This window comes from Hemitrygon akajei, chromosome 2 (genome assembly GCF_048418815.1).
Source record: "Hemitrygon akajei chromosome 2, sHemAka1.3, whole genome shotgun sequence".
NCBI lineage: Eukaryota > Metazoa > Chordata > Chondrichthyes > Myliobatiformes > Dasyatidae > Hemitrygon > Hemitrygon akajei.
Window position 1 is genome coordinate 15,854,383 of NC_133125.1, and position 72,089 is coordinate 15,926,471.

The 72,089-nt window shown below is 39.6% G+C and overlaps 1 protein-coding gene across 1 annotated transcript; it reads right to left on the bottom strand.

The window, feature by feature from the left end:
- Positions 1–2,345: 2,345 nt before the first annotated feature.
- Positions 2,346–35,042, bottom strand: riok2 (RIO kinase 2 (yeast)). The gene is made up of 10 exons (XM_073067718.1): positions 34,889–35,042; positions 30,024–30,162; positions 25,879–25,995; positions 24,291–24,466; positions 17,941–18,029; positions 16,911–17,102; positions 12,871–12,963; positions 10,560–11,054; positions 3,348–3,438; positions 2,346–2,948 (listed from the first exon to the last, which is right to left on the bottom strand). Exons 1-10 carry the CDS (start codon positions 34,952–34,954, stop codon positions 2,787–2,789), a joined length of 1,620 nt encoding a protein of 539 aa, XP_072923819.1. The 5' UTR covers positions 34,955–35,042; the 3' UTR covers positions 2,346–2,786.
- Positions 35,043–72,089: the final 37,047 nt, after the last annotated feature.

Consider the following 72,089-nt stretch of genomic DNA (forward strand, 5'->3'; position numbering starts at 1 on the left):
GCGTTCATGTTCAGCAGCCAACAGCGGGGCAAAATCAAAAATGATAAAATTTTGCGATGGAGAATAGAACTCTCCACCTATACTTATGATATCCTGTACCGGCCTGGCAGGCTCAATGAACCGTCTGATGCCCTATCCCGGGGACCGTGTGCTAGTGCCCAGCTCGACCAGCTGTATGCCCTTCATGCCCAACTTTGCCACCCGGGGGTCACCCGGTTTTATCATTTCATTAAAGCCCGGAACCTGCCGTACTCCCTGGAGGACATCAGGACGATGACCAGGGACTGCCAGATCTGCGCTGAGTGCAAACCGCACTTCTACCGTCCTGACACTGCGCAGCTTGTCAAGGCCACCCGCCCTTTTGAGCGACTGAGTATTGACTTTAAGGGCCCCCTTCCCTCCACCGACCGCAATGTCTACTTTCTCAGTATTATTGACGAGTACTCGCGATTCCCCTTTGCCGTTCCCTGCCCCGACACTACTACCACGTCGGTCATAAAAGTCCTGCGCCAGCTCTTCACTCTGTTCGGATATCCCTGCTATGTCCATAGTGATAGAGGGTCCTCCTTTATGAGTGACGAGTTGCGCCGGTTCCTGCTTGCTAGGGGCATAGCTACTAGTCGCACCACGAGTTATAATCCCCGGGGGAATGGCCAGGTGGAGAGGGAGAATGCCACAGTGTGGAAGGCCATACTTTTAGCCCTTAAGTCACAAGGGTTGCCGGTCTCCCGATGGCAGGAGGTCCTCCCTGAGGCACTCCACTCTATCCGCTCCCTGTTGTGTACGTCCACTAATGCCACCCCTCACGAACGCTTATTCTCTTTTCCCAGGAAGTCTGTCACTGGGACCACCCTGCCAGTTTGGCTGACGTCCCCGGGGCCAGTGCTGCTGCGTAAACATGCGAGGAGTAATAAGTACTCACCACTGGTCGAGAAGGTTCACCTCCTGCATGCTAATCCCCAGTATGCCTACGTGGTCTTGCCTGATGGGCGGGAGGACACGGTCTCTGTCCGCGACCTGGCGCCCGCCGGAGCAGCAGACCACCACCCCGAGCACTCCACGGTAACTATGCACCCTGTACCCGAGGTGACTCCGCGCGCACCGTGCCCCACACAGACTCCGTATGCGTCTGTTCCAGGGACCTCGCTCACACGCGAGGGATCCCTGACACCTCCTGTTGGGACAGAATTAACCCACTCTCCGCCTCCGGAGCACACACCACCTCCGGCACCTGTGCCGTCATCACCTCCGGCTCCTGTGCAATTGCAGCCGGAGCTACGTAGATCGCAGCGAACGATTCGACCACCTGATCGACTTAACCTGTAAATATGCTTGGGAATTTTTTTAAACAAAGGGGGGGTGAATGTGGTGAACTAGATATACCTGTCTGACTGCTCCTGTGGCTCCTCCCAATTCCCTGCTGACTGCCCCTGTGGCTCCTCCCACAGACCCCTGTATAAAGGCGACTGTGGCCTGCTGCTCTCCCTCATTTTCCCCAGGATGTAGTGTTGTTCTTCAGTCAATAAAAGCCGATATCTCACTTCCTAAGTCTCGGCGTGAGTTATTGACCAATTACCTATGTAGGGCTTTGAGTACCATTAACTGTGGTGTTAACTGTTCAGGCTAACAATATGGCTTCTCTGTATTGTTATAATGAAATGGCTTCTCTGTAATGTTACTTAATGCTGTAATGGGTTTCTGTATCTGGAATGTTTGGGTTATAACTGCAGATAAGGGGGGAACTAACCAATGGAAAATTGTTATGCCATCTAGTATGTGGGAGCTGAGCGGACAGCGGTTCCAGGGCGGCGGATACTGGACGTCGGCAGTTCAGATGGTGGCCGAAGGCTCGGAAGGTCATTGTGGATGGAACCGGAGGCGTGAGCTCCAACGTATTAAAATATTATGTGCACAAACTGATAAACTTACTGATTTGGCGTCTTTAGGTTATCTATTTCACTAACCCATAACTAAGAAATAATTATAAAGTTGCTATTATTTACTCGCCTTTGGTGTATTGTCTGATATTTGTGTTGCGAGTGTGTACTGGGGCGCATTACACTGTATTTACACCAAAGTATTGCACTGTTGGTGGGGCGACAGCAGTTCACCCTAGGCGAACGGGGGTAAACTGGGGGCACAGATGCTACACCTACAACAGAATAGAAACTTCATCTAATTATATAATTTTCAAATGATTCCTTTTAATTACGGTAATGGGAATATAACCACTTCATTCTTCAACACTTGGTATTCCCCAATTTTATTACTGAAACTATAAAGTGCTACAAATATTATACACATATTAACAGTAATCTCTATTAGCCAAATTTAAACAGCAGTGAGCTAATTAAATATATTTATTTCAATTTTGTTGATTCAGTATATCAAAATATTGAGATACAATTTTCATCAAATAGACATTCCATTGAGAATTCACATATAAAACAAATGACTTAAGGAAAGTAAGATTCAAAACAAAATTCAAAGATCATACCACACATTATTTTAAGTATTATTTTTAAAAGAACTTCTCCAGGACTCCCCAGTTTGATATTTCCATGGGTTTTGTAGTACAGATTTGTATGTAAATTCAAATTCTGTCTGACCTGTTCCTCCAGCAAATTCATGTGATCTTTGTTAAGTTCCAAACTGAATGAATAACTTTATAACACACTGTACTGTATAGCATTAAGAGTGTAGAAATGTAAATAGAGTATCAGTGCAAATTAATCTTCATTGTACTTATGTAGCCAAATAGAATTATGACATTTCTAAAAGCACTTCTAACCCCAGAAATCTTGTGCATCAACACTCCATTTAATCGTCTGCATGTTTTCTCGTCGCTGCTTTGTGTAGATGTTGGCTTCTCCTTTTTGTAAACGTCTTCTTGTTGCAGCCTTTTGCTGCTTGGTGAGCTGTTGTTTAACCTTTCGTTTGATCACATCCTAAAATAGCATACACAATCTCAATAACTGCAAAGCGAACAAGTGGCAATCATATTTAGAAATAATATTAAGAAGCTCTGCACTACTATTTTTGTTCAGTCACAGTTAATCCCACAATACAGTTGCTGACCTTTAGCAATTATCTTTCAATAGAATCACTGAAAGTTCTTTTATGGTAAGCTAATTTTGTCAAGAAGCTCTTGCAATATCTGCAAACAGCGCCAGTAGCTGGCATCTATGCCAGTTTAAAACTGAATACAGAATGGAATCATCAGGGAAGACTATCTGCTAATCTCCAACCAGGTTGCATTTCAAAGTCCAAGGAAGTAAACTGCATTAACTACCACTGAAGTAAAACAAATAAAAGATACAAGAGTGTGAATCTGAACACAAACTTACTGGTGGGATTGTTGAAGTACTCAACAAGCTGCCTGCAGAACTCACACTGGTGGTTCTCTGTCTGTGTCCACAGGAGTCCATCGATTCATCCCTAGTGAAAGGTAATATCATGAACACAGGAACTACAAACAAGTTAGCTGCACTGCATGACATCAATCCATAAATGTGGAATCTATCTTTGATAAATTTAAAACCCAATGTACTCAGTATGTGTTCCTAATCACTCATGCTGCCAATGACATGCCAAAAGCAATATGGGGTCAAACAAGAACTTTAGTTTACCTAGCTTTAATACTCAACATTTCCTTTTTGAACATTTAATGATGGTAAATGCCACTTTTTCTTCCTGTAATTCCCTTTAGGTTTCTTGTTCCACAATCTTTGTTGGTAATCTGTTTTATATACATCCTTACATATCACAATTTACTATTTAAAACCTGAAAATTTTAGTAACCATCTCATCATACATATCCTCATATAACAGTGCTTCTACTTTTCTCTGCCAATAAAAAGCTCACCAAGATCTTTTATTAAATGAAGATACACTGTCACTAATCATTATTGCTAGATTGCTCTTTGATATAGAGAATTTTGGAGAAAATATTCTATCTTACAACACATTACACATCAAGATACATGTCTTAAATAAGGTAGATGATCGTGTAGCACAGATAGAGATGGGTAGGTATGACATGGAGTTATGGCTGAAAGACAATTGTAGTTGGGAGCTTAATACCCAAGGATACATAATCTATCAAGGACAGGTAGTAGGCAGTGGAGCAGTAGCTCTTCTGGTAAAAATGAAATCAATTCTTTAGAGAGAGTCTACATAGGAGAAGATGTAGAATTCTTGTGGGTAGTTAATAAACTACAAGGATAAAACCATCCTGATGGGAGTTATATATAGGCATCTGAACAGTAGCCAGGATGTGGTGAATAAATTGTAGCAGAAGATAGAAAAGGCATGTCAAAAAGGCAATGATAGTCAAGACGACTTCAATATGCAGATAGAATGGGGAAATCAAGTTGATGCTAGATTCTAAGAGAGAATTTGTGGAATATCTATGAGGTGGCTTTTTAAAGCAGCATAATTGAGCCCGTTAGGGGATCAGCAATTCTGCATTGGGTGTTGTGTAATAAACTGAATACGATTAGGGAGCTTAAGGTAAAGGAACCCTGAGCATACAGTGATCATAATATGACATAATTCACCCTGCAATCTGAGAAGCTAAAGAAAGATGTATTGGTATTACAATGCAGTAAAGGGAATTTCAGAGGCATGAGAGGAGTTGGGCAAAATTGATTGGAAGGGGACATGAGCAGGGTGACAGCAAAGCAGCAATGGCTGGAGTTTCTGGGAGCAATTCACAAAGTGCAGAATAGATAATATCCCAAGAACTACCCTAAAGGCAGGATGACATAACCGTGGCTAACAAAGCCAACGTAAAAAACAAAAGACAGGGCATATAATAAAGCAAAAATTAGTAGAACATTAAGAGTATTGGCAAGCTTTTAAAAACCAAAAGAAGGCAACTAAAAAAAATCTCATGAGAGGAAAACAAATGAAATATGAAGGTAAGCTAGCCAATAATATCAAAATGATACCAAAAGTTTTTTCAAATATATAGTAAAAATGAATAAGTATTTTGCATCAGTCTTCACCGTCGAAGACATAAGTTTGAGAGTGTCATGGGACAGAAGTGAATGCAATTGCTATTACTAAGGAGAAGGTGCTTGGCAAACTGAAAGGTCTGAAGGTAGAAAGTCACCTAGAACCTGAAGGATTGTACCCTAGGATTCTAAGAGGTAGCTGAAGAAATTGTGTAGGCATGAATAATGATCTTTCAAGAATCAATAGATTCTGGCATGCTTCTGGAGGACATGAAAATTGCAAATGTGACTCCAATTATCAAGAGAGGAGAGAGGCAGAAGAAAGGAAATTACAGGCCAGTCAATCTGAATTTGGTGTTTGGGAAGATGTTGGGAGTCAACTGTTACGGTTGTGGTTTTGGGGTACTTGTAGAGGCATATAAAATAGGCTGTAGTCAGCATGGTTTCCTTAAGGGAAAATCTTGTCTTAAAAATCTGTGAAATTCTTTGTAGAAATAACAAGCAGGATAGACAAAGGAGAATTGGTGGATGTTGAGAACCTGGAATTTCAGAAGGCCTTTGGCAAGGTGCCACACATAAGGCTGCTAAACAAGAACCCAGGATGTGACAGGAAAGAAACCAGCATGGGTTGAGCAATGGCTGATTAGCAGAAGATAACCGGTGGGAATAAAGGAATTTTTTTTTCGATTGGCTGCTAGTGACTAGTTGTGTTCCACAGGAGTTGGTATTGGGACTGTTCCCCTTAACATTGTATGCGTATGTCAACGATTTTGATGATAAAACTGATGGTTTTGTGGTGAATATTAATACAGGGACAGGTTGTTTTGAGGAAGAAGAGCGGCTGCAAAAGGACTTAAGACAGAAGAATGAGCTAAGAGGTGGCAGGTGGAATACAGTGTTGGGATGTGTATGGTCATGCACTTTGGTAGAAGGAATAAAAGCAAAGACTATTTTCTAAATGTGGAGAAAATTTAAAAATCTGAGGCATAAAGGGATTCCACATTCAAGATTTCCCAAAGGTTAATTTGCAGGTTGAATTGATGGTGAGGAAGGCAAAAGCATTGTTAGCATTCGTTACAAGAGGACTAGAATATAAATGCAAGGATTTAATGCTAAGGCTTTATAAGGTACTGGTGAGACCTCAAGAGTATTGTGGGCAGTTTTGGGCCCCTTAAGAAAGGATGTGCTGACATTGGAGAGGGGTTAGAGGAGGTTCACAAGAATGTTTCCAGGAATGAAAGGATTATCACATGAGCAGTGATTTAAGGTTCTGGGCATGTACTCACTGGAATTCAGAAGACTGAGGAGGGATCTCATTGAAACCTATTGAATGCTGAAAGGTCTAAATAAAATGGATGTGAAGAGGATGTTTCCTTTGGTGGGGGGAGTTTAGGACCTGAGGGCACAACCTCAAAATAGAGGGATGCCCAGTTAGAATAGAGATGAAGAAGTCTTTCTTTAGCCAAAGGGTGGGTGAATCTGTGGAATTCATTGCCACAGGTGGCTGTGGAGGCCAGGTCACTGAGTGCATTTAAGGTGGAGGTTGATAGGTTCTTGATTAGTCAGGGCGTGAAAGGTTATGGGGAGAACACAGGACAATGGCGTTGAGAGGGAAATGGATCAGCCATGATGAAAAGGTGGAGCAGATGATGGGACAAATGGCCTAATCCTGCTCCCATGTATTATGGTCCAAGATCACAAGATTCTTGTATGAACTCTTCTCTCAACCCTTTCATCAGGCAGAAGATACAAAAGCCTGAAAAAATGGACCACTGGGCCCAAGGACAGTTTCCGCCCTTCATTAAAAGATTATTGATTGGTTCCCTAGTACAGTATGAACTTTTGAACTCACAATGACCGAATTATGACTTCAAATCTTATTGTCTACCTGCACTAACTCTCTTTGTTCTGAATTCTTATTGTTTTACCCTGTACAAGCTCAGTTCACTGTTGTAATGAAATGATCTGTATGAATTATATGCAGGACAAGCTTTTCACTGTACCTCAGTACATATAATAATACACTAATTTACCAATTGGTTTTAATGGACACAAAATAAACATCCTTCTAGTTGTAATCTAGTTCTAATCTATTAGAGAATGTCTTATCTAACATTTTATGGAAAAATGTATTAAAAGGCCATCTTCTTGAAGAACGAATAGAAAAAATACACATCTAATTAGAATGGCAGAAGTAATTGTAGTTCACACAAACTGCAATCACACCTCTTGTTTGTTTGCCCTCTAACATTCATTGTATATGGTTAATGTTAGAGATTGTCTCATGATTTCAGAGATGCAAGTTTGAGTATAATGCACAGGAGCCTAATGCACTGAGTTGTCAAATGTTCTGAAGGCCACTTTTACTGGCACAGGCAGAAGAATGACTCAGAATCAACGATATAGATTTCATTAAAAATTATGATATTGTTACAAGTCGTCATTATTTGAGCAAGTCTATGCTGCTGTTAGAATAGTACCATCAATGCCATTTCCCAATTTTATCTGTTGCTTAAACTATTTGCTCAAGTGTTTGTCCAATTTCTTTTTTAAAGCATTACTGTGTTTCAACCCATCTTAAAACAAGGAATTCCTCAATACAGTCCAAAATTAAAAAGTTTCTTTTCATATTCCTCAGAACAGTAGAACACAGGAACAGGCCCTTCAGACCACAATGTTATGCTGAATCAATTAAATTAATAATCAAATTTCCAACTAAACTAGTCCCTTCTGCCTACACAATGTCCATATCCTTCCATTTTCCTCACACTCATTTGCTTACCTAAACATTTTTTAAATGTCTCTAATGTTTCTGCCTCTACCGCCACTCCAGGCAGCACATTACAGGCACCCACCACTCTCAAAAAAAACTTGCTGCTCACATCATCTTTGAAATTACCCTCTCTCACTTTAAATCCATGCCCACAGGTATTAAGACATTTCAGCCATGGGAAAAAAATACTGCCTGTCTACTCCATCTATGCCTCTCATAATCTTATAAACCTCCATCAAATCTCCCTTCAGCCTCTGCCACTCCAGAGAAAACAACCGAAGTCTGTCCAACCTCTTTTTATAGCACATGCCCTCAAATCCAGGCAATTTCCTAGTAAACTTCTTCTGCATCCTCTCCAAAGCCTTGACACCCTTCCTATAAAGACCAGAAACATATGCAATACTCTAGATGTGGCTTAACTAAAGCTTTACAAAGCTGCAACTTAATTTTCTGACTTTTGAACTCATTGCCTTGGTAAGCATGCCATATGCCTTCTTAACCACTCTTTCAACCTGTGTTGCCACGTTCATGGAGATATGAATTTGGACCCCAAGATACCTCTCCCATCAACACTTGCCCTTAACAGTGCTTCCCTTCTTCCACCATTTCTCCGCCGCATCTGCTCTCAGGATCAGGCTTTTCATTCCAGGACGAAGGAGCTGTCTTCCTTTTTTAAACAAAGGGGCTTCCCTTCTTCCATCATCAACTCTGCTCTCAAATGCATCTCTCCCATTTCCCGCACATCTGCCCTCACCCCATCCGCCCGCCACCCCACTTGGGATAGGGTTCCCCTTGTCCTCACCTACCACCCCACCAGTCTCCAGGTCCAACGTATAATTCTCTGTAACTTCTGCCACCTCCAACAGGATTCCACTACCAAGCACATCTTTCCCTCCCCCCCTTTCTGCTTTCCGCAGGGATCGCTCCCTACACGACTCCCTCGTCCACTCGTTCCCCCCCCCCCCATCCCTTCCCACCGATCTCCCTCCTGGCTCTTATCCTTGTAAGTGGAACAAGTGCTACACCTGCCCTTACACTTCCTCCCTCACCACCATTCAGGGCCCCAGACAGTCCTTCCAGGTGAGGCGACACTTCACCTGTGAGTCGGCTGGTGCGGTATACTGCGTCCGGTGCTCCCAGTGTGGCCTTTTATATATTGGTGAGACCCGATGCAGACTGGGAGATCGTTTCGCTGAACACCTACGCTCTGTCCGCCAGAGAAAGCAGGATCTCCCAGTGGCCACACATTTTAATTCCACGTCCCGTTCCCATTCTGATATGTCTATCCATGGCTTCCTCTACTGTCAAGATGAATCCACACTCAGGTTGGAGGAACAACACCTTATATACTGGCTGGGTAGCCTCCAACCTGATGGCATGAACATTGACTTCTCTAACTTCCGTTAATGCCCCTCCTCCCCTTCTTACCCCATCCCTGATATATTTAGTTGTTTGGTTTTTTCCCTCTCTCTCTGCCCACCACTCTGCCTGTTCTCCATCTCCCTCTGGTGCTCCCCCCCTCCCCCTTTCTTTCTCCCTAGGCTTCCTGTCCCATGATCCTTTCCCTTCTCCAGCTCTGTATCACTTTCGCCAATCATCTTTCCAGTTCTTAGCTTCATCCCACCCCCTCCGGTCTTCTCCTATCTTTTTGCATTTCCCCCTCCCCCACTACTTTCAGATCTCTTAGTATCTTTCCTTTCAGTTAGTCCTGACGAAGGGTCTTGGCCCGAAACATCGACAGTGCTTCTCCTTATAGATGCTGCCTGGCCTGCTGCGTTCCACCAGCATTTTGTGTGTTGTTTGAATTTCCAGCATCTGCAGATTTTCTCGTGTTTGCCCTTAACAGTGTATTGACTCTTTACATTTGACCTACTATAAATCACAAACCTCCAGCTAGAATAAGTCCCTACGACCACTACCCTTCGTCTTCGCTGGGCAAGCCAGTTCTGAATCCAAACAATGGATCACATGTATCTTAATCTTCTGGATGAGCCTCCCATGAGGGCCACTACTAAACACTTTACTAAAACCCATGTAAACAGCATCCACAGCTCTACCTTCATCAATCATTCTCACCACTATGTCAATAGTCTCAATCAAGTTAGTACAACACAACTTGTCCTGCACAAAGCCATGCTGTCTCTCCCTAATTAGACCATGGCTTTCCAAATGCTGATAAATCCCATCCCTAAGAAATCTCTCCAGTAACTTCCCTAGCACTGACACGAGCCTCACCAGTCTACAGTTTCCAAGATTATCCCCGTTTCCCTTCTTGAATAATGGAACAACATTAGCCACTTGCCAGTTCTCTGGGATCTTGCCTGTAGCTAGAGGAAATGAAAATATTGAAGGCCCCAGTAATCTCTTCTCCTGCCTCTACCAATAACCTGGGTATATCCCATCAGGGCCTGGTGAGGTATCCACCAGTAATTGAATCAGTACTCTAGTTGTGGCCTGCATTTTATATAGGTTAAACCTAAATCTAGTTTTGCATTCACAATTATGTCAAAGTTTATCACTTAACACTTCCTCACACCTTTCATATTTCTATCCATTCAGCTAACACACATCTTCTGACAATCTATTAGTACTATATTTCTAAACATGTATTAAACAGTTTTATGGGAAAAAACATGCACATCAATGCCCATATCATTAACATAAATAAGCACAAGTGTCTGCACTGACAATTAAGAAAAAATGATGCCTTCTGATAATTCAGAGAGAAGATATCAACTGCAATCTATTAATCATCCTACTTTACTTCCTCAGAAATTAAACTGAGAAAGTTAATGAATTATGCCAAATGGACACTACTGAAATAGTACCTGAAAGGTTTAAACTCCTTGTTGTGAGCAGACAGATCAATTAAGTCTGGGCATTCTTCTTCAACAGTGGGAACAGCGTCACTCCGGTCTATCTGATGCACCATTTCAGACATGTGTTCATGATAATGTTTGTTAACATCTCCAGAAAGTTCAACCGCACCAGCCACTTCAGTGTACTGTCTTTCAACTTCTTCATCATCTATTTTCAGTGTCACCAAATTAATATTTTCAATATCATTACCACTGGTATCTTCCCTGTAAGTCTGCTCAATCATTTCACTATTAGGAGAATTTTCAGAATTACTGTTGGCATGTAAATCCTCGCTTTCAATTGTTTTGATAGAATTTTTGATTTCTTCATCCAAATCATCTTCTGAAAGCTCATTCTCAGCACCTTCTTCTTCAGGGTCTGAAGCATCCAGCAGTGCTGCATCTTCCTGGAGCTCTTTGGTGAAACCACTAACTTCTATCTCCACATCAAGTGAAGCTTCCTTCCTAAAGATGATAGAAAAAGATCCTTATGCATAAACAATTATCTGTATGTATTACAAAACTAAATTTGTTCCCTGATTCAAGATGAGGCAAAGCCATCGAGTTTGAGTGTGTGGGGGGTGGGGGCGGACAAGACAAGATGATAGAATAAAGCAAATGAGTTGAATACAAAATAATGATGCAGTCTCAATTCAGGTATTGTGTTCTCTTCTGGATGTCTCATTGTAAGGAAATAAAAGTATTTGTGAAGGTATTGGAGAAGGTCTATGAAAGATTTATGAGAATTGCTCCTAGGATAAGGGACCAGTTACATAGATACATTAAAAAGGTTTGGACTTTAGAGATGGTTAAGGGGAAATTTCAAAGTACATACATGATGAGGAATGTGTCCAGAGAGGATTACAGGGGGCTTTTGTCTTTGGAGATGACACCAGGTATCAATGGTTACAAAGCATTAAAAAAGAGAATTACCAGTGAAATAAAGTATTTTAGCCCACATAGCATGCATTGGAGACTGGAATGAATTGCCACTTTATAGTTCTATAAGTCTATTCAGGAATGATTATGGGACAGTAGTTCATATTTGGTCAAATATGATACTATTTAACCTCTTGATGCCAGCAAGGAATTCATGGCAGAAACATAGTAACAAGAAATGCTGATATTGGAAGCTGGAGCAACTAAATGCTTGAGGAACTCAACAGTTCAGGCAGCATCTGTGAAGGGAAGTGGACAGTCTGCATTCTGGATCATGGCCCTTCATCAGGAATATAGCCACTGCTTTTGGTCATTCCAAAATTTAGTTAAAAATAATAATTTCTGCTCATCTAGTGCTGGACAAACAATGGTGCTACTGGAATAGAAGTAAAATTAAGTGCTATCAATGTATGCATAGAAGATGGTGTGGTTTTGAGTGGTGTCATAAAGGAACAAGGTGCAGGTGAAACTGATGGCCAAAGATAAATTTGGGAGCACTGTAGTTATACTGCTGTAGGAACAAAAAGATGCTAAGTACAGATAATTCTCATTTCAATAGCTGAATAACTGACAATGGAAGAAAACGTACTAATTCCACTTAACTGAGCACTAAACTTGTTAACAAGTAGAGATTGATGAAGAAGAAAGGTTTACCTCAATGTACTTTATGACTCAGGTTGTTTTAACATCTCAAAACAAGTTAGCCACATCATTCTACCATTAAAACTTCAGTATGATTCACTGCTCCTGCTCAACTGAGCCAAAATACAATTTTAGGAAGTATAACAGTAAAAAATATACAGGAAATCATTGCATGTAATGGGTATAGCAAAAGAAATGGGAAGATCCCTGGGAATGCTGGACTAACAATTTTGAGGGGTGTGAAGAAAAGATTACCTATGATACATAGTACATTTCAAATAGCTATTTATTCTTAGTTGGATTCACACTTGTCTGCTTGTGCCAATGCAACAATATCAGTGGTGGGGTAATACAAAACTTCCTGGAAAAATATGCAGAAAGTGAGGGAAATGTCCTTTAAGATCTAAACTGCAATTTTACTTAAGTTTACTGATATATTAATACAAGATTCATTAAAAGATGTAACACTACATCTTGCCAATTGTTCCACAAGGAATTCCATTAGCTTTAAGATCATACACACTTTAAATAATTTAAGCAGACCATGTAGTGTAAAAATGCATTCCTGTTGAGCAGAAAAGGCCATCTTTTGAACAATTACCATACAACCTAAAGCATGGTAATTGTTAATAATTTGCATATAAAAATCATCACCAGAAATCTACAACATTAAATACTGAGATATACAAATAATGCTAACCTGATATCCTTAAACGTTGGATAAAGTTCACTTTCATAGTTGAAACGCTTAATAAAAAAATCACGGATACATTTAACATCTCTGTTAAAATACCTGGAATACAAAAAATAAAAAGGTCAGATCAATGTATTCATTGAAATACTTTAAAATTGGGCAATGCTTATCTTTAAGCTATTTCACCCCCAAATATCTGCCTTTAGTTTTAAACACATAGTTAGAAAATAAATGAACAATTACAAAATCAGCATCTGTATAGAAATGTAAACATTACTTACAATTAAAAAAAAATCTTTCAGTCAATTTCCTGAAAAAGTGAATACACGCGCACAAGTGACTAATGTTAAAATCTTCTCTAGTATGGCAAGATGGACAATTGTCCTCACTATCTATCTTGTTATGATTGTGCACAAGATTGTTTACTTACTCTGCACTTCCCCTGTCGCTGTTGCACTTTATTCTGCATTATGTTATAGTTTTACCTTGTTGTACCTCAATGCAATGATTTGACGAGTATGGACAGTATACAAAATTAGCTTTTCACTCTATCTCAGTACGTGTGATGATAAACCAATTCCAAATTGTGTAGTGAGGACTACCAATTCATTATTATTTTCTGATTATTGACATTTTATTTTTAATTTCTGGCATCCTCATTTCCCATCCTCCCCGCCCACACAAAACATTTTAAATTGAGAACTGGTCCATCACTTCAGGTGTAGGTAAACAGAACTAGCTACTTTCTCCAGTCTTTCGAACTTAGCACCTCCTTGAAAAGCTCATCAAGTGACACCAACAACAAATCATAGAGAATATTCTGAGTATGCCTGTTTCACTGGTGTTTGCTTCACCTGCTCTGGACAGTAAATACAAGAAACACTCAAACTCAGAGAGAAAGAAACCCTCACATGGAATAAAAGCAAAAAGAAAGGGTCCAACAAAAACTCGCAATTTAAAAAAACATATTTTAGATGGAGCCCTTTATCAGATTACCTGATAAAAACAGTCAACCAAAATATTATTGTTTCATCTTCTAGTAGATAGTCTCCTGTGGTGGGTACGTTTGTTACAACTACACGTGTCATAGAGAAAACGGAACAGTAGCCTAGCAGTTGGCACAACACTATCACTGCTTGGGGCATTCCAGAGTTCAATTCCAGCAGTCTGTAAGGAGTTTGTATGTTCTTTCCCGTGAAATAGGTCAGTAGGTGGATGTGTTCAATAGTTCCATTTAATATCAGAGTATATAATATAAAACCTGAGATTCCTACTCTCTACAGGCATCCAGGAAATAGAAGAAAACCCCTCCCTCAAAGAATGAAATGACAGAAAAAAGATGCAAGAATCCCCAAAGCCCCTGCCCCCTCCCACACACAAGCAAGCAGCATCAACAACCCCTTCCCCTCACTTATTTTAGAATAAAGCATCAGCATTCCCACCACCCACCATAGTGGGTAGGTACAGTTGCAAGAAAAAGTTTGTGAACCTGGCTTTCTGCATTAATTACTCATAAAACATGGTCTGATCTTCATTCAAGTCACAATAATAGACAAGGATAACCTTCCTAAACTGTTAACACATAAACTATTGTACTCATCAATATTGAGAACACATTCGGCGGCGGAGCAAAGTTAAGATGGCACTAAACGGAGACTCCTTTGCTTGCATCTTTGGAAACAGTTCTATTTCCATCTTTAATATCTTTATTTTTCCCTTTCACGGTTCTTTTGAAGACCCTGACCTAGAGTTACAAGCTGACTTCAGTTCTTTGCAGGAATGGGACCTGTTCTCAGGGTTTCAGGACTGGCCGTTGTTCGGCACGCCAAGGGTTCTGCCTGAGAGTCCAGCTCGGGTTCTCGAGCCTAAGATCTTGGGGCTCTGGAGACGGGCGGATCGAGGGTTGGTGTCATGGCAGGAGACTCGTTTGTCGCCGGGGGAGTCAGAAAATCTACTGCTGTGGGCCCGAAGACCCGGGATCTTTGCTATCTTCAGGCACAGAACTCCAAAAAAGCGATGCAACGGACTTTTAGCATTGCAAACCAGCGAGTTACTTATGTCTCCCCGCTCACTGGGAAAATGGAGACACCTCCTTCTCCCTTATTACGGACAGACAGAACCTGTGTGATATCGAATGGCAGGTGAAACGTGAAGTCTTTGAGGTAACTGCAAGTCTGTGTCTTTGCTATTGCTTTGCTCATGCTTGAGTACGGTGCCGATGCTTGCTGTTATTTGCCGGTGGGGGGGGGGGGGGGAAGGGGGATTGCTGCTCGCTGCCGCTTACGTGTGGGAGGGAGGGGAGCTGGTGGAGGTCTTCGGGGTTCTTATGTTTAACTGTCATTCATTCTTTGGGGCACTTCTGTTTTTCATGGATGTTTGTGAAGAAAAAGCATTTCAGGATGTATATTGTAAACATGTCTCAGACATTAAATTGGACCTTTGAACATTCTAGTTTCAATCAAGTATGTGAACCTCCAGGGTAATAACTTCTACAAAAGCTGTCCAGAGTCAGGTGTTGCAAACAATGAAATGAGACTGGAGGTGTGAGTTGTAGAGGTGCCTGCCCTAAAAAAGATACACAAAGTCAGGTTATTGACAGAGCCTGCTCTTCTCAAGAAAATCTGTTTAAATGCACCATGCCTCGATCAAACCAACTTTCAGATGATCTTACAACAGTAATTGTAGAGATGCAAGAAGCTGGAAAAAACTACCAGCTTACTGCTCACCAGTCCACAGTAAGAGAAACTATCTACAAATGGAGGAAATTTAGTACTATGGTTGCTCTCCCTAGGAATGGGCATCCTGCAAAGATCACATCAAGAGAATAACATACAATGCTGAAGGAAGTGAAATAGAAACCGAAGGCAACAGCAAAAGATCTGCAGAAATCTCTAGAACTTGCTCAAGTCTCTGTTCATGTGTCCACTATAAGGAAAACACTGAAGAATGGTGTTCATGGAAGGACACCATAGAGGAAACCACTGCTCTCCAAAAAACAAACAAACAAAATTGCACATCTGAAGTTTGCAAAATACCATCTGGATATTCAATAATGCTTCTGGGACAATGTTCTGTGGACAGATGAGACAAATACTGAATTTTTTTGGCAGAAATGCACATTACTATGTTTGGAAGGAAAAGGGCAATGCACACCAACACCAAAACCTCACCCCAACTGTGAAGCATGGTGGAAGGAGCATCATGGTTTTGCTGCCTCGGGGCCTGGATAGCTTGCCATCATTGAGGGAACAGTGAATTTGAAATTGTATCAAGACATTTGACAGGAGAATGTCAGGGTAGTAGTGTCTGTCACCCAAAGCTTAATAGTTGCAAGATGCAACAAGACAATGAACATAGAAATAATATAAAAAGAAGAAAAGTTATGTTTTGGAATGACCAAGTCAGAGTCCAGACCTTAACCCAATTGAGATACGATGGCATGACCAGAAGAGTGCTGTTCATGCAAAGAATCTCAGAAATATTGATGAACTGAAATAGTTCTGTATGGAGGAATAGTCTAAAATTCCTCCTTGCTGTTGTGGAAGTCTGATTAGCAGCTACAGCAAACGTTTGCTGGAGGTTATTGTTGCTAAAGGAGGTTCTACCAGTTACCAAATACAAGGGTTCAAATACTTTCCTAACCTGAACTCTAAATGATTAAACATGTTAACCAAAGACATGTAAAGTACAACTGCTTCTGTGTTATTACTTTAGGCAAATTGTGTTGGTCTATTATTGTGACTTAGATGAAGATCAGACCACATTTTATTTGTGATTAATGCACAAAACCAGGTGATTGCAAAGGACTCTCAAACTTTTGCTTGCAACTATAAACGGGTAAGTGAAAAATAAATGAACAAGTTCTTATATAGACACCAAACTCAAACAAATTAAATTTCAGATACTTTGACAAAGCAACTGCAAATGACTAAAACAAAATGCAAGTTAGAACTTCGTTATTTCCCTTTCAAGTGATTCAACTACAATAACTAACTCCAACTAACATAAAAATGGAAAATAAATAACCATTTTGGTTTTGTATTTACCATTCAGCATTTATATGAGACGTAGATACCATCTGTGGAAAATCAATCATTGTGACATGATCGTCATCATCTAACATCAAATTGAATTCATTGAAATCTCCATGTATTAAACCATGATTAGCAAGCTTCACAATAAGGTCCATTAACTCATTATATGTTGCTGCTGGATTATCAAGTTGATGAACTTGGCACCTAAGGAAAAATACAACAAATGGTGATTTTTAAATACAGAAATTCTTATTTAACATATTTGGTTCATTTTAGAAACTTTCATTTCACAGATTAAAATGCTTTAATTTTGTGTTACAAAGAAATAGGGAACAGCTCTCAACTGGGATTTTTTTCCATGTTCTTTCTGTACTTAACATGCATTTTAATTGTGTATTAGCTTTACTGATCTCATACAAATCAGTCTACCCTTTATTCACAGTTAACACCATTATTAGTTAATAAATATTAGAAAACATAGTCAGTGCCTCCAATATCCCCTTCCTCACTTTTATCACACTGGAATATATTTCACCTTAGCCTGATGGATTATCTGATTTCAAAGATGGTATGTTTAGCACTTCCACTCTTTGCACATACTCATGATTGGCCATTTGACAATTCTCTTCAATTACGATGAACCTATCATCTTCCTATTTTGAGAATATGCACAGTTTTCATTGAGAATTATACTCAACCTTGGTTTCTACATTAGTTACCTTCAAATGCTAACAGATTTTATTCCCTTCATCTACGTATTTAAGCTGTGGTGAAGTCATCAGGGCCATACCTAAAGGTTACTGTTACCCTATCTTTTTGATTTTAGCTACACAAGTTACTTGTCTCAAGTTTTTGAACAATATTCAAATATAAAATAGCTTTTCTGAAAACAGCAGAAATAACAACTGTTAACAATGAACAAGAGTTTTATCTTAGAAGACCACAAAGAACATTTAGTAATGTTTAGATACAAAGCATTTGAAATATTTGAAAAAAACACTTGTACGAATCAGTGTACTCTGAAAAAAATATGAATACTCACATGGGATAACCATTTATGAGCTCCATGACTACTGCATGTCTATTGAAATCCACTGGCTTGGGAACAGGGAATCCTCGATCATATAAAGCCTTTATATAAATAAAGCAATTGTATAAAATATCTTATATTTTCAAGATCCTACATATACAGTGAAATTCTATTATTCTGGTAACTGATTGTTTGGAAATTTAGAAGGTTCAGCATCTGGCTCAACAAGTTTGGCTTCCTAATCTCTCTTTAAATTTACTAGGGAACCATTTACTATACCCTCCTTTAAGTTCACCAGATCTATGGGAAACTTTATTAAGCTGCCATGTAATATCTTAAAACAATTTAATGGTGTGATAGCAGTAATTAATAACAGTAGACAAATCTGCTAGTCTAGTACCCAAGTCCCAACGATGTCAGATTAGAGTTTTACTGTTTCTAAATACTCATAAAAAGGTTAGTAATCAAAACGTGTTCTTTTTAAATAATAACATGTACTTAAAAGATGTATTTCAAGATAGTTGATAAGGGTAACATTCAACAAGGTCTCTAATGATTAGGCTAATCCAGCAGATCAGTGTATATAGGATCCCTGGAAATCCAGTAAATTGGATTCAAAATTGGTTGCTCATAGAAGGCAGAGGGTAGTACTGAATGTTCTGACTGAAGCCTTGTGTCAAACGGTGGTCTGCATCCAGTTCTGTGATATACATTTGGAAGAAATTATATAGGTGGACTTATTCACAAAATGCTGGTGAAATGCAGCAGGCCAGGCAGCATCTACAGGTTGACAGTGCTTCTCCTTATAGATGCTGCCTGGCCTGCTGTGTTTCACCAGCATTTTGTGTGTGTTGCTTGTATTTCCAGCATCTGCAGATTTCCTCGTGTGTAGGTGGACTTATTAGTAGGTTTGCAGAAGACAAAAACTGATGGAACTCTGGATGGTGAAAATGGCTCTCAAAGGATATAAATAATCTTGGCAGACAAATAACAGATGGAGTTTAATTTAGACAAGTATGAAGTGTTCAACTTTGTGAGGGGAAGTATACAGTAAATGGCAGGAACCTTAAGATCATTAATGTACAGAAGAATCTTGGGAGCAAGTCCCTATCTCCCAAAAGGTGACAACAGAAGTAGATAGAGTGGTAAAGGAGATAAACGTCTGTTAGGGTACTGAACATAAAAGCTGGCAAGTCATGGAGCAACTATATAAAACCTTTGGTTAGGCCACATTTGGAGCATTGTGCGCTGTTCTGGTTGCCACGTAACAGGAAGAATATGAAGGATTTGGAAAGGGTGCAAAAGTGGTTTACAAGGATGTTACCTGGATTAGACAGCATTAGTTATAAGGTTTGACAAACTTAGGGTAATTTTTTTCTAGTGTTGGAGGCTGTAGGGCAAAATGATAAAAGTATGTAAAATTATTACAGGGTATCTAGTCCGTCTTTTCCCATGGCACAAATGACATACTGAAGGGCACTGGTGAGAGGGTGAAAGTTTAAAGGAGAACTGCATGGCAAGATCCGTTTTAAATATGTACACAGATTGGTACTCACTGCCAAGAGAGCTAGTGGAATCAGATATGACAGCAGATTTTAAGTGGCATTTAGACAGGTAAATAAGCAGGCAGGGAATGTCGGGACTTACTACATGTGAAAATAGATGGAATGACCTTAAACTGGCACCATGGATGGCATGGACATAGTTGGCCAAACAGCCCGTTGCTGATTACTGTCATTCCTACTGATGAATAAAATACTGATATTCGGGCACTTCTATGAAGACACAAATGCCAGAGTTTCACATTAGCCTAATCTCTGAGGTTATGCACTTGACCATATAATTTACTCAAAGTATTTTTTTTAAATATCAGTTTCTTGGAATTTTAATTCCAGACTGAATTCTCAAACCAACGTTAATTTTTTCAATGTATCAAAACAATATTAAACATCAAATTCATATAGTAAAAACACAACTCACAGTACAAGTTGTGTTGCTTTGGGATGAAATAAAATGAAAGTTAATTGTTTCAGTGTCATATGGGATCTAGGCATGTTCCATATGGCCTATTTAATCCTCTTCCCCAACCTCACAATGCTATTTAGCCTGTTTCGGGAATTCAAAACCTTCTTGTACTGCCCTTGCTCAAGATACTAAGCCAGGATCTTCCCTGGACTCTGCCTGTAGCACTTAAGGTAAAAAGAGCACTGGTCAAAGAATGGTGAATAAACATTCTTACTCCAGATCTTTAGCTCTTGGTTTGGGGACCTTTGTGTAACTTAAATAGCGAAGTTGGATGTGCTCCCACCCTTTACTCTCAGCTACTTCTCATCAAGTGCAAATAAAGCATTAAAAAAAAATTATAAGAAGAACTCTGGTCTAAGCACCAGCTCCCTCAAGCCCACTTCACAACCACAAAGTTATGCCATTATTTGGTTGCTAGTAATTTGCCATTATTTGGCTGTTAATGGCTGTTCCAATGCCAAAGTCTACCTTCTCAGGTCAACCAAGCATCCCAAATGGGTCACTAAAAGTAGAAAGAAGTGTTCACTGGGCAACTTCTAGATGGTGAACATTACAGCTACAACTGATTGGCTGCTGCTTCTGATAAACAAGTGTTTCTGATGCTTAAAGTATTCACTCAGAAGTATAGGACAATCACATGCCCATACTGGGGGACTTCAGGAGAGCCAACCATTTGACCTTTGCTATGTTGGAGGCCCTGGAGCTAGCCAGTGGGATGTTGTGCTCGACAGGTTAAAACATTCCAATACTGACACCTTGTGGATTTGCAGAAAAACAGCACCCAATTCTCATTTTGAACATTCTGAAAATCAACAGCAGATCTAACAGCAACTCAGATCATGTAGAATCCTTTTTTCAAAAAAAAATTCCCTTCAAAGCAAGTACTATTTTTTATGTATTGAGACAAAATGTCCTAACTACTAGCAGAAGTTCTAATTTACATTTATTGGACTGTTTCCTTGTGCAAAACAAAAGATAAAATTCCTTTTCAAATATGGAGTGCTGTGAATAACGAAAAATGAGAATGAGATATGGTTACCATTTTACAGTTAGATAGTGACACTCAGGTCTGCAGTCAAGTAAAATACAAGAGGTCCAGGGACGATATCTGGAAAAACCATTTCAAGGGTGAAGTGGCAATTCTGAACTAAACTTGAATCACTGAAGGATGTTAGACAGCTGTGGCAGGGCTTGAACGTTATTACCTCTTACAAAGTGAAACCAAGCGACATGAGTGACAAGGCTTCGCTTCCAGATGAGTTCAATGCCTTCTATGCTCGCTTTGACCAGCAAAACATGGAGGAAGCTTCACAAACTGTGACAGCTCCTGAGGATCCTGTCATTTCAGTATGAGGCTGCCATGAGAGCATCAGAACCCACAGAACGCATCTGGCCCAGTGCTAAAGACCCACACTGTTTCACCGATATCTTTAACCTCTCGTTTTGGCAGTCTGAGATGCCCAACTGCTTCAAGCAGGTTTTATGTGGTAACCTGCCTCAATGACTACCATCCAGTAGCACATATATCCACAGTGAATAAGTGCTTTGAAAGGTTGGTGATGAAACCTATCAACTCCTACATGAAGAGTAATTGGATCTGCTCCAATTTGCCAATTAAAACAACAGGTCCACAGCAGATGCCATTTCATTTGCTCTTCACTCAACCCTGGACCATCTCGACAGCAAAGATACACACGTCAGTATGCTCTTTATTGATTACAGCTCGACATTCAATACTATTATCTCCTCAAAAACTAATCAATGAGCTTCAAGACCTTGGCCTCAAAACCTCCCCGTGCAATTGGATTCTGGATTTCCTCAGTTGCAGTCCCCAGTCAATTCGGACTAGCAACATCTCCTCCACAATCAACATCAGTACAGGTGCATCACCAGGCTGTGTGCTTAAACCCTGCTCTACTCACTTTACACTTATGACCGTGAGGTTAAGTACAGCTCCAATGCTATATTTAAATTTGCTGATGATATCACAGTCAAACGTGATGAATCAGCATAAAGGAGGGAGACTGAAAATCTGGCTGAGTGGTCCACAACAACAACCTCTCACTCAACATCAGCAAGAGCAAGGAGCTGATTACTAACTTCAGGAGAAGGAAACCAGATATCCATGAGCCGATCCATGAGGTGGAGGGGGTGAGCAACTTTAAAAACCTTAGTGCTATCATTTCAGAAGATCTGTCCTGGGCTCAGCATGCAAGTGCAATTACGAAGAAAGTACAGCAGCGCTTTTACTGCCGTAGAAGTTTGTGAAGATTCCGCATGACATTTAAAACTATGACAAACTTCTGTAGATGTGTAGTGGAGTTTACTGACTGGTTGCATCAAGGCCTGGTTAATATCCTTGAATGGAAAATCCTATAAAAAGTAGTGGATATGGCGTAGTCCATAACAGGTAACGTCCTCCCACCAATGAGGTCACCTATAGAGATCGCTGTCGCAGGAAAGCAGCATCTATTAAAGGACCTTCAGCATCCAGGCCATGCTTTCTTCTTCCTGCTGCCATCTCAGGAGTAAAGTACTGAGTAAAGTAAGGAGTAAAGTCTCAGTACTCACATCACCAGGTTCAGAAACAGTTATTACCCCTCAACCATCAGCTCATGAACCAGTGGTGTTAACTTCAGTTGCCCCATAAACTATGAACTCCCTTTTAAGGATTCTTTATCTTACACTCTTGATATTTATTGATTTATTTTTTCCTTTTATTTGCATTTGTATTTTGCACACTGGTTATTTGTCTTGTTGGATGTCATCTTTCATTGATTCTATTATGTTTCTTGGACTTATTGAGTATGAATCTCAGGGTCGTTTGCGGTGATGTATATGTACTTCGATAATAAGGTTACTTTGAACTATGAACCGTCAAGCAGTCTTATGTTTCAGGGTCATCCTTTAGTCATCTAAATTCTAAGGAATATGGACCCAAAATGTCTAGCCTCTATTGATAAGACAGGAATCAGCTCAGTGATCCTCCAAGTGTACTGCTTCCAATGTGTTACTATATCATTTTTTCCAGTTGGGCTTCTGACCCAACACATTGCACAACTGCAACAACAGCTCCCCACTCCCATTTTTAAACTTCAATCCCTTTTCATTCAAGGCTGCATTGCTGTGTGCCCTCTTGTTGGACCTGCCTACTGCTTTTTATGATTCATACCCCTAGCACCTATAGACTCTGAACTTCAGTCATCTACAGCCCCTTACCATTTAAATAACAATCCATTTATTGATTCCTTTTATGACCTCACATTTCCCCACATTAAACTCCATTAGTTGAAAGATAAATATATAATGGTAATAAGAAAAACTCTGATCTTTCTTCAATTGGTAGCTTGGGATTTGTGCCTGAGCTAAGACTAGATAGTTGGATGTCTCACGTGAAAGAAGGGATTGCTGACAGTGCAGCACTGTCAGTTCTATGGTTATGCAGTAGGTAACGTACTCAAGTCTCTGAAATGAAGCTTGATTCTGATTTATCAGATAAAAGTGCTCTCACTAAACCAAGTCTCACTTCTAGAGTGCAAAGTGTTCCACAAAATACTTTAAAGACATAGGGATACAAAGAGCATTTAAACAATGGTAATGTGCAATAAATGATTTTGAGAACTACAAGGAGAAATTACTAAATAAAGCATAATATAAATGAAAAAATGATAACGTACAAGTGCCATAGAACAATGCAGTAGTTCTATAGTAGGTAGTGCACTGACTCCCGGAGTCAGTAGATGAATGGTAATATATAGGGATTGTAGCAAAAGAAACATTAAGAGAATAAAGTAGAATTAGTGTAGTTAGAGTAAGTGGGTGCTGATAATCAGCACAGATGCAGTGGACTGAATAGTTTGTTTCCTGATGTATGACTCTAACAACAGATGCAATGTTTTAAAAACACTACAAACAATTTGATGGTAGTGTGAAGTTCAATTACTTGGCAAGTTGTAACCTCATATTGAAAGTATAGTTGACCTTAAAAGAAATTTAAGTTGCATTACCCCTTTAATCCATATGAGACATATTAAGATGAAAACATTTTTTTGGGTGAATTCCTCATTTCCTTCACGTACGGAAGGTCATTTTGACTTTGGAATACCATAACAATCTGAAATGTTATTTAAATCCTATCCTGAAGGAAGAATGCATACTGAAATGACCAGGATTCTACAAAGGTATCAGATTATTGCTTGATGTGTAACTGTATTCAGAACCACAGTGTAAAAATAATGTCACATTACTTCCTTAAATGCAATAGGGAGAATTCTTTACATATTAGTAGAAAATATGAACATATGAAAAGTCAATCTTTAAAAGGATCAACTAACTACCTTCATATATGCATATTCTTTCATTGCTGCAAGGCGGGACAGATAAAGCCAGGACATTTTTTGTCTATGTTTGTGGTAGTCACGTTTATTCTTCAAATTCCGAAATGACGTGCGACCCAATCTATGTAGCTTTAAAGCAAGCTGCTGCTCCTCTTCATTTGCAACTATATAAATGTCTGCAATAAATCAACGGAAACTGTTATTGATGCACTCGGTTGAAACCATTTTTAACTAGTAAGCGCTCAAATAGCATTTTTGCAGTACTCATATGAACCTTTTTTTTAAAAAACTGACCATATTAGGATTGACTTTATTACTTACATTCTTCATATACATGTGGAGTAAAAATTTCCTCTGTCTACATGTGCAATTTATGATAAATAGTATATACAGCAGGGTAATCAATATACATAGAAATACAGTTGTGTCAGCATGAGTTAAGTAGTCTGATGGCCTGGTAGAAGAAGCTGCCCTGGAGTCTGTTGGCCCTGGCTTTTATGCTGCGGTACTGTTTCCTGGATGGTAGCAGCGGCAACAGTTTGTGGTTGGGATGATTCATGTCTACAATGATCCTTCAGGCCCTTTTTTTAACACCTGTCTTTGTAAGTGTCCTGAATTGTGGGAAGTTCACATCTACAGATGTGCCGGGCTGTTTGCACCACTCTCTGCAGAGTCCTGCGATTGAGGGAAGCACAGTTCCCATACCAGGCAGTGATGCAGCCAGTCAGGATGGTCTCAGTTGTGCCCCTAAAGAAAGTCCTTAGGATTTAGGGGACACACCAACCTTCTTCAACAGTCTGAGGTGAAAGAGGTGCTGTTGAGCCTTTTTCACCACACAGCCGGTATGTACTGACGTGAGACCACTGGTGATGTTTATGCCGAGGAACTTAAAGCTGTTCACCCTCTCAACTCCTGATACATTTATGTCAATAAGGGCTAGCCTATCTCCCTTCCTCCTGTAGTCCACAACCAGTTCCTTTGTTTTTATTTTAATTTTATGTAAAGTTAAATCTAGCAATAGGAGACATCCCCTTGTACCTTGCAAGCTAGTCAGATTTGTAACAGTTTGTAATGAGTTGTTAAAATCTGAAATGATATTGAAATCTATTTGTAGAAATGAAATAATGTAGAAGAAAGACTGATAGACAAATTGAGAGTCCAGAAGTTTTTTTTTAAGAATTTTGTCACAAGATAGGTTTTTAGTCCCACAAAACACAAAATCAAAAATAAATTATTCCTTAATTATGTTAAGATAATGACTTACCATGAATCAAATTCAAAATTCCAATAATCCTTCTGATTTTGCTAGCCCATCAAATGTCCAGCCTATTGGATGTTAATCTTACTTATAGCTCTTTTTCTACATTTTATATAGTTGTATTCTAAGTTTTCCATCGAACCCAGGAATCGGAAGGGAATAGGAAATATTATAGGAAATTCTAGACCCCCAGTTCCAGTCACATACCCCAGCCCTGGTCATGCACTTTGTTTACTGTCAGAACTGCCAACCTCTAGATTTTCTGGACTAATAACTGAGCAGATGCCAGACTATTTGGATTTTTAAATTTTATTGCAATTGTGTTCTTACCAGATTCTTTGCCGACACCCAATTGATTTCCAACAGAATTCAGGACATTTCTAGAAGAAAGCGTTTTCAGGGCAAGGTAATCATATCCAGTGTTTGTCAACCGATAACCTTGTACAGCTAAAAGAAAGAAGTCTGTCATTAACCAAAAAGGACAAGGAAATCAAAGTCAGTTTTATTACCAGGGTATATATATGTCACCACATCCAACCCTGAGGTTCATTTTCCTGCAGGCATACTCAGCAAATCTATAGAATAGTAACTGTAACAGGTTCAATGAAAGATTAAGTAGAGTGCAGAAGAAAATAAAACTGTGCAAATACAAATATAAATAAATTGCGATAAATGAGGACATGAAATAACAAGATTAAAAAGTCCTTAAAGTGAGATCATTGGTTGTGGGAACAACTCAATGGATGGGCTATTGGTGTGAGTGTGGTTATCCCCTTTTGTTCAAGGGCCTGATGGTTGAGGGGTAGTAACTGTTCTTGAAGCTGGTGGTGTGAGTCCAGAGGCTCTTGTACTTTCTTACTGATGGCAGCAGCAGGAAAAGCGCATGGCCTGGGTGGTGAAGATCTGATGATGGATGTTGCCTTCGTATGACTGTGTTTCATGTAGATGTGCACAATGATTGGGAGGCCTTTGCCTGTGATGCACCAGGCCGAATCCACTACCTTTTTGTAGGATTTTCTGTTCCGATATGTGACTACTTTATTTATTTATTGTTCTATCTTTCCAAAAGAATTCAAGAGAAACTGCTCACTTAATCTTTACTCATATGTTCCAATGATACCCAATGCAAAGTCTACAACAGCCACCTTTCTTCTTTCAAGCATTTTATTGCATTCCATCCTGGATAGTAAACTCAATAACCACCATAGCAATACTCATTTTCTAATGAAAGCATGTGCCAGATTTTGAAAATGCTTACAACAAAGCTACATATAGTATTGAGGTGGAAGCTGGTGTCTATGTTAATAATAATAGTAATATGGCTCATTTGGCCATGGCCTGCCCTTTCCTTATAATCCTTAATTCCCCTACTATGCAAAAATTGAAACTTTATCTTAAATACGCTCAGTGGTCAATTTATTAGGTATATCTGCTTGTTAATGCAAATACCTAATCAGCCAATCATGTCGCAGCAGCTCAATGAATAAAAACATGCAAACATGGTCAAGAGATTCAGATATTGTTGAGATCAAACATCAGAATGGGGAAGAAGTGTGATCTAAGTGACTATGACCATGGAATGATTGTTGGGGTGGTTTGACTATCTCAGAAGCTGATCTCCTGGGAGAGTTACGCACAACAGTCTCTAGAGTTTACACTGAGTGAGTGGCCGTTCTGCGGGTGAAAACGCCTTGTTACTGAGCGGGGTCAGAGGAAAATGGCCAGACTGGTTCAAGCTGACACGAAACTCAAATAACCATGCATTACAACAGTGGTGAGCAGAAAGCATCTCTGAACACACAGCACATCAAACCTTGAAGCTGATGAGCCATAGCAGCAGAAGGCCACACTAGGTTCCATTCCTGTACCTAATAAAGTGGCCACTGAATGTATATAATGAACAGCTGTGGGCTGACCCGAGGCATTCCACTCACCACTGACTGCCAGCCAGAGAAACACCCACTTATCCCAACTCCTTGCTTTCTATTGGTTAGCCAATCCTCTATCCATACATTATCCCTAAATTAATGCATTCTTCTCTTATGGATAAGTCTTTTAGATGGCACCTAATTGAATGACTTCTGGAAATCCAAGTAAACAGCAACTGGAGTGGATCCACCCTTAAGATTTCTGCATTACTGTCACACTGAAGACCACTGGGAGTTTTCCTATCTTTACAAGATTTTCACGTACAGGTGTCCCCCACTTTCCGAACGTCCACTTTACGACATTTCGCTTTTACGAAAGACCTACATGAGTACCTGTTTTTGCTAACCGAAAGAGGATTTTCACTTTTATGAAAAAAGACGCCCGCTTTAAACTTGTGTTTACCCCAAGAAAGACTACCATAATCATGAAGCCTTGAGCAGGCAGGTGTGTGCGCATGCACGTACATGCTGATTTTTTTCTATAAACCAGTTTTGGCTCAATTTTTCCGATTCTGGTAGGTGAAACTACACTGTACATACATTATTTCTACTTTATATAGGCTGTGTACTTATCAAATCACTCCTGCTTTTACTATATGTTAGTGTTATTTTAGGTTTTATGTGCTATTTGGTATGATTTGGTAGGTTATTTTTTAGGTCTGGGAACACTCAAAAATTTTTCCCATATAAATTAATGGTAACTGCTTCTTTGCTTTATGCCATTTCAGCTTATGAACGGTTTCATAGGAACGCTCAGATGGCGGCGCGACGACGCAGGGCGCAGCGGCCACTCCAGTAAGGAATATCCGTTATCTGTAAGTAGGGGCCGTGCACAATCCTGATTTGATTGAGACGGATGTGTGAAGCACGGAGGAACATCTGGCGAAACTTCTGACATGCCTGTGCTGCTGACGCTGCTACTGAGCGATCGGAGAGATCTCCAGAGAGGAAGGCCCCGAATCCTCGGCTTTGCCTGTTGCTTGGTGGCCGGAGCCGGGGTTGAAGCACTCGGCAGAGATGGTGCTCGGTGCTCGGTGTCGGAGGGCTGGTCGGAGGCACGAAGTTGTCGGAAGTTTTCGGACGGACTCACAGTTGGCTGTGCTCGGGTGCTTCCAGAGGCTGCATCGGGAAGTTTTGCCACGTTGGAGGTTTCTTCCTTCTGCCATCTGCGTGAGATGATGGGCTATCTGGGACTTTGAGACTTTTTTTTTTACCGTGCCCATGGTCTGCTCTTATCAAATTATGGTATTGCTTTGCACTGTTGTAACTGTATGTTATAATTATGTGGTTTTTTTGGTCAGTTAGTCTTGGTCTGTCTTGTGTTTATGTGATATCATACTGGAGGAACATTGAATTTCCCCTTGGGGATGAATAAAGTATCTATCTATCTATCTATCTATCTACCTTCAGATAGCGGGGCAACCTGTATTCTACTGCTAGGTTGCTGTAATCATTCACACCCTCTGGATCGTTTGTGTTTTTGTTTTTTCTATCTTTCTGCTTTCAAGAATCAAAAGTCATTAATACAGGCTCCTTATTGGAGACTACTCCTCCTCAATTGACTCAACTACACCTTTGAGACTTATGTGGCATTTGCATAAAGTAACACCTCAGCATTCTGTAAACCACAAATTGTTCTGTGATTAGATAAAGTCCAAATAGCTATTGCATTATTTACAGGTGCACAGTCCCAAAACAATTGCATACTTAGGATTTTTGAGAAAAATAAGTAAATAAGGAGGGAGATATACAAGTAAACTCACACTGCTCCTTTACAGTACCATCTATTTTGATAAAAATATCTAACATAAATATTTTATATAATTTTGCCTGGATCTTCCTTCCCTGACAGAGACTAATATGAAGTCTTGAATGCCATCATTATGATTTGCTTGTTAGATCATAAATCCATAATGGATATGGCAATGTTTTTAAACAGCATGAGACGGCAAAAAAAACTGCAATTTTGCACTAGCTGATAGATCATTCACATGGCAGTGCTGGAAGTGGAAACAATAGGGTCATTTAAGAGCCTCTTAGATAGACACATGGGGTTTAGAAAAAATAGAGGGTTCTGTGGTTGGGAAATTCTAGGCAGTTTCTAGAGTAGGTTATATGGTTGGTACAACATTGTAGGCTGAAGGGCCTATAATGTATTGTAGATTTCTATGTTCTGTTAACAGCTGTGACATAAAAGGACATGAGATAATACCAAACTACTTCACTCCATACACAAGTGACAAGAGAAATAAAAGGCAAAGCACTGCAAAGATAGAGAAACATTTTGTTTGTATACCTCCTATTCAAAATAGATTACCAAAATTATAAAGCATTAGAAACGGAAACAGAGACAAAATAATACAACTAAGGTAAAGACTACTGAACAGCAAATACAGCAGAAACAAATGAAAAATAAAAAAGCAATGTCATTTGAAAAATGAAGAACTGAGTTTCTCAGAAAATATGCATGTAGCATTTATGTAAGAATGCAAGGTTAAACTAATACAAGGTAAATTATTTAATTCCTTATTTCTGTTTCAAACTTACTTTTCGTTCGCTCATAAGCTAATAGTTTGTGCTTTACCAATTCACGAAGGACCTTGTTGCATCCACCATGTTTAAGATTTGATATTGAAGCAATAAGACTGGGTGGAACAATTTCATGATTTTTCATTCCCATTTCAACCTGTGCATTGAAAGACAATGAAACGTGAAAATGGCAGATTGAAATACAGCGATTCAAACTGAAACAAAATTCAGTACTTAATGCATTACTGACTAGAAGCAATCAAATAACATGACAATCTATCTCCCCATCATGTCACCTACACATGCAAAAGGTAAAGCCACACACTAAATGAGAAAACAAACACCAGCAACTCCTCCAACTCTGGAATAAATTGAACAAATCCTTGACAGCTGCTATGTCTTTTTATTATATTGGAGAAATACTAAAGCATACTCATATCGCTTGTAATTTTTTCAAAAACTTATCCAGTTCTCTTCCCAAGCTTTGCAGAGCATCTCTACAGGTTTTTCCTAATCTATTCCAAAAGTCACTAAATGAAAAAAATCTTAGCATTTAGCCAAACTATTTCTACATTTTACATATTTAATTCTTCCTTGTCGGCCTCAAACAAATGCTCAAACTGAACAAAATCCATTTGTATCACATTTAATCTTCCACAACAAACTTTCTCTAGTTCCACCAAACCCCCCCCCCCCCCACCAAACCAAGGATGAGTGCCTTTTCATCTTCCACACTAACAACAAATTCTTGAACAAAAACAGAAAAAGATAAAAATATTCAGAAAGTCAGGCTGCACACAGGGGAAGAGAAATGTTACAGGTCATAGACTCATCAAATTCTTTTAGTGTTTTCCAATAGCTAAAAGTGAAAGAATGTTTATGATTTGATTACTGCGACATCTCAATTAACTCGCACTGGATGTGGAGACCAACAACGAAATATTGTATTCCAAGAACAGGCATTATGCGACCGTGTGAAATGCACTGTTCGAACACTGGAATACAAAATGAGGAATGTGCTTTTCCACTGACTCATCACATTGCTTGCAAACCTTCAAAATGCCAGTACTGTGTCTCTCTTCTACTCTGTTAGTGTCTTTTATTGCAAAAAATTACTGATGCTTCAGCATCCGGTTGATACATTGTCTGGAATGTGAGAAAAGAAACTGGACTGCATGTCAGGTAGGCAGCCAGAAGAGGAACACTGGAACTTGTGGAGATTTGTAGCTGGAACTGGAGTTCAAAGCGCTTGTCTCAACTTGTTTTGATAAACTTGTTATTTTTATAGTTCAATAATCTGAAAATCTGCTATAGTAGTAAGATCACAGACATCCCAGAAGAATATCACAAGCAAGGGGTCAGAGAGCGAGTCCCACTAGGCACTGAAGAGGTCTGGAGACTCCGTAGGTCAGGGTCAACCATGGATGTTGTGTCCTAGCTGTCTAAATACGCAAGCCAAGGTAGTAAAATATGGAGATCAAGTTCCATGCATGTGATGAATCTAAAGGAATGATACAGTTTGCACCAGCAGCATCACAGGAGTTGTCAGTCAGAGTTGAACTCAACATGGGACTGCATTAGGGTCTCCAGCTCCATATTTTTCCCTTGGGGTTTACTTTCCCATGTGTGGGTATAGCCACAACACAGTGGAGGTTTTCTCCAAGTTTTCCTTCTTCTAGATGAGCTGCCAACCATGAGCACCATCTGCCCAAAGCGACTGGTTAACCCAACTTTGCCTCCTTCTCCTGTTAGTAGAAACGGTTCTGCCGGGCTGAATAGCTATGCCACGTGTGAAGACCAGGAGATGGACTTGTATATAACCATCTGTGTCTAAAGCCACCCTATGTGGGCCATGCCCTAAATTAATATTCCTTACTGTATTCACCAAGGAGATATGGAAGATGGTGAGTTTGGGAGGGATACATGCATAATCTGGGAGGTGCCAGCATTAGCGAAGCTCTATGGAACAAAAAAAAGGGTTGTTAAAGCTTCAGGGCCTTTCGGCATTTATCCTAGGTTGTTCCGAAAAATGATGGAGGAGATAGCCCAGGCCTGATAAGAGAGTTTGAATCTTTGACACCACAGACAGATAAGGTATCAGAAGTTCGAAGGACAGGGTAACACTGCTCCTTTATTTAAGAAGGCAACAGGGATAAGCAAGGTGCTTGCAGGTTGGTAAACTTTCTGTCAGTGGTAGGGAAATTATTGGAGAAGATCCTAAGGAGTAGGATTTGTGTACATTGGGAAAGGCAAGGCCAATCAAGGATAGTCCACAGATCTTTGTTCAGGGATAATCCTGTCTCACTAAATGGACAGATTTGTGAAACAATAACCAAGACTGATGAAGGCAAGTTGATATGTATTGTCAAGTCAAGTCTCTTTTTATTGTCATTTCGACCATAAACTGCTGGTACAGTACACAGTAAAAACGAAACAACACAAAACTACACTAGACTATGTGAGACAACTCAAGGCTACACTAGACTACTTAAAACAACACAAAAACAGCACTAGACTACAGACCTACACAGGACTACATAAAGTGCACAAAACAGTGCAGGGCAGTACAATAATTATTAATCATTAATAAACAAGACAATATGCACAGTTGAGGACAAATTTCAATATAATAATAAATGATATAGATGTCAGTCTAGACTCTGGGTATTGAGGAGTCTGATGGCTTGGGGGAAGTACCTGTTGCTCAGTCTGGTCGTGACAGCCCAAATGCTTCGGTACCTTTTGCCAGATGGCAGGAGGGAGAAGTGTTTGTATGAGGGGTGCGTGGGGTCCTTCACAATGCTGTCAGCTTTGCAGGTGCAGCATGTGGTGTAAATGTCTGTAATGACGGGAACAGAGACCCCGATGATCTTCTCAGCTGACCTCACTATCTGCTACAGAGTCTTGCAATCCGAGACGGTGCAATTCCCGAACCAGGCAGTGATGCAGCTGCTCAGGATATTCTCGATATATCCTCTGTAGAATGTGGTGAGGATGGGGGGGTGGGAGATGGACTTTTCTCAGCCTTCACAAAACGTAGAGACGCTGCTGGGCTTTCTTGGCTATGGAGCTGGTGTTGAGGGACCAGGTGAGATTCTCCGCCAGGTGAACAGCAAGAAATTTGGTGCTCTTAACAATCTCAAAGGAGCCGTCAATGTTCAGTGGAGAGTGGTCACTCTGTGCTCTCCTGAAGTCAACCATCTCATTTGTTTTCTTCACATTCAGAGACAGGTTGTTGACTCTGCACCAGTCCGTCAGCCGCTGCAACTCGTCTCTGTACGCTGACACATCGTTCTTGCTGATGAGACCCACCACGGTTGTGTCTTCGGTGAACTTGATGTGATTCGAGCTGTGCATTGTCACACAGTCATGGGTCAGAAGAGTGAACAACAGTGGACTGAGCACACAGCCCTGGGGGGCCCCGTGCTCAGTGTGATGGTGTTGGAGATGCTGCTCCCGATCCGGTGCTGAGGAATGATTGTGTTGAATGCTGAACTGAAGTCTATGTACAGCATTCGAACGTATGTGTCTTTTTTGTCCAGGTGGAGGGTGGTGGTGATGGCGTTTTCTGTTGAGCAGTTGGGATAATACATGAACTGCAGGGGTTCTAGTGAGGGGATTATCAGGGTCTTGATGTGCCTCATGACGAGACTCTTGAAACACTTCACGATGATGGATGTGAGTGCAACGGGACCGTTGTCATTTAGGCAGGACACTGAAGACTTCTTCAGCACGGGGACGATGGTGGCAGCCTTGAAGCATGTTGGATCAACAGTGCTGTTCAGGGAGATGTTGAAGATGTCAGTGAGAACATCTGCCAGCTGGTCTGCACACCCTCCGAGCACTCTGCCAGCAATATTATCTGGTCCAGCAGCGTTCCGTGGGTTGACCCTGCATTGAGTTTTCCTCACATCGATTAGGAACAAAAGTTCCTAATGAACTTTAGGAAGCCATCTGAAAATTTCCGGCATGGTAAACTGGAACAGAAGACTAATAATCACGGTATCTAGAGTGGGTGAGGAGTTCCAGAGTTTATTTGCAGAAAATGTGACGTTTCCAAGTCAGCATGGTGTAAGCTTAGTGGAGTACATGCAAATGAAAACATTCTCACTTGTCCTTCTTCGTGGGAGAATTTGTGGACTGGAAATAGTCGTGCATGGCCCTCCACTGCCCTAACATTTGAGTACATTATAAGGGAATGCTTTTGGTTTAGCATAAGGGTCACAAATTGTATGAAAAACAGCTATGACTGTTGGATCAATCTCAGCCCCAGAAATGCCTCCTTTAGTGTGTGAAAGACATGCGACGAGACAGAGATCAGTCCAAGTTTTATTTCCTCATTAATCTCAAAGATCACCTTTTATTTGGGCCGTTAACATAAAAAGCTTTCCAAGGCGCAAACTGACAAATTAAAGAATTTCGAAGTGACCTCCTTTCGACAACCATTGCAAGCAAAAAAAACCCGAAACGTATAGACTTTCTGCAATGTACCAGTTTCGTTAGGTAAGACACTAAAATAATAGAAATTTGCGCTATTCAGAAAACAAACGGCAGTAAACCTCCAAATCTGCAGGACAAACTCTCACAACAAATCATTCACATCCCACCCAAATCTCTGTAAAGGGTCGTAGATCCGAAACGTCGATTATTCTCCAGAGCGGCCGCCTGACTTGAGATTTTAGCATTTGATGGTTTTGTTTCAGATCTACAGCACAAGTGGAGTTTTTTTACTTTACATTTCCAGTTATTGTCGCCCCGTTTAAGCACACAGCCTGGGGTAAGGGAATGGAAAGACTGACTGCGGCACGCCGCTGGGAGAACTACCGGCTAGGCCCCAACCACCCAGCAAGCCAAGAGCTGATAGAAACAGGACTGAGACTTACCCCGACAAGCACTCTGAAATCATCCCTGCTGAGGTACCTCAGCATCACCACATTAAGCTTGCCCATGGCGACAGCCGCTCGCCACCCAGCGCTGGCTCGCTTGCAACCTCGCCGAATCGCACACGCGTCTACCTCCCCACTGCGCACGCGCTTCGCCTCTAGGTCCTGTTACACTTAGAAAAAAATAGGTATTGGATTCAGAGTAAACTCAGAAGTATCTCAAGATACGTCTAACTTTATTAAACAAGATAATTTTTACAATAAAATATTTTTCGGACTCTTAACGCAGATTGTTTTTTCCTGCGTGGCTAATTGCGAGTTGTGTTGTGTGCTGTGAGGAACTGATGACGTTAGTCTGAGGGCGTCGGTTGCTGGGGAAGGCGGTGTCTGTCGCTGTTGGTGACCGTGTCCTCTGTGGAGGAGGCTTACCACTGTTTTATCATATGCTCAAAAGTAATAATTGTTGGCCAGAGGAAGGGCGAGAATTAATGTTTCAGGTCTTTAATTTATGGCCAGCATCCCAGAACATTCACAAAATGTAGGAGGAACTCAGCAAGTCAGGTAAGATCTATGAGAGGAATAAACAGTTGAAATTTCGGACCGAGACCCTTCATCAGGATGCCTTAGGCCCGAAATGTCGACGGACAATCCCGGAAACAGGACATTGCCTGAACTGCTGAGTTCCTCCAGCATTTTGTGCATGTTGCTCAAGATTCCCAGCATCTGCTGAATCTCTTGCGTTTATAACCCATAAACACTACCTCGGTATTTTTGCTTTCTATGTATACAATTCTTAGTGTAATTTGTCGTGTTTTTATGTATTGCCCTGTACAGCTGTCGGAAGACAAGTCATTTCATGACATATATCAGTAATAATAAACTTGATAATTCGTTTGTGAACGTCTGCCCCAACTGCAATCTACTGTTAACGAGATACAACCTGACGGAAAACTAAATAGAAACGATAAAGAAACCTATGCCACTGAATAATAACCTCAGTAAGGACATATGTTTTCCAGTATTTCCTGTTTCTTTTGAACACATAGGCAAACTGGCTGTGTGCGGCCAAATAACCTCGTCATCCTAATCAGCCTAGAAGACAGAACAATAATAATCATGAAATCCTGTTTGATGTGAAATCAGATACGGTTTATTAATCACAAGATCGGCCTGAATTAAAATGCTCTTTGGGCACCTTTCCATAATTTGATTTAGTTTGCCATGCTACTCTACAAACGTTCTAGTTCCAATTGCCTTCAAGTCTTTGGGAATGGAGTTAAGTTTTGAAAGTAATACTACTCATGGTAACAAGCAAGAGAAAATCTGCAGATGCTAGAAATCTGAGCAACACACACAAATTCCTGTAGGAACTCAGCAGGCCGGGGTTTTGGCCCATGACGTTGACTGTACTCTTTTTTTTTTCCATAAATGCTGCCAGGCCTGTGCTGAGATTTTCCAGCATTTTTTGTGTGATACTCATGGTAACGGCAGCTTTAAAATTCAGTTAGTAAACCCCCGTACACTGTCTTCTGGATCAATTATGTTCATTTTGAGGATGTATCAAGGATTCCAATTTCCTTGATGGTTGCTTCCTCCTTGACAACATGAGTGAAAAATCAATGCAAGCCATGGAAAATTTCAGCTCATCTACTGAAATTATGTCAAATAAATGTGAAAGTGCCATAGGAAATTAAACCTGAAATTAAAAAGTTTCTGTTTAAATCATGTTATAGTCATGACAACCTCACTTATCACATACAGTACTTATTACATTGAATTGTCTTTTTAATTGATATTTGTGCATGGATTTCTATCACTGATAATGTAAGACACCTTGGAACGACATGTAGATCTGGAGAGCTATTATGGTGTCACTAAGTTTTTTGTGTAACAATAATAAATAAATTTTAATCCCAAATGCTTCCTAAAATTTTACAGGATTCTTTTAAAAAGCAAAGAGTGTTAACATTATTTCAAGTCTTAAATCCTGTCTTCTTTTATCCAATAATGTATGAACATTTTAATCTTAGCAATTTCAAGCATTTGAAGATCAGCTTATTTCTTTTAAAAATAGAATATTATAAATTTATTTATTTGTTGTTTAGATGTAGCTGATAGTAGTAACAGCACCCCATCGAGTGCGTCTCTGGTTGCTTTGTGAATGGGAGATGTAATGTTGCAAGATTATATTAATTGGCTCTTCTTTGTTGCCCTTGGAAGTTGATGTACCTTCTCCTTTAATTGCCGATATCCTTGCACGAATAATGGTTATCTTCTGTTACTTATTGAGATATAGCGCAGAGTAGGCCCTTCTGACCCTTCGAAGCCATGCCACCCAGCAATCCCCCAAGTTAATCATGTAACACCTTACAATAACCAATTAACCAACTAGTGGAGTGATGTCGCAGCAATGACCTTGCACTCAATGTCAGTAAGACGATAGAGCTGATTGTGAACTTCAGGAAGGGTAAGACATAGGAACACATGCCAATCCTCGTAGAGGGATCAGAGGTGGATAGAGTGAGCAGTTTCATGTTCCTGGGTGTCAAGATCTCTAAAGACCTAACCTGGTTCCAACATATCGATGCAGTTATAAAGAAGGCAAGACATGGACTATACTTCATTAGGAGTTTGAAGAGATTTGGTATGTCAACAAATACACTCAAAGACTTCTGTAGATGTATCATGGAAAGCATTCTGACAGGCCGCATCACTGTCTGATATGGGGGGGGGGGGGGGATGCACAGGGGTTACTGCACAGGACTGAAAGAAGCTGCAGAGGGTTGTAAATTTAGTCGGCTCCATCTTGGGTACTTGCCTACCAGGACATCTTCAAGGAGTGGTGTCTCAGAAAGGCAGCGTCCATTATTAAGGACCTAGCCGCCCTTTTCTCATTGTTACCATGAGCTGGAGGTGCAGAAGCCTGAAGGTACACACTCAGCGATTCAGGAACAGCTTCTTCTCCTCTGCCATCCGATTCCTAAATGGACATTGAACCAGTGAGCACCACCTCACTTTTTATATTTTTTTTGCACAATTTTTAATCTATTCAATATAAGTATACTGTAATTTATTTATTTATTATTATTTTTTCTCTTCTTCTATATTATGTATTGCATTGAACTGCTGCTGCCAAGTTAACAAATTTCACAACACATGCTGGTGATAATAAACCCGATTCTGATAACCTACCAACTGGTAGGTCTTTGAACTGGAGTCGACTTCAGGAAGGGTAAGATGAAGGAACATGTCGATGCAGTTATAAAGAAGGCAAGACAATGACTATACTTCATTAGGAGTTTGAAGAGATTTGGTAACTGGTAGGTCTTTGGACTGAGAGGAAACTGGAGCATGCGGAGGAAACCCACACGTTCACGGGGAAAAGTTATGAACGCCTTACAGGCAGGGGTGGGAATTGAACCCTGGTCACCTGTACTGTATGGTGTTGAGCTAACCACTACACTACCATGCGGGTCAGCCACATCAATTCCAGTACAGTATACGTATTTTTCTTATTAGATCAAGTCCCTCAGACAGTTACATCTAAAATTAGAGGTTTATAAAATTGGTATTTATCTCAACATTTGCAAAAAGTACTAAACAATTAACTATAAACTCCACTTGGTGGACATTCCCTGTTTTAAGAACCAAGTTGAATGTTTTATCATCACAACAAAAGTGCAAGGATTTTCTTAATCTTCTTCATCTTATGATGAAAAAAACTTTCTGTAATTGCTTCCAACTAAATTTGACCAGAATATGAATTATATGTGGCACATGTATTGTTCAGATTGTGGTAATGTGTCACATGCAATAATGTTTTTTTATTACTTGTGCTGGTGAGCTGGAGCTTGATTTGTATTTGAGCCTTATCATTTAATTGCTCCTGAAAATATTTTTTATATGTGAAGTTTAGGTATTTAATGATGGTGGAAACCTTATGATGCCAAAAGAAAAACAGATTTATTTTTTTCTTATCAGATTTCTCATCTCGCCATCTCACAGAAAATGGGAACTCTCAAATGAAATATGGATTATGAGTCTTTTTCATTCCCTGGTGTACTCGAGTAGCTGGTATACATTCTGGTATTCTGTGAAGATTTTAGAAGCTAATCTCAATTTTAGTCTGTATTCCTGAGCATTTTGCAAGGCCCTGCATGATTGCAATGTGGATGAGCATCTTTAGCTGATTTTTTAAAACTTTTCTCCTCTAAATCCCAAATAGATTAAAAAAAGTAACAGATAATGATATGCAACACTGGCAACAAATCTATACTGGAAACATAGTAAATGGAGTGTGGTGAACAGTATTTGGCTTTTTGCCATTTTGTTCATGGCAGAGGAGAGAAGAACCTTAAGGGTGTCATTTTCTAGTTTGGAAATAGTTTGTTGTTTGGACTATTGCCCAAGAACAGGGGGATTTACCACAGAGGACAGTGTTTTTATTTGAAAACCACTTCTGATGCATCCTGTTTTATGTACATTTTATACAGCTGGCAAGAAAACTCTGGCAAAGTACACTGAAGCTAAGTTTGTCTGAAATGGAAGTTTATTATTGGCTACAGGAGCATTTATGATGTTGTGAAGGAACTGTATAGGGAAGAATCTTCTCTGCAAACAATGTTTTAGTTTACGATTACAGTACCAAATACAATAAATATTACGCATGAATGAAAGATATGGATTACATAACGGTCATATTGAACAAATTGTTGACAGGGAAGGAATTTGGCTGTACAAGCTCTTGAAAATATCCTCAAGCTGACAGGTGGAAGAAAATTTGGAACTGTAGAACCATAAAATAACAATATTTCAGTTACTTCCTGAATGTGGTTGATGGATTTGTGATTTTTTTTTAAATCAGCCTTAAACACTAACTTAGGTAATACACAGCAGATTTAAAGAAATAATTAAGATGAGAAGTGTGACTTAATCCTTTCCTAAAAAAAATTGTCCTTGGATTTCTCTAGATAGTACAGAAATAGTTTCTGGGGCCACAATTGGGAAACATAGTCTTTAAGGAATAGCATTGCATTGTTATATAAACATTACTAAATTGAAATGATTTTTTTCTTGATACAAAGAGCTGCTACTGGAGCAAGACTTTAAAGTTCCAATACATTGTAGGACATCAAATTCTAAGTTTTAGATAGGATGGTTATCCATATTAGTCAATATAATTCAGCTATATAAGCCTTGACACTACTAGTCCACTCCAGATGAACAGTCTCAGTGCAAAATATTGGCTATTACCCTCCACAGATGCTGCCCAACCCGCTGAGTTCCTCTATTGCATTTTGTGTTTCTCAAGATTCCAACATCTGCAGTTTCATGTCTTCAATATGTCAAAGCTAGATGCACTGAAGTGAACACTGTTAAGAGAAAAGAAAACTTGAATTAGAGTCTTGGCCTGAAATGTCGACTGTTTATTCTTTTCTATGGATGCTGCCTGACTTGCTGAGTTCATCCAGGATTTTGTGTGTGTTGCTTTAGATTGCCAGCATCTCTGGATTTTCTTGTGTTGAAGAAAAATAATTGTTCCTGCAATTGAATAGATAGGATTATAACCAAGCAAGAGCCAAATGAAGGAAAGACATTGGAGGAAAATGAACTTATTCACTTAGTTGAGAACAATAATGAGGTTGAGGATAGTAAGGACAAAAGTTGCCATTGTAAATTACCAGAGATTAATTTATAACATTGTTGTTTCATTATTGTGACATGGGGGAATGGGAAATCTCTAGAAAAGATTTTAGGAGGAAATAATCACAAATTTACTAGATGATCACACATTTCTAGACTTTGGAGTTTGCAGACACTGATAAATTGACTTTTGGCTGTACCTATATTTTCCGTCACGTTCCCATTATTTTAATTTTAGAAATCGAACCCACAAACAATTCCCACTTCATTATTAGAATGCGTAATGCATCATTACTTATTCATTACTTTGCACTTTGAACTTTTGATTAGAATGAATAATACATCAGATAAATAAGATAAAGCAATGTCAGGATGTATAATATTCGAATGGAGTAAGGCTAAATACATAAGTCACAAATAGTCATTAACACTTAAAAAAATCAATTTTAAGATATTCAAAATCAATTTTGGACTTGGCCAAGCCAATGGGTTAACCAGGTAAGTATTTTAAACAACCACAAAAAATATATCTAGTAATATGGTTTTCAAGTGTCAGGTCATCCCAAAGCAGTACAGAGCCAATGAGGTACTTCTATTATAATATGAAAATTCAGTGAGGCTACTGAAACTCTATCTGCTCACCCAAATTAAGGGCTGTTGCTCAACAGACCAAATTTGGGGTGGATATGTAGGGTGAAGTAATAAATTACAAGTATCGTTCTGTGTTTTTGGTGTTACTGAAGCAGAACATAGTTCATTAGCTGGGGTCTGAAATAATATTTGTTTTCTGGCCTGCCTAAAATTCCTTAATCAATGTGATATTTGATTTTGAAATCCTAATTTTTTTTTGGAAGCCTTTTTCTGAACGATCTAAGTATCCTACTGTATTTCCTCCCAACAAAGTTTAACTTAAACTCATTATTCAAAGTCCTTTCTTTAACTGTAAAATGAAAACTACATCTTTTGAATATTTTCATATTTCTGCTGATCCTTGATGGACAATTAACAATTGGCGGAGTTTGAAATTATGATTGCAGAAGAAAGCTCTAATCTAACTTCTCCTATTCATTTATTTGACAGTAGTATGTGATTAGGATGTGAAATGAACTGCCCGGGGTGGTAGTAGAGAATCTGAAATAAATGATTTGCAGCACTATGGAAAGAGCACATGAGAGTTTGTAGATGTGTTTTCTACCTGTGTCCTGAAGACCTGGATTCAATTCTTAGGCAACATTGCCTAGTCTGACACTCCCCAAACAATAGATAGAGTTTTTCTTCTATCTACTTCACTTGTTCCCTTGTTTACCTAAAAAAAATTAATCAAATCATCCTACCAAGCTTGAATCACACAGTATAATGTTTATATGAACTGTTTGATAGAATTAAGGGGATCGTGGTTCAATGAAGCGTGCTGAAGGAAATAGCACCAGATAAATGAGCCACTATATTTAAATAGCATTTAGGAGATAGATTTATGTGTACCTCCATGCTCTATGAATTCCTCAGTGTTATTACTTTGGAGGGCCTGTCTTGGGTCCAGCGTACAAGTGAAATTATGAAGAAAGCATGGCAGTGCCTCCACTTCCTTAGGAGTTTGCAAAGATTTGGCATGCCTTCTAAAACTTTGACAGGCTTCTATAGGTGTCTGGTGGAGTGTATATTGACCAGCTGCATCACAGCTTGGTATAGAAACACTAATGCCCTTGAATGGAAGCAAGTAGTGAACATGGCCCAGTATGTCATGGGTAAAGCCATTGAGCACATCGACATAAAACATTGTGGCAGGAAATCAGCATCCATCAACTGGAACCCCACAACCCAGGTCATGCTCTCTTCACATCACCAGTTTCAGGAATAGTTATTATCCCTCAACCATCAGGCTCTTAAACCAAAAGCAAATAACTTCACTCATCTTCTCTTTATCGTTGAAATGTTTCCACAACCTATGGACTCACTTTCAATGACTTTTCTTCTCATGTTCTGGAAGTTTATTGCTGATTTATTTATTGTTATTCTTTTTTTCTTTTTATATATGCAGTATGTGTCTTTTGCACACTGGTTGAATACCCAAGTTGGTGCAGTTTTTCATTGATTCTATTATGGTTATTTTTCTTATTATGGATTTATTGAGTATGCCCACAAGAAAATAAATCTCAAGGTTATATATAGTGAAATATTTGTACTTTAATAATAAATTTATTTTTAAAGGGTGAGCACATAGGCACTAAATACAAGGTTGAACCACCAGATGACCTTATATCTCATATGGTTTTCCTCCTGGGATACCCACTATGAAAAATCCAATGTAGAACAAATTGTGTTCACTCCTCATAATATTTATAAATTGATGAGAGTACTTTCTAAATATTATGAGGTGTTAAACCAATTTGGGTACATCAAAGCCTATGGGTGTAGCTAGTATTCTAAATGTCGTACTGAATGACTGTACTCTAGACCTAGTCCCTCAAACCAAGCTGCCCCTGTATATTTACAACACAGGCATCTATCCAACAATGTGGAAATTGTCCAGGTGTGTTTCACAACTTAGGATAAACACAATCTGTCTGCTTTCTATCAATAGCAAAGTGATGGAAGATGTCACCAACAATGTTCCCTTCCAGCACTCGCTCACTAATAAACTACTCACCAAGGCCCATTTTGGGTTTTACCAGGACTACTTAAATCCAAACCTCATTGCAGTTTGGTCCCAACATTGGCCAAGTGTCTAAATTCCAAAGGTTAGGTGAAAGTGACTGCCGTTTAACAGCAAAGCTTCATTTGACCAAGTGTGGTGTCAAGGAACCGTGGTGGAACAGAAGGTAAGTCATTGAGCAACCGAAGGAAGACCTCTAGGTAAGGACATACCCCCTTTGCAGTACAGGAGCCTGAAGACCCATACTTAATGATTCAGAAACAATATCTTCTCCTCCACTGTCAGATTTGTGAATAGTTTATGAACCTTTGAACACTATCTCAGTATTTAGTTTTTTTTAAATTTTTAGATGGTGATGTATAGGCATACAGGAATGAGATAGATTGACTGGTTGAGTCGTGTCACAACAAAAACCTTGCACTCAATGCCAACAAGCCCAAAGAATTGATTGTGGATTTCAGGAAGGGAAGTCAGGAAAACACATGCCTTGAGATATATTGTTTTGCAGCAGCAGTACAATGCAATACATGAACACTATTATAAATTACAAAATAAATAATGTGAGAATGTAACAGCAAGGTAGTGTTCATGGACTGATAGCAAAGAAGCTGTTCCTAAAACAGTGTGGGTCTTCAGTTTGGGTCCTATGGTATAAATGAAAGGAGGGCACAGCCTGAATGGCAGGGCTCCTTAATGATGGATGCCAGCTTCTTGAGGCATTGTATCTTGAAGATCGCTTCAGTGGTGAAGAGGGTTGAGCTCATGATGGAGCTGGCTGAGTCTACCACTCTCTGCAGGCTCTTTCACTCTTGCACATTGGAGTCTCTGTACCAGGTAATGATGCAGTCATGATGGTCTCTACTGTACATGAGTAAACATTTGCAAGAGTCTTTGTGATATACAAAATCTCCTCAAATCCTTGATGAACTGGAGCCTCTGACGTGCCGTCTTGGTGATTGCATCAATGTGTAGGGCCCAGTATGATCTTCTGAGACGTTGTAGCCCAGGTACTTGAAGCTGGTCACACTTTCCACTGCTGACCCCTCAGTGAGGACTGGCTGTTGCAAAACAACAAACTCCATGTCATAAAAGAGAGTGATAATAAACCTGATTCTGATTCTGGTTAGACTTTATTTAAAGGACGATAGTTATAGTTATGGGAGGTCAATTAGCCAGCCCCTCTACATTATAGTAGGAGTTTCTCAAGATAGTGCCCACTAGTTTAGAAGGATATGGGCCAAACATAGGCAAATTGAGTTTGCATAGACAGGCATCTTGGTCAGCATCAAGAAGTTGGGCTGAAGGGCTTATTTCCATGAATATAGCTCTCTAAATCTATGTTAATAAGGTCCAGATCCTGAAAATGAACCTTTTGGGCTTGTGAGACAAAATTTCCAAATTTATGGATGGCATTAAGTATGGAAACAACCTAAACAATGAGATGGACAACAGTGAGATAATAGACCTGCATGAGATACAGATGAAACTTTAACCAGTGGAGTGGTTGAAATAATGAGGAATGGTAGCTAAATCCAGGAACACTACAAAAATCCATAATACTGTAAGGGCATGTTGAGAGAGTAAAGGTTAAGATTAAAGATTAGCTTTATTAAAGATTGAGATTAAAAATAATCTTTATTTGCCACAAGTATATTGAAACATACAGTGAAATGCGTTGTTTGCATCAACGACCAGTACAGTCCAAGGATGTGCTGGGACAACCCACAAGTGTTGCCATGCTTTTGGTGACAACATCGTGTATCCACAATTTACTAATCCTAATATACACATTTTTGGGAAGTGAGAGGAAACCCATTGAGTCATGGGAAGAACCCACAAACTCTTTTTGGACAGCAGTGGAAATTGAACACAGATTGCTGGTGCTGTCAACCATTATGCTAACCACTATGTTACTGTGCCACTCCCTGTAGCTAGTAAAGCAGATGTAATTTTGAGATTCATAAATTGAAGCACAGCTAAGGGATTTACAGTAAACCTCTACAAGTTAGACCACAATGGGAATAACTTAATTCACCTCTGGTGCCCACATTGCGTTAAGAGTTGATGTAAAGAGATATCTGCAAGTGTGGTTCCAGAAATAAGGGATTTCATTGTAATGTTAGAATAGAGAAACTGGAGTTCTTGGACTAAAGGAAGTGTAGGGACATTTGTTGGAAATGATCCAGATTGACTAGTTTAAATATGATCAATAGAACTATTCACAGCTTAAGAACGTTTAAGGGCCAGGGGTCACAGATGTATGAATTTCAGGCAGAAGTTATCAGAGGAATGTATTCAGAGTTTTTGGCATCTGGAGATCTCGTAAAAATGGTGATAAGTGTGGTGGAAACAAGAACCAATCAGTGCTCTCAAAAGCATACAATTGAACAAGAATGTAAGTAACCAATCAACATGAAATTGAGAAGATATTTTACAGGTGGAGTCACTTTACAATGAAGGCACTCATCACATGTGAAAATAATGAAAAAGCTACACATCAATTTTGGAGAAATGAAGGAGTTCAGGAAGATTTATCAAGGAAGCCATTAAACCATTTCTAGTGAATTCAGAAGAATATATTTAAATATTCAAGGAACTATAAATAGGGAAAACACCAGAGCCAAACCATAATAATGCAGAAGAATGAGGATAAAAATTAGAGGTTTTCAAATTTTACTTGCTGAAAGTTTTCTTAGATATAACTTGATTAATTATTCCAGATGAGTGGCAGTGTGGAAATACATCCCTACCAAAGGAGGTGTAAAACGATCCTTCCATTTGCTAGCCTGCAGGCACCCTTGAGCAAGGTGTAGCATCTACTTAGCCCCCCTGATCAGGGTCATGTGAAAGCTGTGGGTGCAGGTAGTGGATGGTCTTATGAGCATCTAGTGTGTATCACATGTCCTGGTTATGTGACCACTGATGCCAGGCAGATAATCTCTGAAAAATATTGATAATGGCTGGGGTCACCTGTCTTGTAAAGAAGAAGGCAATGGCAAACCAACTCTGTAGAAACATTTGCCAAGAACAGTCATGGTCATGGATAGAGAGAAGAATAAGAACAACAGTGTGAAAAGGTCTTCTCTTCAACCAGATTAAAGATGGATGGAAGACTATGGTCACCCATGCCATATGACACGGCACATGATGATGATGAATCATTTCAGGGTGTGGACCTTCACATCTTCTGTAAACCTAAATTGTCCTTCACCTGTCCCCCATCTTATTCAAATAATTTCATTGAGTTTGACTGAAAGAGGAATCTTTTATTTAGAGACACAGCATGGTAACAGGCCCTTCCAATGATCCGACACTGCCTAATTACACCCAAAGAGTCACAGAACACTACAGCACAGAATTAGGCCCACTGGCCCATCTAGTCTGTGCTGAAACATTAACCTGCCTAGTCCCATTGACATAGCCCTCCATACCCGTCTCATCCCTGTACCCATCCAAAGTTCTCTTAACTTTTGATATCAACCCCACATCTACCACTTGCGCAGGCAGCTCATTCCACACACTTGCCACCCTTTGACTGAAGAAGTTCCACCTCACGTTTCCCTTAAGTATTTCACCTTTCACTCTTAACCCATGACCTCCATTTGTAGTCGCCGCCAACTTCAGTGCAAAAAGCCTGCTTACATTTACCCTATCTGTACCCCTCATAATTTTGTATACCTTTATCAAATCTCCACTTAAGCTTCTACGTTCTAGAGAATAAAGTCCGAATCTATTCGACTCTTTCCTATAGGTAGGTGACCAAAATTGCACACAATACTCCAAATTAAGCCTCACTAACATTTTATACAATGTTAACATAACATCCTAGCTCCTGTACTCAATGCATTGACTGATGAAGGCCAATTTTGCAAAAGCTTTCTTTACAACTCTATTTACCTATAATGTCGCCTTGAAGGTATTATGGATCCGTATTCTCAAATTCCTCAGTTCCACCACACTTCTCACTGTGTAAGACCTACCCTAATTGGTTCTTCCAAAGTGCAACACCATTATTCACAGGTGTCCAGTTAGAGAAGCAACTACCTACAACCATTCTCCGACTTCTCATGCAAAGCCATTATCCAAACCAATTTAATACCTCATCCTGAATGCTAAATGATTGAACCTTCTTGACCACCCTCCCATGCAGGACCTTATCAAAGGCCTTGCTAAAGTCCATGCAGACAATATCCACTGCATGCCTTTATAAATTTTCCTGACAGCTTCTTCAAAAAGCTATCAGATTGGAAGAACTCAGCAGGCCAGGCAGCATCTATGGAAACAAAGTACAGTCAATGCTTTGGGCTGACACCTTTCATCAGGACCTGAAAAAAAGATTAGAAGTCAGAGTAAGAAAGTGCGGAGAGTGGTGGAAGAACCTAATCCGTTCCTGTCTTTCCAAATACTTGTATATTAGAATACCTTCCACTAACTTTCCCACTACCAACATCAGGCTCACTGGCCTATAATTTCCTGGCTTATTCTTAGAGCCTTTCTTAAACAACGGAACAACTTTACCTATCTTATAATCCTCTGGCGTCTCGCCCCATAGTTAAAGATTCTTAAATATCTTTGCTAGCACCTCTAATTTCTTGGCTCCCACAAGGTCTGAGGGAATACCTTGTCAGGCCCTGGGGAGTTATCCACCCTAATTTACCTCAAGACAGCAAACACCTCCTCCTTTGTAATCTGCATCAGGCCCATGACTTGGCTGCAGCATTTCCTTACATCTATAGGCTCTGTGTTCATCTCCCGAGTAAATACAGATGCAGTCACTGGGAGAATGTACAAACTCCTTGCAGACAGTGGCAGAATTGAAGCCAGTTCACTGGCGCTGCATTTGCGATACACTAGCCGCTATGATACTGTGGCAGACTATTTTCCAGTCTATTAGTTAACATGCAAATTTACAGACCATTAATTAGATCCTGGAATTAATTTGGTTTGTTCTCAATGAAATATTTCAAAGTAGTACATGAAATATTATTTTTGAGTGTCAAAAATAGTATTTTTGAAAGTTATTTGAACTGACTTTCAACCATTTGCGAACAGGATCACAGTTTTTTTATTTCTCACAGAGTCTCCCAGCTGGCTTACACACCTTACTGCAGACTGATTGGTGCACATCAGAAGCTGCTGGCTGTAATATTCATTACAGCCCATCTGAAGAGTAACAAAGCATCATGGTCTAGTTGCCCTTACAGAAGAAATTCAGATCTTCATCTCAGGTTGGACTATTAAACAAATTTATTGTTTCAGAAAGGTCCCTGGTTTGTCAGCCATGTGGGATATTTAAATTAAATGGCCTAACAGCTTTCTAGAAATCTATATTGATCTACTCCAACCACATTGGTCAACATGAGATTGTAGTAAATCCACATTTGTGTGATCAGGGACACTACTGCATTCAACAAACATTGGTATATTTAACCATAATTTCATTTACATTGTGACATACTAAAACAACTTTCTTGACCACTTTCTGAGTCCTCTGTCTGTCAATCTCAACCCCAAGTGCATTTAACAAGCATTCCAAGGTTTACATTTAGAAGATTGTGATTGTGTCTAACCTTGTGACTGTGGCTTCAGTTCTTTTTCATCATCTGAAGATAGATAGATAGATAGATAGATAGATAGATACTTTATTCATCCCCATGGGGAAATTCAACTTTTTTTCCAATGTCCCATACACTTGTTGTAGCAAAACTAATTACATACAATACTTAACTCAGTAAAAAAATATGATATGCATCTAAATCACCATCTCAAAAAGCATTAATAATAGCTTTTAAAAAGTTCTTAAGTCCTGGCGGTAGAATTGTAAAGCCTAATGGCATTGGGGAGTATTGACCTCTTCATCCTGTCTGAGGAGCATTGCATCGATAGTAACCTGTCACTGAAACAGCTTCTCTGTCTCTGGATGGTGCTATGTAGAGGATGTTCAGAGTTATCCATAATTGACCGTAGCCTACTCAGCGCCCTTCGCTCAGCTACCGATGTTAAACTCTCCAGTACTTTGCCCACGACAGAGCCCGCCTTCCTTACCAGCTTATTAAGACGTGAGGCGTCCCTCTTCTTAATGCTTCCTCCCCAACACGCCACCACAAAGAAGAGGGCGCTCTCCACAACTGACCTATAGAACATCTTCAGCATCTCACTACAGACATTGAATGACGCCAACCTTCTTAGGAAGTACATTCGACTCTGTGCCTTCCTGCACAAGGCATCTGTGTTGGCAGTCCAGTCAAGCTTCTCGTCTAACTGTACTCCCAGATACTTGTAGGTCTTAACCTGCTCCACACATTCTCCATTAATGATCACTGGCTCCATATGAGGCCTAGATCTCCTAAAGTCCACCACCATCTCCTTGGTCTTGGTGATATTGAGACGCAGGTAGTTTGAGTTGCACCATATCACAAAGTCCTGTATCAGTTTCCTATACTCCTCCTCCTGTCCATTCCTGACACACCCCACTATGGCCGTGTCATCAGCGAACTTCTGCACATGGCAGGACTCTGAGTTATATTGGAAGTCTGATGTGTACAGGGTGAACAGGACCGGAGAGAGTACGGTTCCCTGCGGCGCCCCTGTGCTGCTGACCACCGTGTCAGACTTACAGTCTCCCAACCGCACATACTGAGGTCTATCTGTCAAGTAGTCCACTATCCAATCCACCATGTGAGAGTCTACTCCCATCTCCGTTAGTTTGTGCCTTAAGATCTTGGGCTGGATGGTGTTAAAGGCACTAGAGAAGTCAAGGAATGTAATCCTCACAGCACGACTGACCCCCTCTAGGTGAGAGAGTGATTTGTGCAGCAAATACATGATAGCATCCTCCACTCCCACCTTCTCCTTATATGCAAACTGAAGAGGATCCTGGGCGTGCCTGGTTTGTAGCCTCAGATTCTGTATTATCAGCCGCTCCATGGTCTTCATCACGTGCGACGTCAAGGCAACAGGTCTGAAGTCATTCAACTCCTTTGGTTGTGGTTTCTTCGGTACCGGGACAATACAGGATGTCTTCCACTGTCTGGGTACTCTTCTCTGCTCCAGGCTCATGTTGAAGATGCGCTGTAGTGGTTCTCCTAGCTCAGTAGCACAGGCCCTCAGTAATCGTGGGGAAACTCCATCCGGTCCAGCCGCCTTGCTGGTACAGATCTTCCTCAGTTGACCTTCCACCTGTGCAGCCGTAATTCTGGGCGTGGGCGTGAAGGAAACACTCTTACAGATTCTACCCCATCCATCCCTCTTAGGATCTTGGATATTTGTTGGATAGGAATTTGAGGAGATTTGGTATGTCACCAAAGACTCTAGCAAACTTCTACAGATGTACTGTGGAGAGTATCCTAACTGGTTGCTTCACCATCTAGTATGGAGCAGCCACTGAACAGGATCATAAAAAGTTGTAGAGCTTTGTAAACTTAGCCAGCTCCACCATGATCACTAACTTCCCCACCAGTGAGGTGTTGGAAAAAGAGAGAGAGCGAGAGCTACCGCTTCTACCTCTTCCAACGATTCTGAGTGAGGCACAGAGAGATCTGTATTTACTGACAATTACCTTTATTGTTCAAACTAACAAGTACATGAATTCATACACTAAATACCTTGTGCGCACACCTGCTAAGTATCCCTGACTCTCCTGGATAGTCAAAGAATAGCAAAAGGTATTACCTGGGCGGAGGAATTTACACTGGCCAGGAGTTCCTTGTTCCTCGTGGTCCCGATTCACTCTCCACGTGCTTCACGCAGGGTTCTTCTCGCTTGTATCTGCGATGGTTATTCTTCAAAGTTACCGCCACCAGCACCCACAAAGCATCCACTTTTATATCCATTTCTTATCAATTCAAATGTCGCATTCCCATGTCATTGGCCGTAGGTCATGCGTCTGGCCTTTAACACCTGGTCATTGGCTCTGGTCCAAAGCAGTATCCATCTATTGTCCTCTTCCCATCAAGGGACAGTTGCTGACTCATGGCTCTTTGTTCTTAGTCAGCAATGAGCTCGAATCGCCTCAGTCATTCACAATCCTGCATGTTATAGCCAACCAAAGAACACCTCACAAATAACTCCTTATTTGGAAATGACCTCCAGTCCAGCAGATTACCTGAAGAGTCTTTGTGCCTTCTTTAAAACACTAATCAAGTCCAGCATGTCAAGCTCACAAAATAGAGAATAGAGTGTCTTCACAAAATAGCAGCCTCCATCCCCCAAGCACACGGCAAGAACGAAGACCACTTCCACTGACCTTGATTCATTTGAATTCACCGATTTGAAGATTGTCATTCTTTCTGGCCAACAGAGGACATCTTTAGAAGGTGGTACCTCAGAAAGGGAGCATCCATCATTCAGGATACCCATCAAGCAGGACATCCTGTCTCCTCGTTAATACCATAGTGTGGAGGTGCAGGAGCCTGAAGACCCACACTCAACAACATCTTCCCCTCTGCCATCAGGTTTCCAATAGGACAATGAAGCCATGAATACTAATTCTGATCTCTTTTTGGACTACTTATTGAACTTACATATCAAGTGGATTCTGTTAATTGGGCCATTGGTTAATTGGGCAGTCCCATGATCCTTTCCCTTTTCTAGTTCTGTATCCCTTTTGCCAATCACCTTTCTGGCTCTCAGCTTCACCCCACCCCCTCTGGTCTTCTCCTATCATTTCGCATTTTCCCCTCCCCCTCCTACTTTCAAATCTCTTACTATCTTTCCTTTCAGTTAGTCCTGACGAAGGGTCTCAGCCCGAAATGTCGACAGCGCTTCTCCCTATAGATGCTGCCTGGCCTGCTGCGTTCCATCAGCATTTTGTGTGTGTTGCTTGATTAATTGATTCAAATGTTTTGTTGACAACAAAATCAGTCTTCCTAGTTTATAGTAATCTATTTATTTAATTAGCGATACAGTGTGAAATAGGCCTTTCTGGCCCTCCGAGACATGCTGGGTTAGCAACCACCTGACAATCCTGATTTAATCCAGACCTAATCATGGGACAATATACAATGACCAGTTAAGCTCCCTGGTACTCCTTTAGACTGTAGGAGGACAGCCCATGCATTCCATGAGGAGGACATACAGACTCCTTACAGATGATGCTGGAATTGAACACTAAATTCTGACGCCCTGAACTGTAATAGAGTCGCACTAACTGCTACACTACCGTGGGGCCTCTTTTCTTTTCCTCTTCTGCATTGTTATCTTTGCTACCATCCAGTCTGCTGGGAATGTTCGAGAATTTAAGGAATCATAGAAGATCATTGTAAGTGAATTTGCTATCTCTGTAATCTTCTCCTTAAATCCTGGGTTGCAAGCTTTCATATAGAGGAGACCTATTTAATTTTAACCCACTTAATTTTTACAGTACATACTCTTTAGTGATAATAATTATTTCATTATTCTTTGCCATTATCATTCTCTGACAGCAAACAAAAGGCAAGCAGTTGCCACTGAAACTCTCGCTTGCCTTCTACATTGGACTCGATGTTTCAATTTTTCTCGACGCTTTAATTGCCAATTAACGTATGTTTTAACGGGTGAAATGGAATTGAGCATCAACTCAGCCCCATCTCGAGTTTCTTCACATCAAGGCCTTCCAAATACATGCCCGTGTCCTGGAACCTTCTCGGAGACAATAAAGTGCTGGGATACTCAAACAATCTCAAAACTGTAAATCACAGACTCTAACAGCCCTAGAAACATTTAAAGTAAAAAACAGACATAAAAGAAGTAAAAGAAAACATTTTTGTGAGCTATCTGGAAGATTTCAACCAAGGGATTGTTGTACACTCCCTCTTTGATTCCTCCTGTCATGGTTATTTTTGTTACTTTGTTCCTTCTGATATTGTTGCAGGTATTCTCAAAACTTAAAAAAATTATATATTGTTCTTGCTAATTTACTCTTATAATCCACCCATTCATTTTTATTTAATCATTGCTCCTTTTGAAACTCTCCCAGTCTTTCAGCCTTCTCTGCTGGCAACATTAGAAGCCTCTTCCTTTAATGTCAATTATAACTTGTTTAGTTCACCACAAATGCATTATTTTTCTCATCGAATTTCTACTTTTCAATGAAATGTGCATTTCCGAAGAATTTTGAAATAGTTCTTCGATGCTTGCATTCATTATCCATTATTTAACCATTTAAAATTATTTCCTATCTACCTCAACCAATACCACTCGTTTCCCAATATTTGCATTATCTGAGTTCAACTCTAGTTTCCAGTTGATCCGTTACTGCCTTGAACTGAATTAAACTTCCTACCATTTTGTGATTTTTTTTCTTTGGAGTATTTCTTAATGAGACTACACCATCGACACCCCTGAGCCTGGCTACTAAAGGAGAGTTGAGCATAGGGCTAGCAACTCCATCCCGTAAAAACCCAGAGCTACAGAAATGCCAACAGAAGCTCCGAAAACCTCATCTCTGGGTGAGGAAGGACCTTCAACTAGAAGAGGTATGACATTGTATGATGAACGTTGAAGCCAGTAGACCAATAAAACTTCAGCCCAGGGCAGAGGGCTTTGGTGAGCTGCTGCCAATAGGGATGATGGCTTAAAAAGTAAAAGAAAGGAAGAATCTCTTAATAAGCAGTTATTAATTAACTTTGTCTTGTACCCATGAAAAAGGTCTAAGGTAGCCTCTTCCCTTGTTAGTTCCATGATGTATTTTTCTTGCACCATGTCCTGAATGCACTCTATGAACTGACCCTCTAAACTATTTGCATCAACTTAACTTACTTTGTCTATATGAAGTTCCCCATGACTATTCTCTTACTTTTTCTAGAGATCGTTTTTATTTCATCTCAACTATAATGTAAACTTTAGAATGTATGAATACCACTCTCTCCATTTCTATCTTGTATCCCACCATGCTGGTATACTCAGTCTAAATTATTCCTCACTATTGCCTCTGCATCGTCCTATATCTATATCGTCCTATATCGTCCTTCTCTTTTTCAATCTGTCCTGAAATATCTAATTCCCAACCTGGGCAATCAAGTTTCTGTAATAACTATTAGATTAAATTAATTATTTATACTTGTACTATTAGTTCAGAATCAGAGTCATGTTTAATATCACCAACATATGTCTTGAAATTTGTTGTACATTGCAATACACAATAATTAAAACTAAGTTACAGTAAGAGATATATATATATTTAAAAAGTTAAACTAAATAAGTAGTATAAAAAGAGAAAAAAAAGGAGCATTGAGATGGTTTTTATGGGTTCAATGTCCATTCAGAAATCTGATGACAGATGGGAAGAAGCTATTCATGAATCATTGAGTGTGTGCCTTTAGACTCCTGCACCCACTCCCTGATGGCAGCAATGAGAAGAAGGCATGTCCTGGGTGATGAGGGTCCTCAATGATAGATGCTGCTTTTCGAGGCATCGCCTTTTCGAAGTGGCCTGGACGCTGGGAAGGTTAGTGCCCTTAATGGAGCTAGTTGACTTTACAACTTTCTGCAGCTTTTCCAATCCTATGCAGACCTCCATTCCAGACAATGATGCAACCAGTTAGAATGCTCTCCACAGAACAACTGTAGAAATTTGTATCTTTGGTGACATACCGATTCTCCTCAATCTCCTAATGAAGTACATCTGCTGTAGTGCCTGCTTTGTAATTGCATCGATATTTTAGGCCCAGAATAGATACTGTATTTCTTGATGGATTATTCTATGAGTTTTGAAACATTGTACAGTATAAAACCTCCTCACAGTTGTTTATTTTAAATCTTTTACTTTTAATTGCTAATGATAATCTATTGAATTAGAGATAATAACATTGTTTAATTTGCTACTGTTACACTTTATTGTCTTCAGTGATGCGTCGTGCTTTTGTTATTTGCTACACTTCCACTAGATGGCTACATAGGCTACGGTTTTTTCTAACTAAATATGAATTGAAAACTGCAGTCACAAACAAGAGGAGATCTGCAGATGCTTCTGTGTGTTGCTTGAAATGTGCAGTTAATATATTTATACCACAATTTTCTTAAATAAGTAATCTTATAACTTATTTTTATTTAGTTCTATTTTCTAGTTTTGTTGAGGCTGTCCTTTTAATTTTCAAGCTGATAGTGTTATTATGCACGAATAATTACTGTTATTTTTCCAACTATTTTTGAGATACATTACTGTGCAATATACATAACTAGGGTGTCTAAGACTTTTGCACAGTACTGCATCAGCACTCACATATGTCATGTTTTTTTTGTGGCAGCAGTACAATGCAATACATAATGATAGAGAAAAAACCTGTGAATTACAATAAATTATATATATAGTTAGATAGTTAAATAAGCAGTGTAAAAATAAAAATAAAAAAAGTAGTGAACAAGTGTTTATGGTTTAATATCCATTCAGAAATCAGCTGGCAGAGGAAAGAAGCTGTTCCTGAATCACTGTGTGCGTGCCTTCAGGCTTCTGTATCTCCTTTCTGACTGTGGTCCTTAATGATGGACCCTGCTTTTTCAGGCATCGCTCTTTGAAGATATCCTGGATACTATGGAGGCTTGTGCCCATGATAGATCTGACTAAGTTTACAACTCTCTGCAGCTTACTTTGATCCTGAACAGTAACCAACCTCCACTCCCCCCCCCCCCCCCACAGCAATGCAGCCAGTTAGAATGCTCTCCATGGTACATCTGTAGAAATTTGTGAGTGCTTTAGGTGACAAACCAAATCTTCTTTTTCGCTGCATCGATATATTGGGTCCAGGTTAGGTTCTCAGAGATATTGACGCACAGGAACTTGAAATTGCTCTCTGTTTCCACTTCTGATCCCTCTATTGGTGTGTGTTCCCTTGCCTTCCCTTGCCTTATCCTTCTGAAGTCCATAATCAATTCTTTGGTCTTACTGGTGTTGAGTGCAAGGTTGTATTGAATGGTTTATTGTATATAATTTTATTTTTTAATAAAGTATATTTTGTTTAATTTAAAAAAAACACCACTCAACTAGCTGGTATACTTCACTCCTGTACGCCCTTTTGTCACCATTTGGAATTCTGCCAACATCAGCAAATTTACAGATGGCATTTGAGTTATGCCTAGCCACACAGTCATGGGTGTAGAGAAAGTAGAGCAGTGGGCTAAGCACACATCCCTAAGGTGCACCTGCATTATTTATCAATAAGGTGGAGATGTTATTTCTGATCCGCACAGATTGTGGTTTTCTGGTTAGGAGGTTGAAAATTCATTTGCAGGAGGTACAGAGGCCCAGGTTCTGGAGCTTTTTGATCAGAACTGTAGTAATGATTGTGTTAAAGACTGAGCTGTAATTAATAAACAACATCCTGACATAGGTATTTGTATTGTCCAGGTGATCGAAAGCTGCATGAAGAGCCAAATGAGATAGTGTCTGCTGTAGACTTATTGTGGCAATAAGCAAATTGCAGTGGTTTCAGGTCCTTGCTGAGATAAGTGTTAATTCTTGCCATATCCAACCTCAAAACACTTCACCATAGACATGAGTGCTACTGGATGCTATTCGTTAAGGCAACTCACCCTGCTCTTCTTGGGCACAGGTATAATGGTTGCCCTTTTGAAGCAGGTGGGAACTTCTGACTGTAGCAATGAGAGACTGAACATGTTTTTGAACATCCCTGCCAATTGGTTGGCACAGGTTTTCAGAGCCCGACCAGGCACTCCATTGGGGCCTGTCACCTTGTGAGAGTTCACTCTCTTGAAAGACAGCCCGAGATTTCACCCTCTTGAAAGACAGCCTGACATTGGCTCCAAGGCAGAGATCACAGGGTCACCAGGTGCTGCAGGGACCTGCAAAACTGTAGTTTAATTCTCCTTTTCAAAGCAAGCATCAAAGCTCCACTCACTTAGCTAATTTGACATGATTGGAGCTTTGAAAGTGACTTTATTTTCCAACAAGTTCAGGATAAAAAGGATAATCATTCAATTTTTCCCTAATTTGTGCATCATTTTCACTAAAAGCCTGTGTTATTGTTTCCTGATTTTGCTCTTGTGTTATTTCTATATTACCTGTAATAAATCTTATTAATCCCAAACTGTCTTCTTGTTGTGCCTGTTCAGAGCCTTTTAATCATTGTATCAAGTGTTAATGGGGTGGTAAAGAATTTCATTTACAGCTCTAACTGCTTCAATAAAAAAAGCTGCATTAATATATTGAAAAATAAGTATATGCTGAATAACTAAATGCTTTATTAGTTGAGGAATTGAGTTCAAGAGTTGGGAAGCAATGTTGCAACTTTAGAAAGCTCTGGTTAAACAGAATCTGGAGTATTGCATTCAATTCTGGTTGTCCCATTATAAACCTCCAAAAGATAATAAAGTTGATCGCATTGTTAGGGATAAACAGAGAAGAAGAGGTGGAAAGTTTCTTAAATGCATCTATTTTAATGCTAGGAGCATTGTAAGAAAGGTGGATGAGCTTAGAGCATGGATTGATACCTGGAAATATGATATTATAGCTATTAGTGAAACATGTTGCAGGAGGGGTGTGACTGGCAACTGAATATTCCTGGATTTCATTGCTTCAGGTGTGATAGAATCAGAGGGGCAAGAGGAGGAGGTGTTGCATTGCTTGTTCGAGAAAATATTACAGCAACACACACAAAATGCTGGTGGAACACAGCAGGCCAGGCAGCATCTATAGGGAGAAGCACTGTCGACGTTTCGGGCCGAGACCCTTCTTCAGGACTCATCAGGACTGAAAATATTACAGCAGTGCTTTGGCAGGATAGATTAGAGGGCTCATTTAGGGAGACTATTTGGGTGGAATTGAGGAATGGGAAAGGTGTAGTAACACTGATAGGGGTGTATTATAGACCACCTCATGGGCAGCAAGAATTGGAGGAGCAAATTTGTAAGGAGATAGCAGATATTTGTAGTAAGCACAAGGTTGTGATTGTGAGAGATTTTAATTTTCCACACATAGACTGGGAATCCAAAGGGATGGATGGATGGTTTGTAGTTTGTAAAATGTGTGCAGGATAGTTTTTTGCAGCAATACATAGAGGTACCAACTAGAGAAAGGGCAGTGTTGGATCTCCTGTTAGGGAATGAGATAGGTCAGGTGACGGACGTATGCGTTGGGGAGCACTTCGGGTCCAGTGATCACAATACCATTAGTTTCAATATAATTATGGAGAAGGATAGGACTGGACCCAGGATTGAGATTTTGATTGAAGAAAGGCTAACTTTGAGGAGATGCGAAAGGACTTAGAAGGAGTGGATTGGGATAATTTGTTTTATGGGAAGGATGTAATAGAAAAATGGAGGTCATTTAAAGGTGAAGTTTTGAGGGTACAGAATCTTTATGTTCCTGTTAGGTTGAAAGGAAAGGTTAAAAGTTTGAGAGCGCCATGGTTTTCAAGGGATATTGGAAACTTGGTTTGGAAAAAGAGGGAGATCTATAAAAAATATAGGCAGCATGGAGTAAATGAGGTGCTCGAGAAATAGAAAGAATGTAAAAAGAATCTTAAGAAAGAAATTAGAAAAGCTGAAAGAAGATACGAGGTTGCTTTGGCAAGTAAGGTGAAAATAAATCCGAAGGGTTTCTACCGTTATATTAATAGCATAAGGATAGTGAGGGATAAAATTGAATCAGAGTGGACAGCTATGTGTGGAGCCGAAAGAGATGGAGGAGATTTTGAACAATTTCTTTTCTTCGGTATTCACTAAGGAGAAGGATATTGAATTGTGTAAGGTAAGGGAAATAAATAGGGAAGTTATGGAAACAATGACAATTAAAGAGGAGGAAGTACTGGCGCTTTTAAGGAATATAAAAGTGGATAAATCTCCGGGTCCTGACAGGATATTCCCTAGGACCTTGAGGGAAGTTGGTGTAGAAATAGCAGGGGCTCTGACAGAAATATTTCAAATGTCATTAGAAACGGGGATGGTGCCGGAGGATTGGCATATTGCTCATGTGGTTCCATTGTTTAAAAAGGGTTCTAAGAGTAAACAGCAATTATAGGCCTGTCAGTTTGATGTCAGTGGTGGGTAAATTAATGGAAAGTATTCTTAGAGATGGTATATATACTTATCTGGATAGACAGGGTCTGATTAGGAATAGTCAGCATAGATTTGTGCGTAGAAGGTCATGTTTGACAAATCTTATTGAATTTTTTGAAGAGGTTATGAGGGAAGTTGATGAGGGTAAAGCAGTGGATGTTGTCTATATGGACTTCAGTAAGGCCTTTGACAAGGTTCCGCACGGAAGGTTAGTTAGGAAGGTTCAGTCGTTAGGTATTAATATTGAAGTAGTAAAATGGATTCAACAGTGACTAGATGGGAGATGCCAGAGAGTAGTGGTGGATAACTGTTTGTCAGGTTGGAGGCCAGTGACTAGCGGTGTGCCTCAGGGATCTGTACTGGGTCCAATGTTGTTTGTCATATACATTAATGATCTGGATGATGGGGTGGTAAATTGGATTAGTAAGTATGCAGATGATACTAAGGTAGGTGGCATTGTGGATAATGAAGTAGGTTTTCAAAGCTTGCAGAGAGATTTAGGCCAGTTAGAAGAGTGGGATGAACGATGGCAGATGGAGTTTAATGCTGATAAGTGTGAGGTGCTACATTTTGGTAGGAATAATCCAAATAGGACATACATCGTAAATAGTAGGGCATTGAAGAATGCAGTAGAACAGAATGATCTAGTAATAATGGTGTATAGTTCCCTGAAGGTGGAATCTCATGTGGATAGGGTGATGAAGAAGGCTTTTGGTATGCTGGCCTTTATAAATCAGAGCATTGAGTATAGGAGTTGGGATGTAATGTTAAAATTGTACAAGGCATTGGTAAGGCCAAATTTGGAGTATTGTGTATAGTTCTGGTCACCGAATTATAGGAAAGATATCAACAAAATAGAGAGAGTACAGAGAAGATTTACTAGAATGTTACCTGGGTTTCAGCACCTAAGTTACAGGGAAAGGCTGAACAAGTTAGGTCTTTATTCTTGGGAGCGTAGAAGGTTGAGGGGGGACTTGATAGAGGTATTTAAAATAATGAGGGGGATAGATCGAGTTGACGTGGATAGGCTTTTTCCATTGAGAGGAGATTCAAACAAGAGGACATGATTTGAGAGTTAGGGGGCAAAAGTTTAAGGGTAACACGAGCGGGTATTTCTTTACTCAGAGAGTGGTAGCTGTGTGGAATGAGCTTCCAGTAGAAGTGGTAGAGGCAGGTTCGGTATTGTCATTTAAAGTAAAATTGGATAGGTATATGGACAGGAAAGGAATGGAGGGTTATGGGCTGAGTGCGGGCCAGTGGGACTAGGTGAGTGTAAGTGTCGGCACAGACTAGAAGGGCCGAGATGGCCTGTTTCTGTGCTGTAATTGTTATATGGTTATAAGAACATTGAAGCTTTGGAGAGGGTGCTGAATAAATTTAACAGGATGCTGCATAGATTAGAGGGTATGTCCTGTAAGTAGAGGTTGGACAAACTTGGGTTATTTCTCTGGAGTGGAAGAGGCTGATGGAAAACTTGATGCTATAAGATCAAGTAGATAGACGTAGATAGGCGTAGATAGTAGTAGGCGTAGATAGAGGAGACAGCCAGAGAAGAAAGGTCTTTTTTTCAAAATGTCTAAGACCAGAAGGCATGCATTTAATGTGAGAGGAGGTAGATTAAAGAAGATGTGAGTAGCAAGCATTTCCACAAAGATGGTGATTGCCTGGATTGTACTGCCTATGGCCGCAATGGAAGCATATACGAAAGAGGCATTCAAGAGGTTCTTAGATAAGAACATGAAGGTGCAGAGAATGGAAGGATATGGACATTGTGCAGGGAGAAGGGATTAGTTAAGTTGCATATTTGGTTATTAATTTAATTAGTTTGGCATAACACTGTGGGGCAAAGGGCTTGTTCCTATACTGCACTATACTGTTCTATGTTCTGTGTATTTGAGGTTACTAATTATGGGAACAGCAAAATAGTTTTGGAAATAATTCATGAAATAGTTAAAAATTATTGAGTAAAATAAATGTTTTTTTAAAAATGACTGACTTGTCAACAAAAGTGATTGGTCTTAATCTCTGAGCCTGTATAATCTGCTGAAATCTGATTGGATGTGAAAACAAAACTTTGCTTGTCTGCTAGAAGTTAGCGTATCATAAAGGTGGGGTCAACCACAACATACTTTGACTAAGGTAATAAGAATCCAGAAGTCTGTGCTCAAGTTGCAAGTAAGGTCTTTCTACTCAATTTTGAATCAGTCCTATAAACATTTGATATTTTGCTAGTTTGGGTGAAATTGGTTGTTCATGTTAGGAACCTCAATTCTCTCACTAGCACAATATCTGCATAAACAACTGATAACAAAACAGAGGTATTTTAATATGGATCCTTTATTGTATCTCTAATACTTTTTCTGCATGCCACAATGTGGCACTCTTGACTCTTTTAAAAGCAAAATGAAAATCATTTTTACTAAAATAAAACCACTTGTGAAGTAAACTGTTTTATATGAAATCCACAAACATATAAAATATACTTTATCAGTGATAGCTATAGCTCAGATTATGGTATAATTGCCTTTGAAATTGAGGTTGTAATCAGTCAAACTATGTAAACACGAAAATGTAGATTGTCAATCCTGTGGAAATACTGAGTTATTCCTACATTGGTGGATAAGACATTGAATTGAGTTTGGGTATAAGGATGTAAGTAACCCCTTAACAATATTTCGAAGGAGATAATAGGAATGATCACAAAAGATGTATCCCTCAATCAATATCACTAAAATGGGTTATCTTCTCTGTATCATATTCTTGTTTGTGCAATTTAACTGCGCACAAATCAGCTGCTATGTCTCACATAGAAATACTGCTGCTATTCTTCTGAAGCATGGTTTGCCTCTGAAAGATTTTAGGTCACTGAAGGATTGAAAAATGATTTATAGGCATTGCTGGCTTTCTTTCACTGATATTTCCACTTTATGTAACATAAGAAAATTAGTGAATCCTGTAACTAGACTCCAATGATGAATTCACAAGTTATCAATCTTCTGTTTCATACCTCAGTGAAAAAAAATGAATGACCTCCATATGTCTGGTTACTTCTTGCTGAAACAAAATGGACTTCTTTGGATGTAAAGAAAGATGCAAACTGAAACCATTCTCTATTTCCTCCTCAGTGTTACAAGTTGAATAGCAGAATTGGAATATCAGAATCCGGTTTAATATCATTGGCATATTTCATGAAATTTATTAACCTAGTGGCAGTAGTACAATGCAATACATGACAATATAGAAGAATATCAATCGACTACAGTAAGTATATATTTGTATATTAAATAGTTAAATTAAAAGAGTGCAAAAACAGATATGATATATTTTTTAAATGAGGTAGTGTCCAAGGGTTCAATGTCTATTTAGGAATTGGATGGCAGAGGGGAAGAAACTGTTCCTGAATCAATGAGTGTGTGCCTTCCAGCTTCTGTACCTCCTTCCTGATGGTAACAATGAGAAGAGGGCATGCCCTGGGTGATGAGGGCCTTAAAAATGGTCGCTACCTTTTTGAGGCATTGGTCCTTGAAGATGTCTTGGATACTACAAAGGCTAGTACTCACGATGGAGCTGACTAATTCGATAAAATTCTCTAGCTTCTTTCAGTCCTGTGCAGTAGCCTCACCATACCAGATAGTGATGCATTCTGTCAGAATGCTTTCCAAAATAAATCTGTAGATTTTGAGGTTTTAGGTACCAAACCAAATCTCCGCAAACTCCGAATGAAACATGGCCATTGTCTTGCCTTCTTTATAGCTGCATCGATATGTTGAGACCAGGCTAGATCCTCAGAGATCTTGACACTTAACTTGCTCATTCTCTCCACTTCTGATCTCTCTATGAGGATTGGTTCGTGTTCCCTCATCATTCCCCTTCTGATGGTTTTATTGATGTTGAGTGCAAGGTTGTTGCTGCAACACCATTCCACTAGTTGGTATATCTCACTACTGTATGTCCTCTTGTCTCCATCTGAGATTCTACTAGCAATGGTTGTATCATCAGCAAATTTATAGATGGTGCTTGAGCTATGCCTAGCCACACAGTCATGGGTATATGGAGAGTAGAGCAATGGGCTAAGCACTCATCCCTGAGATGCACCAGTGTTGATCGTTAACGAGGAATTATTTTTACCAATCCACACAGATTGTGGTCTTCCAGTTAGAAAGTTGAGGATCCAGTTGCAGAAGGAGGAATTGAGGCCCAGGTTCTGTAGCTTATCGATCAGGACTTTAGGAATGATGGTGTCAAACGCTGAGGTATTGTCATCAAACCATTGTTGCCATTCAAAGTTAACTCGTTGAATGAATCCTCTTCCCTATGGCTCCACTCACTGAGAGTCATAACAATGGCTTCGATACGGTTCAGTATCCATAACCTTTTGCCAGATTTATTCAGCTTAATATATTTTTATGTTTACCTGTGTTGGATGCGATTTGCCATTATCTCAAAATACACTGCTCAATGGTCATCTTATTTCTTTTATGTATCTGGAGCTACTCTTTGTTCATGAAAAAATATTAATGTTTCTCAAGAGAGTATTTTACAGTTCTAGAAATTAAACTGTATTATTGAATCCATAAGACATAGGAGCAGAATTAGGCCATTTGGCCCATTGAGTCTGCTCCACCATTCAGTCATGCCTGATCCTTCCTGTCTTCAACCCCACTCCCCAGTGTTTTCCCCATAACTTTTGATTCTGTGTCCAATCAAGAACCTATCAAGCTCTGCCTTTACACCCAACAACCTGGCCTACATAGCTGCCTGTGGTAATAAATTCCACAAATTCACTACCCTCTGATTAAAGAAATTTCTCTGCATCTTGGCTTTAAATGGACACCCCTCTATCCTGAGGCTGTGCTCTCTTGTCCTAGACTCTCCCACAACAGGAAACATCCTTTCCACATCTACTCTGTCTAGGCCTTTCGACATTCGAAAGGTTTCAATATGATCCCCCCTCATCCTAAATTCCAGCGAGTACAGACCCAGAACTGTGCAACGTTCCATGTATGATATTCCTTTCATTCCTGAATCCAGATTGAATCCTTATTCAATGCTCTAATAAAAGTGAAATAAAAAAGTCAAATAGATAATGATTACAAAATGGTAGTCAGAGGGGTCCTTTGCTGACCAATATTCTTGCTATTAATTCTGATAATTAGAATTTTTGTGATTAGACATTCCCATAGCATGGCCAAAATTCAAATCCTGGTATTGTCAGATTGCCTTCTACTCTGTCTTTAGAACATGGATTTGGGCAACTGTTAATAACATGATTTAATTTGTTTTGTAAGTGATATAGTGCCTTAAATGTCTTGGCAAGTGATTGGGTGAAGTTCCATTCCATCAAAATTTCTCCTGCCAGTAGACTAAGACTCACACAAAATTAGTCACTGAATGTTTATTAGCAAAATATCCTCTAACTGATTGAGTGGCAAGTGATCTATGTGACAAATGAATGGTAGATAGCTCTTTTACTTCATAATAGTTCATCAATGTCATGTATCTTTTTTTATTCTTTGGAGTTACCTTTCAATTGAGGTAAATATGGTTAAGTTTTATCTTATTTTGCAGTTCTAGTTGTATGCATGAAATTTATTAATTAATGGTATAGAGAGTAAAAAGAAGTTTTACTTTGACAGAAAGTGGTAATTTTTAATGCCATTATGAAAAGCATTTTATGTCCAAACTAATTTATTGCCTATCAGATCATAATACTATCATTAAACATTGGTATTAAATAAGAATAGGTAATTCAGCTTATTCAGAATGTTGCCGTTGTTTGTTCTGTTTATGACTTAGTATATTTTATCTTGAGGAAATTCTGCACCTCTTCTTGGCAATCCCCCAATATAATGCATGAAAACTCAGAACAACTTTCCATCATCATATCTCTACTATCTCCTGCAGTCTAACCTTCATGAAAAAACCCAAATACTTCAGCTCCATGAGCAAAAAAAAAACCTTGTTTGATTATTTCTGTCAGTATCTACCTACATAAACTCGGATCCCGCTCTGTTAAAGAAAGCCATTCAACCTCTAGAACTTATTCACCATTCAATTAGCTTCCGACTGATCAAAATCTCAATTCCATTTACTTTCAGTGATTCCATAATATTTAATATTCTGTTTTCCTCTATCATTTTCTAATGTTCAGATGACGTTTCCTTAACAGTTTTTTTTATGGAGAGTTGCAGCATATTCAAAATCCTTTATATGGGAAAGTACCTTTTTGACATTACACATGAATAGCACATAGTAAGGTTATGTTCAATTATTCTAGACAGCCACTGTAGTTTTAACCTCCTATATTAATTTATTTAATCAACTTAAACACTATAACTAGACACCCCCTTAATTTTACATACTCAGGGAAAAACAAATCAAATCTCTGAAGTATGGTCTGACAATACAACTCACGACTTTGAACCATTCCAGTGAGTCTGCACCAGTTTCAGTGGAAGAGTAGTATCTTTGGAAAGCTGCAGTGAACATATCCAAACTGGAGTTGGAATTGATTTATTATTGTCATATGTATCGAGACACAGGGAAAAGCTTGTCCTGCGTACAGCTCATACAGTTCAGAATTTTACACTGTCTTGAGGTCGAACAAGGTTAAAACAATAACAATACAGAATAAACTGTAACAGCTCGGGAGAGAGTGCATAATGAGGTAGATTTTGAGGTCAATAATGGCTTTATTACTGGAGTACTGGCTAGATGCTTGGACTATTGATCCAGTGACATTAGTTTGAATCCCAACATGACAGCTTGGGAATTTAAAATCAAGTAATTAACTAAATTTGGAAGGATAAGTTGAACTCAATAACAAAATTATACAAATTCATCTGATTCACTCATGTCCTTCAGAAAAGAAAATCTACCAGCCTTCCCAATGCTCTTAATTTTGATTCTATATTCGTCAACTGCTCTCTAAAAGTGACATAGTAAGACATAAATTAGGAGAGTGTTAAAGATGGATTAAAAATGCTAGCCTTTTCAAATTCTGTAAACTGATACAAATTAAGTGGTATCCATGTATAGAGCTGTGCAAAAGTCTTAGGCACGTATATATAGTTTGGGTGCCTGAGACTTCTGGACAGTACTCTATATGTCAATGTGAAACACAGAGCAACTTTGTAATTTTGGTGGGAGCAAAGGATTTTGTGAATGGCGAAGGTGGAGTGCAGAGGGATGAGTGTGGGACAAGTGACAGAGAAGGAGTGTCAGGGATGGTGGGGGTAGGTGGGGTAGTGGCTAGGGTGCAGACACACCTAGCCCTGAGACAGCAGGCAAGGTCATTTGATTCCAAACAATTGGTTTGTTGACCATTACAGAATGTCTCTCTGGTGCTTCCCACTCCCTCTGCTCTCCCTTTCCCTTTTACAAACTACGATTCCCCTCTCCCTGCCCCCTTCCCACTCTCAGTCTGCAATTGAAACTATTGAAATAGTTGGAGCTGTAAGTAAAATTGTAGAGTTACAGTAAGACTTCCCTACTTTTATATTCCAGTGCTTTTGAAAAAGATGTTGGCATTCCATTAGCCATTCCAATTACCTATTGCACCCGTATGAATTTACAAATGTCCTTATGCTGCAAATGTTTGCAGAATTCCTCAACTGAAAAAATTATGTTTTATTAATATTCCAAGGAGAAACACTTTACACCTTCCAATTGTTATATCCCATTTGCTATCTTATTAACTACATACTTCCCCTAACAATATTTCTTTATAAACTGTCCGTATACTTCTCTCTGCTTGCCTTCCTGTTTACTTTTGTATCATGTGCAAGTCTGGTTACATTAAATTCACTTTCTTCCTCTAAATCATTAATATTTATTGTAATCTGATGTAGTCCCAGCACTGAGTCCTGCAGCATCTACTGTTTACAGGTTGCCAATGTGAAATGACTCCCTTATTCCTACTTACTGCTTTCTGTTGGTTAGTGAGTCCTTAATAGTGCTAATACCTCCAATACCATGAATTCTTAACTTGCAAAGTAATCTTTTGAGAGGCACGTCTTCAAATGCTTGTAGAAATTGAAATGCAGTACATCTTCTGATTCCACTATCCACCCGGGAAGATATTTTTTCAAAGAACTCTAGTAGTTGTGAGGCATACTCTGAACCAGGGGAAGAGTTAGAAAGATGAACAAAAAGATATAGAATGTGAAGGTAGATAGACAGTCAACAAAAAACATGAACCCGTCTTTTTTTCCCTGAACTGGGTGATAAAACAGACTTTAGATCAATAACAAACAATGTAGAAACCTAGTCACAGAGACAGAGGATGTAAACAAGATATGAAGTGAAAGTATGATTTTTCCTGTGTAAAATATGGAAGATATGAAATGCAGTCCGAAGAGGGGTCTCAGCCTGAAACATAGACTGTTTATTCATTTCCATAGATGCTGCCTGACCTGCTGAGTTCCTCCAACATTTTGTGTGGGTTGCCAAAGAATTCCAGCATCTGTAGAATTTCTTGTGTTTATGAAATGAAAATTCTGTGCAAAAAAAAGTTTGAAAATGCAGAAAAATTGTGAATGGATGGAAGGAGATGTGAAAATTGGTGATAGGCTGAGAAGTGAATGAAATTAAGTAATTATCATGCAAGCAAAAGTGAGAAAATAATGGAAGAGAACAAGTAAGTATCATCTGAATGGCAGTGTATACTGGAACTTAATTAGCAAAGCTTCCACTACTTCCACATGTAGCTTCCTTAATACTCGGACACATAATGCATATAGATCACAAACTATAACGTTGAAATAGTGAAATCAAGGGAAGGCAAAGGAAAAGTCATAAATGGACCATGTGAAAGTCATTCAACTTTTATGTTCTGAGAAGCACGGTTACTATCTCCTCTGATATGAAGGATAAAAAAAGCAGAATAATATTTAAATAGTGCAAGACATCTTGTCATTCAGAGACTTTTGGGTGTCGGTGTACAGAGATCTCTAGTGGTGTCAGAGATGGCAAAGAAGGCAGATGGTACACTGGTTTTCATAAGTCAGGGCATTGAGTATAGTCTTTTTCCCAGGGAAAGGGAATGACAAAACTAGAGAGCACAGCTTTAAAATGGATTACGGGGCGGTGAGATTTAAAAAGGACATGAGGGTCAGCTGCTTCATGATCTAAACATTTAAGAGTCATTTGGACAAGTACATTGAGATGAAAAGGTTGAGAGGGATATGGGCCAAATGCAAACACACGTGGCTAGCTTAAATGGATTTATTGGTCAGCATAGAGAAGATGGGCCGAAGGGCCTATTTCCCAGCTATATTACTCTATAAATCTATGACTAAGGGAAGAGGAAGAGTTTGTTCTCTAAGAGGGTTGTGAAACTTTAGAGTAGAGGAATCAAAGATTATGGAAATTGGACAGGATAGTTGATCCCAATAATCTCATTAATGATAGCTCAGGTGTGAACTGCAGTATGACATGGCATATTCCTATTTCCTAAGTTCTGCTAGCACTTACTGTAGATATGAGTTTTGCTGACAGTCTGATCATTATATAATCCTTTGTTAATGATATTAAATAAAACAAAGGTTGGTGCAGTAATAAAGGACAATACAGACTCAGTAGTGTAAAACACTTCTGTTTCAAAGTGGGAATATTGTTTAATACATTTTAAAATCAAACAGCAAATAAAAAACAATAGTTATTCATAAATTTAGTGCTGTTATAAGGAAAAGATATGAATCTCTTTGTTTCAAATTTGAATCTTGTACTATTTTCCTTTCGTACTATTGTTTGTTAAGTGTAGTGTTGAAGTCAAATGAAAGGTGAAGGTCGTGGTTGCCAGGTGACATCAAAAGGATTCTCCAGCAGTAAGTTGACAGGTTTCTGGTGCATCTTTTCCCTGCTGGGAGCAGGAGTTCAGGAAATGAGTCTCCCGAGGAGTTCCAGCTCATTGCAGAGGTACGTACCAGATGGTGATCTTGGCAGCAGGACACACTTTGGAATAGAGACAATTTGAATCAAGCGATCATCTATTACAGCTTACATGCTTCAGACAGAAAGGAAATAGCAGCTTCCTATGTTTTGATTTCAAGGCCATCTTAAGAACCAGGCTTTGTTCACTTTACTGATGGATGTTTTTTAATGTAAGGGGAACATACAGTACCGTGCCTAAGTCTTAAAGCACATATATGTAGCTAGGGTGCATAAGAATTTTGCAGAGTACTATATATTATGTTTTTCCAGTTATTAAATAACACTTAATACCACTGAGCCAATGCAAAGCTGAGTTTCCCAATCACCTTCTTATTTTAACCAATATAGAGTACTGTGCAAAAGTCTTAGGCACCCCAGCTATATATATATATATATCTAATACTTTTGCACATTACTGTATCTTGGACTGTTCTGCTAGAGGAGCTCTGTCCGTTAGTAGAACAAATTGAAAATTTACATATGTCCTGTGTGCAGTTTTTCAACCACAAGTAATTAGAAAATTGCAGAGAACAGGCACTGTTTCTAATTTATACTGTAAGCAAGGTTTCCCACTGACTGTACACATGTGGAAAATAATCTTGGAGTCAGAGTCAGGGACGTACAGCACAGAAACAGAACCTTCAGTTCACTGTCAGCCTTGACCATCAAAGACCCGTTTACACTAATCCTGCACTAATTAGATTTCATTCTTCCCCACATTTCCATCAAACCCCTCCAGTCACCCCAACACTGGGAGAAATTTAGAGTGGCCAGTTGACCTAGCAGCCTAATGTCCTTGGAATGTGGGAATGGAGTGTGGTTGCAGGAATCCCACATGGTCACATTGAGGAGTTGATCTACGTGGACAGCATCAAAGGTCAGAACCAAACCTAGCACTGATGAATTTCTTTTGCCAGAGGGTGGTGAATCTGTGGAATTTATCACCACAGGTGGCTGTGGATGCCAAGTAATTGTGTACATTTAAAACGGAGGTCGATATGTTTTCAATTAGTAAGGGTGTCAAAGATTATGGGGAAAAGGCAGGAGAATGGGGTTGAGAGGGATAATAAATCAGCCATGATAGAACAGTGGAGCAGACTCTTAGCATCTATCTATGAGTCTTTTAAATATACCTGTTGAATCAGCCTCTACGTGGATTCCAGACATCCAACACACTGTGTGTAAAATATCTACCCCAGACATCCCCCATTAAAAACTTTCCTCCACTCGCCTTACATGATTCCTTAGTTTTTCTTCCATCAAGCTCTTGATATCCCTTCTTGGACTTATTGTCCTCACCTTTCACCCCTTTAGAATAGATCAGCATTAAACTCACTATTTCACTTGTGAATGAATCCTACATGTTAGATGTAGACTTAACTGCAAGTAGAAGTTCCCAGTCTACATTTATCAGGTCCAGTCTTAAGATGTCAAAATCAGCCTCCTTCTAATGCAGGTCCTTAATATCCATCTATCCTTATCCTATTAGTCAGGGTGTCAAAGGTTATGGGGAAAAGGCGGGAGAATGGGGTTGAGAGGCATAATAAATCAGCCATGATGGAAAGGTGGAAATGACTCAATGGACAGAATGGCCTAATTTTGCTCCTACATCTTATGATCTTATAAACAGAAGAGATTCTGCAGATGCTGGATGGCTTGAGCAAAACTCACAAAATACTGGAGCAACTTAGCAAGTCAGGCAGTATCTGTGGAACTGAACCTGGATTACTGGAGCTGTTCGGCAACCACACGTTACAATAGTGGTATGCAGAAGAGCATCTCTGGAAGCACAGAACATCAAACCTTAAAGTGAATGGGCTACAGCAGAAGAGCACATCGTGTTCCACTCTTGTAGCTCATAAAGTACTGTCTGAGCGTACATTAGCCTAGCCTTTGTAGTACACCACAAAATTACTGCCAAGAGTCCATCTTATCATAGAAGAGGTCCATTCAGGACTTAGGCACATATATACTGAGTGTGCTTAAGACTTTTGCACAGTACTATATTTGTCAACATGGACTGGAGAGCAAAATTGTAAATCTGGTGGGAGTAAGGGATTTTAGGAATGGAGAGTGTGGAGCGCTGTGGGAGGGTGTGGGGAAAGTGGTAGAGAAGGAATGCCAAGGCTGAGGGTGGCATGGTTGCTGACACACCCTGCCCTGAGAAGCAGGCATTTTATTCAAAACAATTGGTTTATTGATCATTACAGAATGTCTCTCTGGTGCTTCCTGCTCCCTCCCCTCTCCCTTCTCCTTTTCCCAACCATGATTGCCCTCTCGATGCCCTCTTCCCACGCTCAGTTCACACAGAGACCGGTATCAGAATCAGTTTTATCATCATTCACATATGTCATGAAGCTTGTTTTTTTTTTTGGTGACAGCAGTACAGTGCAATACATGGAATTACTACAGTAATGTGCAAAAGTCTTAGGCACCTAACCATATATACACACCGAAGAAGACTTCTGCACAGTACTGTATATATTTTTTGTGACTGTATGTTCTTTTGCTATTGTAGTTATATGTGCTATGGGCCATGTGCTGTTGGTGCTGTGTTTTGCACCTTGACCCTGGAGGAACGCTGTTTCGCTTGGCTGTATTTATATATGGTTGAATGACAATCAAACTTGAATTTGAACTTGAACTAATGAGGAAGGTTGTCAAAGGATACAACTGGATTTGAATGACTAGGAAATATGATAGACAACAGATGACTGTAAAATATGATCAGAAAAAAGGCACTAGTGTGAGGTATCCAATCTACCAAGTCACCATGGATCTCACTGCCTATCATTTAGAAATTTATGACTTTAAGTCTAATACAAGAGGAAATTATACAGAAAATGGCAGGACCTTGAGGAGGATTAATGCTACAGAAGGATACTGGGGGAGCAAATTCATAGGTCCCAGAATGTGATAACAGAAGTAGATAGAGTACTAAAGATGGTGTATAGCATTCTTACCTTCCTCAGTCAGGGTATT

Bases quoted from the DNA above. Each gene is read 5' to 3' on its own strand.
- riok2 (XM_073067718.1), bottom strand. From the start codon at position 34,954: ATGGGCAAGCTTAATGTGGTGATGCTGAGGTACCTCAGCAGGGATGAT. The intron at 30,163-34,888 runs GTAAGTCTCAGT...TTCAATGCACAG, and splicing joins ATTTCAGAGTGCTTGTCGGG to GTTGAAATGGGAATGAAAAA. The intron at 3,439-10,559 runs GTACTATTTCAG...ACCTTTCACTAG, and splicing joins AAGGAGTTTAAACCTTTCAG to GGATGAATCGATGGACTCCT.